Genomic DNA, 70349 nt, shown 5'->3' on the forward strand with positions numbered 1-70349 from the left:
GAGCATGGAGCGTTGATCCTGCTAGTGGACAACGAGGACCCCTGAAAAAGATAAAGAGACAAGCGAGGTCGTCTCACGCCAGAGTAGAAGGCACTTCGAGATAGGATTCAAACTTGTCTTTTGATGACGACTTAGCGCGAATGGAAGGAACCTGGACTCAATGACGACAACCTCGGTAGGGGACAACGCAACGCGATGCCGCCGCCAAGACCGAAGAGTGGTCAAGAGTTTTCGCTTGGAGCAAGGGGGAGCCGAACCGGCCACACCTTTTTAATTGCCCGTTTGGGTGTTTCAAACCATTCTTCCATGATTAGATTATACATACATGGCTCTTCCATGATAGAGAATCTGTCAAAAACATAACAGTTTGTAGTAATATGAATAATGGCTATACTACTGTAACTCTAAAAATTATGAAAAATTGCCCTTTGCATAGTTTGATTGTTTTGATGAATCTATGGATTGTATTGGGGGTATAAGCCATGGAGAAGTTGGAATATGGTACGTCTCCATCGTTTCTACTTTTACTAACGCGTTTGCTCTTGTTTTGGACTCTAATTTGCATGATTTGAATGAAACTAACCTGAACTGACGCCATTTTCAGCAGAACTACCATGGTGTTATTTTTGTGCAGAAATAAAAGTTCTCGGATTTGGACGGAACTTTTGGAGAATTATTTTGGAATAAATGAAGAATAATGGAACCAAGACCCACTGGAGGGGGGGTTGGCTTCCCACAAGACACCAGGGCACGCCACCCCCCCCCCCCCTCTGGCGCGCCCTGTGAAGGAAATATGCCCTAGAGGCAATAATAAAGTTATTATTTATTTCCTTATATCATGATAAATGTTTATTATTCATGCTAGAATTGTATTAACCGGAAACATAATACATGTGTGAATACATAGAAAAACAGAGTGTCACTAGTATGCCTCTACTTGGCTAGCTCGTTGATCAAAGATGGTTATGTTTCCTAGCCATAGACATGAGTTGTCATTTGATTAACGAGATCACATCATTAGGAGAATGATGTGATTGACTTGACCCATTCCGTTAGCTTAGCACTCGATCATTTAGTATGTTGCTATTGCTTTCTTCATGACTTATACATGTTCCTATGACTATGAGATTATGCAACTCCCGTTTACCGGAGGAACACTTTGTGTGCTACCAAATGTCACAACATAACTGGGTGATCATAAAGGTGCTCTACAGGTGTCTCCGAAGGTACTTGTTGGGTTGGCGTATTTCGAGATTAGGATTTGTCACTCCGATTGTCGGAGAGGTATCTCTGGGCCCTCTCGGTAATACACATCACTTAAGCCTTGCAAGCATTGCAACTAATGAGTTTGTTGCGGGATGATGTATTACGGAACGATTAAAGAGACTTGCCGGTAACGAGATTGAACTAGGTATTGAGATACCGACGATCGAATCTCGGGCAAGTAACATACCGATGACAAAGGGAACAACGTATGTTGTTATGTGGTCTGACCGATAAAGATCTTCGTAGAATATGTGGGAGCCAATATGAGCATCCAGGTTCCGCTATTGGTTATTGACCGGAGACGTCTCTCGGTCATGTCTACATAGTTCTCGAACCCGTAGGGTCCGCACGCTTAAAGTTTCGATGACAATTATATTATGAGTTTATATGTTTTGATGTACCAAAGGTTGTTCGGAGTCCCGGATGTGATCACGGACATGACGAGGAGTCTCAAAATGGTCGAGACATGAAGATTGATATATTGGAAGCCTATGTTTGGATATCGGAAGTGTTCCGGGTGAAATCAGAATTTTACCGGAGTAGCGGGAGGTTACCGGAACCCCCCAGGGGCTTAATGGGCCATAGTGGGCCTTAGTGGAAGAGAGGAGAGGCGGCCAGGGCAGGGCCGCGCGCCCCTCCCCCCTAGTCCGAATAGGACAAGGAGAGGGGGGCGGCGCCCCCCCTTTCCTTCCTCTCTCCCTCCTCTTTCCCCCTCCACTCCTAGTCCAACAAGGAAAAGGGAGGGAGTCCTACTCCTGGTGGGAGTAGGACTCCTCCTGGCGCGCCCCTCCTGGCCGGCCGCACCTCTCCCCCTTGCTCCTTTATATACGGGGGCAGGGGGCACCCTAGAGACACAACAATTGATCGTTTGATCTTTTAGCCGTGTGCGGTGCTCCCCTCCACCATAGTCCACCTCGATAATACTGTAGCGGTGCTTAGGCGAAGCCCTGCGTCGGTAGAACATCATCATCGTCACCATGCCGTCATGCTGACGAAACTCTCCCTCAACACTCGGCTGGATCGGAGTTCGAGGGACGTCATCGGGCTGAACGTGTGCTGAACTCGGAGGTGCCGTACATTCGGTACTTGATCGGTCGGATCATGAAGACGTACGACTACATCAACCGCGTTGTGCTAACGCTTCCGCTTTCGGTCTACGAGGGTACGTGGACAACACTCTCCCCTGTCGTTGCTATGCATCACCATGATCTTGCGTGTGCGTAGAATTTTTTTTGAAATTACTACGTTCCCCAACAGTAGCATCCGAGCCTGGTTTTATGCGTTGATGTTATATGCACGAGTAGAACACAAGTGAGTTGTGGGCGATATAAGTCATACTGCTTACCAGCATGTCATACTTTGGTTCGGCGGTATTGTTGGATGAAGCGGCCCGGACCGACATTACGCGTACGCTTACGCGAGACTGGTTCTTCCGACGTGCTTTGCACAGAGGTGGCTGGCGGGTGTTAGTTTCTCCAACTTTAGTTGAACCAAGTGTGGCTACGCCCAGTCCTTGCGAAGGTTAAAACGGCACCAACTTGACAAACTATCGTTGTGGTTTTGATGCGTAGGTAAGAACGGTTCTTGCTAAGCCCAGTAGCAGCCACGTAAAACTTGCAACAACAAAGTAGAGGACGTCTAACTTGTTTTTGCAGGGCATGTGTGATGTGATATGGTCAAGACATGATGCTAAATTTTATTGTATGAGATGATCATGTTTTGTAACCGAGTTATCGGCAACTGGTAGGAGCCGTATAGTTGTCGCTTTATTGTATGCAATGCAATCGCCCTGTAATGCTTTACTTTATCACTAAGCGGTAGCGGTAGTCGTAGAAGCATAAGATTGGCGAGACGACAACGATGCTACGATGGACATCAAGGTGTCGCGCCGGTGACGATGGTGATCATGACGGTGCTTCGGAGGTGGAGATCACAAGCACAAGATGATGATGGCCATATCATATCACTTATATTGATTGCATGTGATGTTTATCTTTTATGCATCTTATCTTGCTTTGATTGACGGTAGCATTATAAGATGATCCCTCACTAAATTATCAAAGTATAAGTGTTCTCCCTGAGTATGCACCGTTGTGAAAGTTCTTCGTGCTGAGACACCACGTGATGATCGGGTGTGATAGGCTCTACGTTCAAATACAACGGGTGCAAAACAGTTGCACACGCGGAATACTCAGGTTAAGCTTGACGAGCCTAGCATATAACAGATATGGCCTCGGAACACGGAGACCGAAAGGTCGAGCGTGAATCATATAGTGGATATGATCAACATAGTGATGTTCACCGTTGAAACTACTCCATCTCACGTGATGATCGGACATGGTTTAGTTGATATGGATCACGTGATCACTTAGAGGATTAGAGGGATGTCTATCTAAGTGCGAGTTCTTAAGTAATATGATTAATTGAACTTAAATTTATCATGAACTTAGTACCTGATAGTATCTTGCTTGTCTATGTTGATTGTAGATAGATGGCCCGTGTTGTTGTCCCGTTGAATTTTAATGCGTTCCTTGAGAAAGCAAAGTTGAAAGATGATGGTAGCAATTACACGGACTAGGTCCATAACTTGAGGATTATCCACATTGCTGCACAGAAGAATTACGTCCTGGAAGCACCGCTGGGTGCCAGACCTGCTGCAGGAGCAACACCAGATGTTATGAACGTCTGGCAGAGCAAAGCTGATGACTACTCGATAGTTCAGTGTGCCATGCTTTACGGCTTAGAATCGGGTCTTCAACGACGTTTTGAATGTCATGGAGCATATGAGATGTTCCAGGAGTTGAAGTTAATATTTCAAGCAAATGTCCGGATTGAGAGATATGAAGTCTCCAATAAGTTCTACAGCTGCAAGATGGAAGAGAATAGTTCTGTCAGTGAGCATATACTCAAAATGTTTGGGTATAACAATCACTTGATTCAACTGGGAGTTAATCTTCCGGATGATAGCGTCATTGACAGAATTCTTCAATCACTGCCACCAAGCTACAAGAGCTTCGTGATGAACTATAACATGCAAGGGATGGATAAGACGATTCCCGAGCTCTTCGCAATGCTAAAGGCTGCGGAGGTAGAAATCAAAAAGGAGCATCAAGTGTTGATGGTCAATAAGACCACCAGTTTCAAGAAAAAGGGCAAAGGAAAGAAGAAGGGGAACTTCAAGAAGAACGGCAAGCAAGTTGTTGTTCAGGAGAAGAAACCCAAGTCTGGACCTAAGCCTGGGACTGAGTGCTTCTACTGCAAGCAGACTGGTCACTGGAAGCGGAACTGCCCCAAGTATTTGGCGGATAAGAAGGATGGCAAGGTGAACAAAGGTATATGTGATATACATGTTATTGATGTGTACCTTACTAATGCTCGCAGTAGCACCTGGGTATTTGATACTGGTTCTGTTGCTAATATTTGCAACTCGAAGCAGGGGCTACAGATTAAGCGAAGATTGGCTAAGGACGAGGTGACGATGCGCGTGGGAAATGGTTCCAAAGTCGATGTGATCGCGGTCGGCACGCTACCTCTACATCTACCTTCGGGATTAGTTTTAGACCTAAATAATTGTTAGGGCCAGCGTTAAGCATGAACATTATATCTAGATCTTGTTTGATGCGAGACGGTTATTCATTTAAATCAGAGAATAATGGTTGTTCTATTTATATGAGTAATATCTTTTATGGTCATGCACCCTTGAAGAGTGGTCTATTTTTGTTGAATCTCGATAGTGGTGATACACATATTCATGGTATTGAAGCCAAAAGATGCAGAGTTGATAATGATAGTGCAACTTATTTGTGGCACTGCCGTTTAGGTCATATCAGTGTAAAGCGCTTGAAGAAACTCCATACTGATGGACTTTTGGAACCACTTGATTATGAATCACTTGGTACTTGCGAACCGTGCCTCATGGGCAAGATGACTAAAACGCCGTTCTCTGGAACTATGGAGAGAGCAACAGATTTGTTGGAAATCATACATACAGATGTATGTCGTTCGATGAATGTTGAGGCTCATGGCGGATATCGTTATTTTCTCACCTTCACAGATGATTTAAGCAGATATGGGTATATCTACTTAATGAAACATAAGTCTGAAACATTTGAAAAGTTCAAAGAATTTCAGAGTGAAGTTGAAAATCATCGTAACAAGAAAATAAAGTTTCTACGATCTGATCGTGGAGGAGAATATTTGAGTTATGAGTTTGGTCTTCATTTGAAACAATGCGGAATAGTTTCGCAACTCACGCCACCCGGAACACCACAGCGTAATGGTGTGTCCGAATGTCGTAATCGTACTTTACTAGATATGGTGCGATCTATGATGTCTCTTACTGATTTACCGCTATCGTTTTGGGGTTATGCTTTAGAGACGGCCGCATTCACGTTAAATAGGGCACCATCAAAATCTGTTGAGACGACGCCTTATGAATTGTGGTTTGGCAAGAAACCAAAGTTGTCGTTTCTTAAAGTTTGGGGTTGCGATGCTTATGTGAAAAAGCTTCAACCTGATAAGCTCGAACCCAAATCGGAGAAATGTGTCTTAATAGGATACCCAAAGGAGACTGTTGGGTACACCTTCTATCACAGATCCGAAGGCAAGACTTTTGTTGCTAAATTCGGAATTTTTCTGGAGAAGGAGTTTCTCTCGAAAGAAGTGAGTGGGAGGAAATTAGAACTTGATGAGGTAATTGTACCTGCTCCCTTATTGGAAAGTAGTTCATCGCAGAAACCAGTTTCTGCGACGCCTATACCAATTAGTGAGGAAGTTAATGATGATGATCATGGAACTTCAGATCAAGTTATTAATGAACCTCGTAGGTCAACCAGAGTAAGATCCGCACCAGATTGGTACGGTAATCCTATTCTGGAGGTTATGTTACTAGACCATGACGAACCGACGAACTATGAAGAAGCGATGGTGAGCCCAGATTCCGCAAAATGGCTTGAAGCCATGAAATCTGAGATGGGATCCATGTATGAGAACAAAGTGTGGACTTTGGTTGACTTGCCCGATGATCGGCAAGCCATAGAGAATAAATGGATCTTCAAGAAGAAGACTGACGCTGACGGTAATGTTACTGTCTATAAAGCTCGACTTGTTGCAAAAGGTTTTCGACAAGTTCAAGGGATTGACTACGATGAGACCTTCTCACCCGTCGCGATGCTTAAGTCTGTCCGAATCATGTTAGCAATTGCCGCATTTTATGATTATGAAATTTGGCAAATGGATGACAAAACTGCATTCCTGAATGGATTTCTAGAAGAAGAGTTGCATATGATGCAACCGGAAGGTTTTGTCGATCAAAAGGGAGCTAACAAAGTGTGTAAGCTCCAGCGATCCATTTATGGACTGGTGCAAGCCTCTCGGAGTTGGAATAAACGCTTTGATAGTGTGATCAAAGCATTTGGTTTTGTACAGACTTTTGGAGAAGCCTGTATTTACAAGAAAGTGAGTGGGAGCTCTGTAGCATTTCTGATATTATATGTGGATGACATATTGCTGATTGGAAATGATATAGAATTTCTGGATAGCATAAAGGGATACTTGAATAAGAGTTTCTCAATGAAAGACCTCGGTGAAGCTGCGTATATATTGGGCATCAAGATCTATAGAGATAGATCAAGACGCTTAATTGGACTTTCACAAAGCACATACCTTGACAAAGTTTTGAAGAAGTTCAAAATGGATCAAGCAAAGAAAGGGTTCTTGCCTGTGTTACAAGGTGTGAAGTTGAGTAAGACTCAATGCCCGACCAGTGCAGAAGATAGAGAGAAGATGAAAGATGTTCCCTATGCTTCAGCCATATGCTCTATCATGTATGCAATGCTGTGTACCAGACCTGATGTGTGCCTTGCTATAAGTCTAGCAGGGAGGTACCAAAGTAATCCAGGAGTGGATCACTGGACAGCGGTCAAGAACATCCTGAAATACCTGAAAAGGACTAAGGATATGTTTCTCGTTTATGGAGGTGACAAAGAGCTCATCGTAAATGGTTAGGTTGATGCAAGCTTTGACACTGATCCGGATGATTCTAAATCGCAAACTGGATACGTGTTTACATTGAACGGTGGAGCTGTCAGTTGGTGCAGTTCTAAACAAAGCGTCGTGGCGGGATCTACGTGTGAAGCGGAATACATAGCTGCTTCAGAAGCAGCAAATGAAGGAGTCTGGATGAAGGAGTTCATATCCGATCTAGGTGTCATACCTAGTGCATCGGGTCCAATGAAAATCTTTTATGACAATACTGGTGCAATTGCCTTGGCGAAGGAATCCAGATTTCACAAGAGAACCAAGCACATCAAGAGACGCTTCCATTCCATCCGGGATTTAGTCCAGGTGGGAGACATAGAAATTTGCAAGATACATACGGATCTGAATGTTGCAGACCCGTTGACTAAGCCTCTTCCACGAGCAAAACATGATCAGCACCAAGGCTCCATGGGTGTTAGAATCATTAGTGTGTAATCCAGATTATTGACTCTAGTGCAAGTGGGAGACTGAAGGAAATATGCCCTAGAGGCAATAATAAAGTTATTATTTATTTCCTTATATCATGATAAATGTTTATTATTCATGCTATAATTGTATTAACCGGAAACGTAATACATGTGTGAATACATAGACAAACAGAGTGTCACTAGTATGCCTCTACTTGACTAGCTCGTTGATCAAAGATGGTTATGTTTCCTAGCCATAGACATGAGTTGTCATTTGATTAACGGGATCACATCATTAGGAGAATGATGTGATTGACTTGACCCATTCCGTTAGCTTAGCACTCGATCGTTTAGTATGTTGCTATTGCTTTCTTCATGACTTATACATGTTCCTATGACTATGAGATTATGCAACTCCCGTTTACTGGAGGAACACTTTGTGTGCTACCAAACGTCACAACGTAACTGGGTGATTATAAAGGTGCTCTACAGGTGTCTCCGAAGGTACTTGTCTACAGGTGTCAATCTGATTGTCGGAGAGGTATCTCTTGGCCCTCTCGGTAATGCACATCACTTAAGCCTTGCAAGCATTGCAACTAATGAGTTTGTTGCATGATGATGTATTACGAAACGAGTAAAGAGACTTGCCAGTAACGAGATTGAACTAGGTATTGAGATACCGACGATCGAATATCGGGCAAGTAACATACCGATGACAAAGGGAACAACGTATGTTGTTATGCGGTCTGACCGATAAAGATCTTCGTAGAATATGTGGGAGCCAATATGAGCATCCAGGTTCCGCTATTGGTTATTGACCGGAGACGTGTCTCGGTCATGTCTACATAGTTCTCGAACCCGTAGGGTCCGCACGCTTAAAGTTTCGATGACAGTTATATTATGAATTTATATGTTTTGATGTACCGAAGGTTGTTCGAAGTCCCGGATGTGATCACGGACATGACGAGGAGTCTCGAAATGGTCGAGACATGAAGATTGATATATTGGAAGCCTATGTTTGGATATCGGAAGTCTTCCGGGTGAAATCGGAATTTTACCGGAGTACCGGGAGGTTACCGGAACCCCCCGGGGGCTTAATGGGCCATAGTGGGCCTTAGTGGAAGAGAGGAGAGGTGGCCAGGGCAGGGCCGCGCGCCCCTCCCCCCCTAGTCCGAATAGGACAAGGAGAGGAGGGCGGCGCCCCCCCCCCCCCTTTCCTTCCTCTCTCCCTCCTCTTTCCCCCTCCACTCCTAGTCCAACAAGGAAAAGGGAGGGAGTCCTACTCCCGGTGGGAGTAGGACTCCTCCTGGCACGCCCCTCCTGGCCGGCCGCACCTCTCCCCCTTGCTCCTTTATATAAGGGGGCAGGGGGCACCCTAGAGACACAGCAATTGATCGTTTGATCTTTTAGCCATGTGCGGTGCTCCCCTCCACCATAGTCCACCTCGATAATACTGTAGCGGTGCTTAGGCGACGCCCTGCGTCGGTAGAACATCATCATCGTCACCACGCCGTCGTGCTGACGAAACTCTCCCTCAACACTCGGCTGGATCGGAGTTCGAGGGACGTCATCGGGCTGAACGTGTGCTGAACTCGGAGGTGCCGTACGTTCGGTACTTGATCGGTCGGATCGTGAAGACGTGCGACTACATCAACCGCGTTGTGCTAACGCTTCCGCTTTTGGTCTACGAGGGTACGGGGACAACACTCCCCCCTCTCGTTGCTATGCATCACCATGATCTTGCGTGTGCGTAGGAAATTTTTTGAAATTACTACGTTCCCCAACACCCTGGTGGATGGTGGGGCCCTCGAGGCCCCTCTGACCCTAATTCCGACGCTATAAAATCCTATTTTTTCCAGAAAAAGTAGGGGAGGAAGTTTCATAGCGTTTTACGATACGAAGCCGATGTCACCTCCTGTTCTTCATCAGGAGGCCAGATCTGGAGCCCGTTCGAGGCTCCGGAAAGGGGAATCTTTGATCTTCGTCATCACCAACCATCCTCCATCACCAATTTCATGATGCTCCCCATTGGGAGTGAGTAATTCCTTCGTAGGCTCGCTGGTTGATGAGGAGTTGGATGAGATTCATCATGTAATCAAGGTAGTTTTGTTAGGGCTTGATCCCTAGTATCCACTATGTTCTGAGATTGATGTTGTTATGACTTTGCTATGCTTAATGCTTGTCACTAGGGCCCGAGTGCCATGATTTCAGGTCTGAACTGTTTATGTTTTCACCATTATATCTATGTTCTAGATCCGATCTTGCAAGTCATATGCACCTATTACGTGTTATGATCTTTAAACCCCAAAGTGACAATAGTTGGGATACTTTCCATGATGATTGTAGTTTGAGGAGTTCATGAATTCACTATGTGTTAATACTTTGTTCCGGTTCTCTAATAAAAGGAGGCCTTAATATCCCTTAGTTTCCTTATGGATCCCGCTGCCACGGTAGGGGGGACAAAAAAATATGTCTGATACGTCTCCAACGTATCTATAATTTTTTATTGTTCCATGCTATTATATTATCTATTTTGGTTGTTTTATATGCATTAATATGCTATTTTATATTATTTTTGGGACTAACTTATGAACCTAGAGCCCAGTGCCAGTTTCTGTTTTTTCCTTGTTTTTGAGTTTTACGGAAAAGGAATACCAAACGGAGTCCAAACGGAATAAAAACTTTCGCGATGATTTTTGTTGGGCCAGAAGACACACGTAGGACTTGGAGATGAAGTCAGAGGACTCCCGAGGCGGCCACAAGCTCCAGGGGCGCGCCCTAGGGGGCACCCTGAGGGCTTGTGGGCCCCTCGGAGCTCCTCCAACCCTAATTCTTGGCCTATACCAGAAGCGTCCACCAAAATATTTTCCGGTATCCTGCCGGAGGGGGATTCGATCACGGAGGGCTTCTACATCAACTCTATTGCCCTTCCGACGAAGCGTGAGTAGTTTACCACAGACCTACGGGTCCATAGCTAGTAGCTAGATGGCTTCTTCTCTCTCTTTGATGTTCAATACAATGTTATCCTCAATGTTCTTGGAGATCTATCCGATGTAATATTCTTTTGCGGTGTGTTTGTCGAGATCCGATGAATATTATTTGAATCTTCTCTGAATTCTTATATGCAAGATTTGATATCTTTGTATTTCTCTTCAAATTATCGGTTTGGTTTGACCAACTAGATTGGTTCTTCTTGCAATGGGAGAGGTGCTTAGTTTTGGGTTCAATCTTGCGGTGTCCTCACCCAGTGACAAAGTAGGGGTAGCGAGGCACGTATTGTATTGTTGCCATCAAGGGTAAAAAGATGGGGTTTTCATCATATTGCTTGAGTTTATCCCTCTACATCATGTCATCTTACTTAAGGAGTTACTCCGTTCTTTTGAACTTGATACTCTAGATGCATGTTGGATAGCGGGCGATGTGTGGACTAGTAGTAGTAGATGCAGGCAGGAGTCGGTCTACTTGACACGGACGTGATGCCTATATTCATAATCATTGCCTTGGATATCGTCATAACTTTGCGCTTTTCTATCAATTGCTCGACAGTAATTTGTTCACTCACCGTATGTTTTCTTTCAAGAGAGAAGCCTCTAGTGAAACCTATGGCCCCCGGGTCTATTTTTCCATCATATATTTTCAGATCTATAAACCAAAATACCCAAAAATACCTTGCTGCAATTTATTTGTTTTTTACTTTTTTACATTTTAGTAATCTTTTATATCTATCTCTATCAGATCTCATCCTTGCAAGTGACCGTGAAGGGATTGACAACCCCTTTATCGCATTGGGTGCAAGTGTTTGATTGTTTGTGCAGGTGCATAGATTGGAGATTTGTGTGTACCTCCTACTGGATTGATACCTTGGTTCTCAAACTGAGGGAAATAGTTATCTCTACTTTGCTGCATCACCCTTTCCTCTTCAACGGAAAAACCAACACAAGCTCAAGAAGTAGCAGGAAGAATTTCTGGCGCCGTTGCCGGGGAGGTTCTACATCAAGCCTACCAAGTACCCATCTTAAACTCTCATCTCTTGCATTACATTATTTGCCAATTGCCTCTCATTTTCCTCTCCCCCACTTCTAAAACATTTTCAGAAAAACACAAAAATATTTGCCTTTTTATTTGCCTTCTTTTCGTTTGCCTTTTATGTCTTACTTGGTTTGGCTTGTTCACTTGGAATAATTGTGTATTTATTGAAGATCAGAAAGCAAAAAGTTTATGGATCCTCATCCACTTGCTAATCTTTTTAAGAGGTCCAATTATGATGAACCAATTGCTGGTGAGATGAGTGCACTAGATTATCTTTATGAAGTTTTGCTTGAAATTCGTGAATCTGAAAGTTGTGATGAAATTTATGGAGTGATTCACGATAGCTCCTCGAATGAAAAGCATGATTGCCATGATGTTATTATAAATTCTATTAATGTCAATTGTGTTAATAATAGGCAAAACACTAAGCTTGGGGAAGCTAATTTTGATATCCACTACTTATTGCAATGATCATGATTGGGGTGATTCTTCTTATGATATTGAAAATTTATTTAAGCCTCATGATGATTATGATATTGATAATAGTGTTTGCAATAATATTGAAAGTGGGTTTGGAAGAGTGTCAACTCTAGGTAATAATGATCCCACTACTTTGGAGAATGATCAATCTTATGAAATTGTTGATAAAGGTGGGCTTGGAGAAGTAATGACTTTATTCTATGTTAATCCCACTATTTTGGAAGAGTGTCAACTTTGCATGCATGTGGATCATGTAGAGAATAGGTTATGTGATAGCTATATTGTTGAATTCGATTATGATCCTACATGTAATTATTATGAGAGAGGAAAATATGGTTTTAGACATTTTCTGTTACTAAATTACCTCTTGTGATGTTGATATTGCTATTGTTTCTTTCTTCTTCCTTGCATATGCTAGTTTTTGCTTGTCTTGATAATTTGTTTGCTTATAAAATGCCTATGCATAGGAAGTATGTTGGACTTAAACTTGTTTTTCACGTTCTACATGATGCTCTCTTCGTGTTTCAACTGCCAACTTTCATGTGTCATCATTAAAATGACCAACGCCTAGCTAAAAGGCTTTAAAGAAAAGCACTTGTTGGGAGACAACCCGATATTTTTTTCTTTTCTGTTTTTATGTTAAATACACATTCTTACCTCTGTAGTAATTGTGGTTTGGTGTTTTAGTTAGTGTTTGAGCCAAGTAAGACCTTTGGGATGGCTTACGGTGATAGTTGATTTGTTCTTGCTATAAACAAAAAAAATTGCGATCAGTAAAACAAATTTAAAAAATCACAGAAGCGTGCTTTTGATCTGAATTTTTTACACAAGATTTATATACAAATTGCCTAGGTTGTCCTAATTGTTCAGATTTCTTGGAGTTACAGAAGTATATGAAGTTTACAGATTGCTATAGATTGTTCTGTTTTTGATAGATTCTGTTTTCTATGAGTTGTTTGCTTATTTTGATGATTCTATGGGTAGTATCGGGGGGTATGAACCATGGAAATGTTGGAATACAGTAAATATTACACCAATATATATAAAGAATGAGTTCACAACAGTACCAAAAGGTGGTGATTTATTTTCTTATACTAACGGATCTCATGAGTTTTCTGTTGAGTTTTGTGTTGTGAAGTTTTCAAGTTCTGGGTAGAGATTTGATGGACTACGGAATAAGGAATGGCAAGAGCCTAAGCTTGGGGATGCCCAAGGTAATATTCAAGGAAAACCAAGCATCTAAGCTTGGGGATGCCCCAGATGGCATCCCCTCTTTCATCTTCAATCCATCGGTAAATTTACTTGAGGCTATATTTTTATTCACCACATGATATGTGTTTTGCTTGGAGCGTCTTGTATGATATGAGTCTTTGCTTTTTAGTTTGCCAAAATCATCCTTGCTACACACACCTTTTGAAAGGGACACGCATGAGTCGTGAATTTATTAGAATACTCTATGTGCTTCACTTATATCTTTTGAGCTAGGCAATTTGCTCTAGTGCTTCACTTATATCTTTTTAGAGCACGGCGGTGGCTTTATTTTATAGAAATTGTTGAACTCTCGTGCTTCACTTATATTATTTTGAGAGTCTCTAAACAGCATCATAATTTTCTTAGGTTATGAATTTTGTCCTAATATGATGGGCATCCAAGAGGGATATAATAAAAACTTTCATATAAAGAGCATTGAATACTATGAGAAGTTTGATTCCTTGCATTTGTTTTGAGATATAAACATGGTGATATTACAGTCATGCAAGTGAGTAATTGTGGATTGGTAGAAATACTTGTGTTAAAGTTTGCGATTCCCATAGCATGCACGTATGGTGAACCGTTATGTGATGAAGTCGGAGCATGATTTATTTATTGATTGTCTTCCTTACGAGTGGCGGTCGGGGACGAGCGATGGTCTTTTCCTACCAATCTATCCCCCTAGGAGCATGCGTGTAGTACTTTGTTTTGATAGCTAATAGACTTTTGCAATAAGTATGTGAGTTCTTTATGACTAATGTTGAGTCCATGGATTATACGCACTCTCACCCTTCCACCATTGCTAGCCTCTCTAGTACCGTGCAATTTTCGCCGGAGCATTAAACCCACCATATTCCTTCCTCAAAACAGCCACCATACCTACCTATTATGGCATTTTTATAACCATTCCGAGATATATTGCCATGCAACTTCCACCGTTTCATTTATTATGACACGCTTCATCATTGTCATATTGGTTTGCATGATCATGTAGTTGACATAGTATTTGTGGCAAGGCCACCATTCATATTTTTATATGTGTCACTCTTGATCATTGCGCATCCCGGTACACCGCCGGGGCATTCATATAGAGTCATATTTTGTTCTAGAATCGAGTTGTAATTTTTGAGTTGTAAGTAAATAAAAGTGTGTTGATCATCATTATTAGAGCATTGTCCCATGTGAGGAAAGGATGATGGAAGCTATGATTCCCTCACAAATTGGGATGAGTCTCCGGACTATGAAAAAATAAAAGAGGCCAAAAGAAGCCCAAAAAAAAGAAAATGAGAGAAAATAGAGAAGGGGCAATGCTACTATCCTTTTACCAGCTTGTGCTTCAAAGTAGCACCATGATCTTCATTATAGATAGTCTCCTACGTTGTCACTTTCATATACTAGTGGGAATTTTTCATTATAGAACTTGGCTTGTATATTCCAATGATAAGCTTCCGTAAAATGACCTAGGTCTTCGTGAGCAAGCGAGTTGGATGCACACTGTCGGTGTCAAAACCGGCGGATCTCGGGTAGGGGGTCCCGAACTGTGTGTCTAGGATCGATGGTAACAGGAGGCGGGGGACACAATGTTTACCCAAGTTCAGACCCTCTCTATGGAGGTAATACCCTACTTCCTGCTTGATTGATCTTGATGAATATGAGTATTACAAGAGTTGATCTACCACGAGATCGTAATGGCTAAAACCCTAGAAGTCTAGCCTGTATGACTATGATTGTATATATTGGCCTCTACGGACCTAGCCCCCCGGTTTATATAGACATCGGAGGGATCTAGGGTTACATAAGGTCGGTTACAGAGAAAGGAATATTCACGTTTGATCGCCAAGCTTGCCTTCCATGCCAAGGAGAGTCCCATCCGAACACGGGTAGAGTCTTCGGTCTTTGTATCTTCACAGCCCATCAGTCCGGCCCATGGCTAACAGGCCGGACGCCCGAGGACCCCTTAGTCCAGGACTCCCTCAGTAGCCCCCGAACCAGACTTCAATGACGAAGTGTCCGACGCGCAGATTGTCTTCGGCATTGCAAGGCGGGTTCCTCCTTCGAAGACTTCAAAATAATGTATCCGGCCTTCCATTTAATGTCGTACCCCTCGGCTTCTGTGTATCAAGAATTTCGGCTTCCACGTGTCAAGCGAATGTGAGAGGTCAGGGTATTTTTGCACATAACACCCCAGCCATACGAGAAAGAGCATCTATTTAACGAGATTGGATCTCAGATCCATTTGGCACCATGCGGAAAAATCATCAGAGATTGCTAAGAAAGACCACTCCAACATGGCTAGCGCTCCCAGCTCCTCCTCCCGTCCCTGCAGCCCAGAAAAAGGCGAGTGGGAGAGGTGCTCTGTATCCCATGGTCAACTGGAGAAGCTGCAAACACAGGGATTTCTTCCTCCTGTGGATCTGGTCCCTGTTCGAGCAGGGCTGACCTCCTTCAATGGTGAGACCCGGGCGGAGAATTTCCCCAATCCATCTGAGGGGGAATGAGTGTGCTTCGTCCCCTACCTTCTAAGAGGCATCGGGTTTCCAATTCATCCGTTCCTCAGAGGGCTTCTGGAGTACTATGGCCTCCAACTGCACAACTTCACTCCGGCCTCCATCCTGCACATCGCGGGTTACGTCACTCTTTGCGAGCTATTCCTGGGTTGTGAGGCCCATTTTGAATTGTGGAGAAAGCTATTCTGCCTCGTCCTGCGTAATCACGAGGGATCAATATTTGAAGTGGGCGGAGCCGAAATATGGCGCATCGCCGAGACCGGATACCTATCCGGCACACCAAAGAAGGCATCCGACGAACAGCCTTCCGAATGGTTTTATATCGAGGACGTCGCACTTCCCAACCCAGTCCGGAAGGGTCTTCCCAAGTTCACAAGTGTTCCGTTAAAGAAACGCCACAGCTGGCGCCCTCGAAGTCTTGAGGAGGATGATAGTGGGGAAGTTCGTCAACACATGAGCAAGATAAAGACGCTCGCCCAGTCCGGATTATCAATAGTTGAGGTGATGCTGACTTCCATAGTGCGGGGAGTTCAGCCACTCCAATACCGAGGGCTTCCCATGTGGCACTACAACGGGGAGGATGACGCCTCCTGCTGTGGCAGGAAGGGTCCGGACACCCCCGCCGCTCTGGCCAAAATATTGGCCGAACTATTCAAAGGGGAGGAAGAGGAATTTCTGCGTATCAAGCGCAGAGATGGATTTTCCATGTACAGTCCTCCTAGCTGGGTAAATCCCAACCCCTCTGCTCTACGCACTCCACCCCCTGAGCTACTTTCAATGAATATTAATCCGCCCATTTATAACAGCACTGGCAAAAGATTTCCGAAGGGCTTCACAGCCCCGCCCCGCAGCCCGAGGGCCATAATCGGGACCTTGATCCCGGATTCGAGGAGGATCCGGATATATTCGTGGTGCTCGAGGACGGGGTGTATTACCAGGCGAGTTATGACAGCACAGAAGTGGCCATCATCGCCGATTATCCCGGTCTTCTCCCTGCTTCATGAGTAAGTAATCAGGAGACATCTCATCCGAAAGAGTTCTCTCATTCTGCCTCACCCACCGCACCGTCCTGTGCTCAAAAGGGGAGGCATACGGCGCGTCATGCTGCCCTAGGGGCATCTTCAAAGAGAGCGGTCCCCACGCCGGGCAAGCCTTCAAAGAGGAAGGCGAACGAAAATACGGCCGAGCCTTCATCAAAGAGGTATGGATTTGCAAGTATGTTCTTCAGCAGTTGCATCCAATTTTGACTTCTATGTTTGTCCTGTATCAGGAAAAGAGTGTGCCGGACTATGTCCAGGGGTCCGGTCGGTCGTACTCCCCACATCCGGGATCCAGATCCTGCCATAAAGACGGGGGCTGATACGGGGGTGATGCCGGACTGTCCTCCAGCCGAGGATTCGGATGATGTATCCGTCACCAACTCGGAAGTGGAGAGCGTCATGAATCATCGACGTCAAAGGGCCATTTTACGAGACCCCGGCTTTTCAGAAGAGGCGTTTAATGCCTTCAGCTCGGCTGATGCATACATCCGAGCTGCTCGAGATGGGCTTAACAGAGCCACGAATCAACATTTAAAAGATATGCAGGTGAGTTTACTTTGTCCGAATATGATAACCATATGCTAGTAGCCCCCGAGACTTGAAGCAGTTGGTACAAATGATTTAAGGATCGTTTGTATAACCAGGTTCTTTCGAAGAAGAATGTCCTGCTAGCCCAAGAGCTAGGAAAGTGTTGGACATAGCTAACTACTGTTACAGCTGAACTGGAGAAATCCCAGAGGGCGTCACCTGGTAAATATTCCCCTCCATCGAGGAAATATAATTATATGTCAGTAATGCTAACAGTGTTGCATATATAATGGCATGGTTGTCAGATAAAATGACTGAGGCACTGGAAGTTGCGCAAGCGAATGAACAAGAAGCCAAAAGGCTATAGGTCGCGGGCGAACGCGTGCTGAAACGGGTCAGGGAGGAGAAAAACCAACTCCAGGATTCCAAGACCCAGCTGGGCGAAGAGCTGAAAGATGTGCAGGCCCAGCTGGCTGACTCCGTGAAGGAAAATAATAAGCTGCGAGGCGGCATATTTAGTATGTGTTCAAACTTATCTTCCGTGCAATTCGGCAAGGAGAGGAACTGACAGAGTTATGTCTGTAGGTATGCTGACTGGTCGTCCCGAAGAGGAGATGTTCGGATTCTCGGGCGATCTGCTACAAGAGCTATCGCACATGCACGAGCAGGCTCGGCAGGCGATGCGAAGCGTTGCCAAGGCCTTGTGGCCATCTGCCTCCCCTCCAGGAAAGATGGAGGATCTCATAGAGCTATTCAAGGGAGCGCGGCGGCACTTTCGATTGTGGAAGATATCGGCCTGCCGGGAAGGTGCACGAGAAGCCTGGGCCATGGTGAAAACACGGTACACCAAGCTTAATCCGAATCATATGGCTCGGGTCGGACCTCTAGGGTCAGATGGGGAGGAAGTTCCCGTTAGTTTGGTATATGACCAAGTAGAAGTGGCCGCCAAGTATTCCCAACAGGATTGTATTAGACAGCCTGCTGGTATAGAACAGGAATTTTTTGAGTCCTAAGTGACTATGTACTTTCCTTGACGTATGTACCTCTAGCTGAATTGTAAAACGATTGTCATGGCAGACCTTTTCGCTTCAACCTCTGGACCCGAAGGTGCGGAGTGTTTCCGAATACCAGAGCGGCCGAATAGACCGGGGTATGCGTGGAAACCAGGCGTAGAGGTCATAGTTGCTTGAACAGACAAGTTGTATTCAGCTAGTTATGTTATATTACATTGTGATTGTAAGAAACATCTTCCAGAGAGAATAGTTCCATTAAGTGTTCCTTTCCCTGGGTGTGCATGCATAAAAATGCATGTCCGAACTGTAATTGGAACAATCACAGTATAAGTAACATCTGGGGGTTCACAATGGGGTGGATGCAAAAACATGTTTAATCCACCGACCGAATATTCCCTTAAGAACGCTAGCTTTCGGCTTCACCCAGTCTGAGGTACACATCCGGATGACCCGGCAGTAACAATCGCAGAGGTGCTCCCTTTATGCCCTAGCCGAACTAACGGGAACGTAGGGCATAAGCACAGGAGCCAGGCAACCCAGCTTGGCCAAAACTTAAGTCATATTGGTGCATATAATGGTGAAGAAAAGGTACATATGGGAAAAATGCGCATATGTGATGAGCTTGATGCTCGAAGAATAACAATAATAAGCTTATGTCAAAGAAGCCCCCAGGTATAAGTGACGTACATATTTGAGGATGTGTATGTCACAAGTGCATGGTGTAGCCGCACAAAAAGCTTTTAAGGCTAAAAAAGAAAAAGGCAAAAAGAGAGAAAAAGTAATGGAAACAGTAGGGAGAAGAAGACGAACAAAGAGTTCGACGCTAGGCATAGAATCTTCGGAGTCTGGCCGCGTTCCAGGGGTTCAGCTCTACGCGATTGTCTGACGCATCACGCAGGCGGTACGCTCCTCCGGTGAGAACTTCGTCGATGATGAAGGGACCCTCCCACTTGGGCTTGAGTTTGTCCTTTTTCTTCTCCGACAAGCGTAGAACGAGTTTTCCAACATTATAAGTCTTGGCCCGTACTTCTCTGCTTTGATATCTGCGGGCCTGTTGTTGATAAAATGCGGAACGGGCTTTTGCAACATCGCGCTCCTCCTCCAGGGCATCTAAGCTGTCCTGCCGATCAAGCTCGGCCTCTCTCTCTCTTCGTACATGCGCACTCGAGGTGAGTCTTGAATAATGTCGCAGGGTAACACAGCATCTGCGTCGTACACCATGAAAAAAGGTGTATATCCAGTAGGGCGGTTGGGCGTGGTCCGCAGCCCCTAGAGTACAGAGTCGAGCTCCTCAACCCAATGCTTGTCTGATTCTTTCAAAGACCGCACTAGTCTGGGTTTAATGCCGCTCATAATAAGACCGTTGGCCCGTTCGACTTGACCATTTGTTTGCGGGTGATAGACAGAGGCGTAATCGAGCTTAATGCCCAGGTTAGCGCACCAATTTTTCACCTCGTCGGCTGTGAAATTGGAGCCGTTGTCGGCGATGATGCTATGTGGGACACCATAACGGTGCACAATGCCAGATATGAATTCTATCACTGGCCCGGCTTCGGCCGTTTTAACTGGTTTGGCCTCTATCCACTTAGTGAATTTATCCACCATGACCAGCAGATATTTTTCTTATGGCTTCCCCTTTAAGGGGTCCGACCATATCGAGCCCCCAAACCGCGAAGGGCCAAGTGATGGGGATCGTTTGTAGGGTGGTGGGTGGCATGTGGCTTTGGTTGGCGAAGAGCTGACATCCGACACAACGTTGGACAAGGTCATGTGCATCTGCTCGGGCCGTTGGCCAATAGAAACCTGTACGGAAGGCCTTGCTTATGAGGGCCCGAGCCGCGGCATGGTGACCGTCGAGACCAGCATGAATTTTAGCCAAGAGCTGCCGCCCTTCTTCCTCAGAGATACATCTTTGAAGTACTCCGGTAGCGCTTTTCTTGTAGAGTTCTCCGTCGTGAACTTTGTAGGCTTTCGAAAGCCGAACAATGCGGCGAGCGTCATTCTGGTCCTTAGGGAGTTCTCGCCTATTAAGGTAGGCCAATAAGGGTTCAGTCCATGGGGCAATGACTACCATGATGAGATGGGCCGATGGTGTTATTTCGGTGGCTGGGCCCCCAATGATGTCAGTGTGTTCGGAATCTGGGGATGTGGTCGGATCCGGACTGGTGTTGCCACTCTCCCCTTGCCACACCACGGAAGGCTTAAAAAGCCTTTCCAGAAAGATATTAGGTGGGACGGGGTTGCGCTTGGCGCCGATGCGAGCAAGGACATCTGCCGCTTGATTGCTTTCTCGAGCCACATGATGGAACTCGAGCCCCTCGAATCGAGCTGACATTTTGAGAACGGCATTACGGTAAGCTGCCATCTTTGGATCTTTGGCGTCAAAATCTCCATTATTTGAGATATTGCGAGGTTTGAGTCCCCGCGCACTTCCAGGCATTGTATGCCCATGGAGACGGCCATCTGAAGTCCATGTAATAAGGCCTCATATTCGGCTGCGTTGTTGGAGTCTGTGTATAATATTTGGAGTACGTACTGAACTACGTCTCCGATGGGGGACGTTAAGACGACACCCGCTCCTAACCCTGCCAGCATTTTGGAACCATCGAAATACATGACCCAGTTGGAATACGTGTCGTACTCTTTAGGGAGTTTGGCCTCTGTCCATTCGGCGACGAAGTCAGCCAGTACTTGGGATTTAATGGCTCGACACAGTTTGTATGTTATGTCAAATAGAAGGAGCTCAATGGCCCATTTGGCAATCCGGCCCGTAGCATCGCGATTGTTGATTATGTCGTTGAGTGGTACTTCGGAAGCCTCCGTGATCGAACACTCCTGAAAGTAGTGTCGTAGCTTCCGGGATGCCATGAAGACCGCGTATGCCGAAGTCCTCGTGATTGCTGTCGATATCCTCAACTGTTTGGATTTAAATCCACCCACAATGCAGTCTGGCCCAGAAGTGGTGGACCGTTTCCTGCGACTGCTGTTGTATGCTCATAAGAGCGTTCATATCTGGGTGGGTGGGTGGATTTAAATCCAAACCCTGACCCAATTTTGGATCCGGAGTTTGAAGATCTTCCGGACTTGACAGTTCGGGCTCCGGGATATCGACTGATTTTTTAGGCTTGTCGTCCGACTCTATGTTCGGGGGACAAGGCACGTCTTGCTGCCGGAGAGTGTTCGGCTCTTCGAGATCAGAGATCCGAACATAGTTCGTCCTCAATATAGAGGAAGAGTTGTCTTGCTCCTCAACTACCGCTATCTGGTGGGTGATCGGCGGAGTTTTAATTTCTCTCTGGTCGGGTTTAAGCCCAATCCGATCGTAGTCTGTAGCGACCCCCAAGGCGGCAATGCGATCTAGGAGTTCATTTAAAGACGATAACTCCGTCGGATCCATCCGTTTGGAGTATTCGGGATCAACGCGGAGGCGATTTTCGATGACTCGAGATGTCATCGTCGGCTCCAGGACCGAACAGGCGGTCATGACGAAGCCGCCCAGCCGGAGGGTTTCGCCTGGGGCCAGGGCTCCTCCGGAGGTGATATTTTTCCTGACGACAAGGCGAGCCATCGACCCTTTTGACGACGGCACAGTGGAACTCTCAATGAAAGCACCAATGTCGGTGTCAAAACCGGCGGATCTCGGGTAGGGGGTCCCGAACTGTGCGTCTAGGATCGATGGTAACAGGAGGCGGGGGACACAATGTTTACCCAGGTTCGGGCCCTCTCTATGGAGGTAATACCCTACTTCCTGCTTGATTGATCTTGATGAATATGAGTATTACAAGAGTTGATCTACCACGAGATCGTAATGGCTAAAACCCTAGAAGTCTAGCATGTATGACTATGATTGTATATATTGGCCTCTACGGACCTAGCCCCCCGGTTTATATAGACACCGGAGGGATCTAGGGTTACATAAGGTCGGTTACAGAGAAAGGAATCTTCACGTTTGATCGCCAAGCTTGCCTTCCACGCCAAGGAGAGTCCCATCTGGACACGGGTAGAGTCTTCGGTCTTTGTATCTTCACAGCCCATCAGTCCGGCCCATGGCTAACAGGTCGGATGCCCGAGGACCCCTTAGTCCAGGTCTCCCTCACACACCCACTTAGTTTCTTTTTGAGCTTTCATACACTTATAGCTCTAGTGAATCCGTTCCATGGCAATCCCTACTCACTCACATTGATATCTATTGATGGGCATCTCCATAGCCCGTTAATACACCTAGTTGATGTGAGACTTTCTCCTTCCTTTTGTCTTCTCCACAACCACCATATTCTATTCCACCTATAGTGCTATATCCATGGCTCACGCTCATGTATTGCGTGAAAGTTGAAAATTTTTGAGAACATCAAAAGTATGAAACAATTGCTTGGCTTGTCATCGGAGTTGTGCATGATTTAATACTTTGTGTGATGAAGATGGAGCATAGCCAGACTACATGATTTTGTAGGAATAACTTTCTTTGGCCATGATATTTTGAGAAGACACGATCGCTTTATTAGTATGCTTGAAGTATTATTATTTTTATGTCAATATTAAACTTTTGTTTTGAATCTTATGGATCTGAATATTCATGCGACAATAAAGAAAATTAAGTGGATAAATATGTTAGTTAGCATTCCACATCGAAAATTCTGTTTTTATCATTTACCTACTCGAGGATGAGCAGGAATTAAGCTTGGGGATGCTTGATACGTCTCCAACGTATCTATAATTTTTTTTTGTTCCATGTTATTATATTATCTGTTTTGGATGTTTTATATGCATTAGTATGTTATTTTATATTATTTTTGGGACTAACTTATTAACCTAGAGCCCAGTGCCAGTTTCTGTTTTTTCCTTGTTTTTGAGTTTTACAGAAAAGGAATACCAAACGGAGTCCAAACGGAATAAAACTTTTGCTATGATTTTTCTTGGACCAGAAGACACACGTAGGACTTGGAGATGAAGTCAGGGGAGTCCCGAGGCGGCCACAAGCCTCAGGGGCGCGCCCTAGGGGGCGCCCTGAGGGCTTGTGGGCCCCTCGGAGCTCCTCCAACCCTAATTCTTGGCCTATAAATTCACAAATATTCCCAAACGACCAGAAGCGTCCACCAAAATAATTTTCCGCCGCCGCAACCTTCTGTACTCGTGAGATCCCATCTTGGGGCCATTTTCGGCATCCTGCCGAAGGGGGATTCGATCACGGAGGGCTTCTACATCAACTATATTGCCCTTCCGATGAAGCGTGAGTAGTTTACCACAGACCTACGGGTCCATAGCTAGTAGCTAGATGGCTTATTCTCTCTCTTTGATCTTCAATACAATGTTCTCCTTGATGTTCTTGGAGATCTATCCGATGTAATATTCTTTTGCGGTGTGTTTGTCAAGATCCGATGAATATTATTTGAATCTTCTCTGAATTCTTATATGCATGATTTGATATGTTTGTATTTCTCTTCGAATTATCGGTTTGGTTTGGCCAACTAGATTGGTTCTTCTTGCAATGGGGGAGGTGCTTAGTTTTGGGTTCAATCTTGCGGTGTCCTCACCTAGTGACAAAGTAGGGGTAGTGAGGCACTTATTGTATTGTTGCCATCAAGGGTAAAAAGATAGGGTTTCCATCATATTGCCTTAGTTTATCCCTCTACATCATGTCATCTTACTTAAGGCGTTACTCCGTTATTTTGAACTTAATACTCTAGATGCATGCTGGATAGCGGTTGATGTGTGGAGTAATAGTAGTAGATGCAGGCAGGAGTCAGTCTACTTGACACGGACGTGATGCCTATATTCATAATCATTGCCTTGGATATCGTCATAACTTTGCTCTTTTCTATCAATTGCTCAACAGTAATTTGTTCACCCACCGTATGTTTTCTTTCAAGAGAGAAGCCTCTAGTGAAACCTATGGCCCCCGGGTTTATTTTCCATCATATATTTTCAGATCTATAAACCAAAAAACCCAAAAATACCTTGTTGTAATTTAGTTGTTTTTACTTTGTTTTATGTTTTAGTAATCTTTTATATCTATCTCTATCAGATCTCATCCTTGCAAGTGACCGTGAAGGGATTAACAACCCCTTTATCGCATTGGGTGCAAGTGTTTGATTATTTGTGCAGGTGCATAGATTGGAGACTTGCGTGTACCTCCTACTGGATTGATACCTTGGTTCTCAAACTGAGGGAAATACTTATCTCTACTTTGCTGCATCACCCTTTCCTCTTCAAGGGAAAAACCAACGCAAGCTTAAGAAGTAGAATGTCATGCAAGTTCTTTTCCATAAGCATGTATGACTATTTACAGAATACATGCCTACATTATATTTATGAACTGGAGCTAGTTATGTGTCACCCTAGGTTATGACTGATATGTGATGAATATCATTCAACGTATTCACCGATCCAATGCCTACGAGTTTTCCACATATTGTTCTTGCTAAGTTACTATTGCTATTGCTACTGCCACAACTGCTACAAAATCATTGCTATCATTGTTACCGTTACTATTACTGTTACCACTGCTATCAAACTATCATATTACTGTGCTACTGATCATCGTGCTGCAGATATTTAATCTTCAGGTGTGGTTGAATTGACAACTCAACTGCTAATACTTACAAATATTCTTTGGCTCCCCTTGTGTCGAATCTATAAATTTGGGTTGAATACTCTACCCTCGGAAACTGTTACGATCCCTTATACTTGTGGGTTATCAGAATACAGTAGGTATTATGCAATAATAAAATATAAATGGCTTCACAGCAGTACCTAAAGTTTGTGATTTGATTGTTATACTAATGGATCTCACGAAGGTTTTTGTTGAGTTTTGTGTGCTGAAGTTTTTCAAGTTTTGAGTGAGATCGTGATGGATGAAGGAATAGGGAGTGGCAAGAGCCTAAGCTTGGGGATACCCGAGGCGCCCCAACGTAATATTCAAAAAGACCCAAGCATCTAAGCTTGGGGATGCCCCGAGTGGCATCCCCTCTTTCGTCCATCAACCATCGGTAAATTACTTGGAGCTATATTTTATTCATCACATAATATGAATTTTGCTTGGAGCGTCGTGTATTATATGAGCTTGCTTTGTTTGCTTTTTAATTTGCTACAATCATCTTTGCTAGACACACATTTTGAGAGGGACACACACTCATTCATGATTTGTTAGAATACTCTTTATGTTTCACTTATATCTTTTGAGCTAGGCGATTGTTCTAGTGCTTCACTTATATATATTTTTAGCACGGCGATGGTTATATTTTAAAGAAATAGTTGCACTCTCATGCTTCGCTTAAATTATTTTTAGAGTCTTATAAAAGTAATGGCAATATGCACGGGTTATGAATTTGGTCCTAATATGACAGGTATTCAAGAAGGATATAATAAAAACTTTCATGTAGATCACTGAATATGGTAAGTTTGATTCCTTGCAATAGTTTTGCGATATTAAGATGTTAATATGTGGGAGGTACTAGTGAATGATTTTGGTTTAATAAGAATATTGATGTTAAGGTTTGTGATTCCCGAAGCATGCATGTATGGTCTCACTATGCTAAGAAGTTGGAGCATGATTTATTATTGATTGTCTTCCTTATGAGTGGCAGTCGGGGACGAGCGATGGTCTTTTCCTACCAATCTATCCCCCTAGAAGCATGCGTAGTAGTACTTTGCTTCGAGGGCTAATAAACTTTCGCAATAAGTATATGAGTTCTTTATGACTAATGTGAATCCATGGATTATACGCACTCTCGCATTTTCGCAATTTGCTAGCCTCTTCGGTATCGTGCATTGCTTTTTCTCACCTTCAGATGTGGTGCAAACTTCGCCGGTGCATCTAAACCCCGTGATATGATACGCTCTATCACACATAAGCCTCCTTATATCTTTCTCAAAACAGACACCATACCTACCTATTATGGAATTTCCATAGCCATTCCGAGATATATTGCCATGCAACTTTCACCGTTTCGTTTTTATGACACACATTATCACTGTCATATTGCTTTGCATGATCATATAGCTAACATAGTATTTGTGGCTCAGCCACCATTCATCGTTTTTTATACATGTTAGCTAGCATCATTGCACATCCTGGTACACTGCCAGAGGCATTCATATAGAGTCATATTTTCTTCTAGTATCGAGTTGTAATTTTGAGTTGTAAGTAATTAGAAGTGTGATGATCATCATTATTCATTCTTAGAGCATTGTCCCAGTGAGTAAACAAAAAAGGTTTTTATCATTTATGCCAGTAGTTGTGTCCCACTATTCAGTTTTACCATTAGAAGTTACAACTGCTCAAAAATGCCATCGATCCGTGAGATGCTTGCTCAAAAATGCCATTAGATATCTCAAAAATGCCATCGTTCCGTTAGATGTTTGCTCAAAAATGCCATTAGACATTGTTATTTTCACGTCAAACCCGTTGACCGTGTTATATGACAAAAATAATCCTAGACCCACATGTCAGTTCTCTCTATCTCACAATGATATGTGTGAGCCTACTTGTCAGGAGTAACCAAGCGAATAATTTTACAGGAAAATAAGAACGTTGTTGGGATCAAGTGGGCCCCATACTTTATTGTAGTGAGATAGAGGGAGAACTTGCATGTTGGTTCATAGGTATTTATGTTATTATAGCATGGCAAAAGAGATTTGAGATCACAATAATGGTGTCCAGTGACATTTTTGAGCATGTGCCTAACAAAGCGATGGCATTTTTTAGCAGTTGAAATTCCTAGTGGCAAAACTGAGTAGTGGGACACAACCGGTGACATAACTGATAAAAACCCAAAAAATAGGCCAAAAAGTGCCCAAGAAAAAAGAGGCCAAAAAGAGCCCACAAAAAATGAGAGAAAAAGAGACAGGGGGCAATGTTACTATCATTTTATACACTTGTGCTTCATAGTAGCACCATGTTTTTCATATGGAGAGTCTCCTATGCTTTCATTGTCATATACTAGTGGGAATTTTTCATTATACAAGCAAGCAAGTTGGATGCACACACACTTAGTTTTTATTTTGAGCTTTTGTACACATATAGCTCTTAGTGCATCCATTCTATGGCAATCCTGACTCCTTGCATTGACATCAATTGACGGGCATCTCCATACCCCGTTGATTAGCCTCGTCAATGTGAGAATTTCTCCTTTTTTGTCTTCTTCATATTAATCTCTACCACTGCACGTTATTCCACTCATAGTGCTATATCCATGGCTTGCGCTCATGTATTGCGTGGGGGTTGAAAAAGTTGAAGCGCGTTAAAAAGTATGAACCAATTGTCCGGCTTGTCATCAGGATTCTGCATGATAAATACTTTATGTTAAAAAGATGGAGCATGACAAGACTATGATTTTGTAGGGATAACTTTATTTAGCATTTTTGTTTTGAAAGGTCGAAAGAAACTGGCTTTTGAAGAAATTACTCTATTTTATCCAAATTGTGCTAGCTGACAAAGAAAAAACAAAATATCATTATAGCAAGTTATTTGACTTCAAATGCAATAATTCCGCTAACAGCCTCCTCCAATCTAAAAAAAGAACAAAGAAGGTCAGAGCAAGGTGCCATCAGGCGTTCAACAGGCAGTCTCACAATCGGGCATGACTGAATTGGTCGGAGCGTAGACGAGCAAGCAGAGCCCAGGAAAGGGTGATTTGCGAAGTTGTTGTTTCTGACTATAGCCTGTAAGAAAAGAAGTGTGTCTGCATCCATGATTTTTTGTTAGTATGTCTGCGTATTTATGTCTTTATATCAAGTTATAGACTATTGCTTCGGATCTTAATATTCATACCTAAAAAGATATTACATTATAGACATGTTAGGTAGCATTCCACATCAAAAATTCTGTTTTTATCATTTACGTACTTGAGGACGAGCAGGAATTAACCTTCGGAATGCTGATACGCCTCCAACATATCTATGATTTTTTTTATTGTTCCATGCTATTATTCGTCTTTCTCCCTTTTTTATTTCTTTTTTTGTTTTTCTTTTATTTTCTCTTCTCCGGTTTTTTCTTTTTCTTTTCGTTTTTCTTTGTGTCCTTCATTGTTTTTATTGGTTTTCCTTCTTCTTCTTTTTTCTAATACATGTTTAACATTTTTTAATACATGATCAACATTTCTATATATATATTTGTTCAAATCATTAATTAACATATTTCAATACAAGATTAACATTTTTTAATACATAGTTAGCATTTTTTCTATACAGTTTTTAAAATGCTCCCAAGTAAAATATTAATATTTTTAAATACATTGTCAACATTTCATATATACCATTAACATTTTCCAAATGCTTGATTAATTTTTTTCAAATACTTGCTCAACATTTTTAAAATGCTTGATTAACATTTTTATATACATGATCAATATTTTCATTATTTTTTAATCCATGGACAAAAAAATTTATACACATTTAAAATTTTCTGAATGCTTAATTTACATTTTCTAAATACTTATTTAACATTTTTTCAAATGCTTGATTAATATTTTTTTATACATGATAAAACAATTCATCAGTTTTATACACATTAAAAAATCAAATGCTTGATTAACAGCTTTGAAATTTTTGTCCAATTTTTTTCAAATGCTTGATTAAAATGTTTTAAATACATGATAAAAAATCATACACATTTGTTTTTGTCTATAGTTTTCGTATACGTGATAAACATTTTCTTTTTTTGCGGGAACGTGATAAACATTTTCTCTATACGCATTTAAAAGTTTAAATGCTTAGTCAATATATTTAAAATGATTTTCTGTAGAGTGTAAAAAGTAATGCAAAAAAATGAAAACGTAAAAACAAAAACAGAAAAAACAAGGCTACTATATCCTGCCCGTCTGGGCTGGCCCATCTCGCCCTCATCTCGCTTGAGGCGAGACATAGGCGTGCCCCTCCTAAATTCTTGCTGATGCAGGAGAACAACTAATTAAAGAGCGCTTCTTTGGAACCTCCCGGGTCACTTGGGGTGGGAAAGCACACTAGGCGCGCTCTCAGCCGCCGTCGTCATGTGTCGCGCTCTGGACGCTTCCTTCAGATGTTGTTTTTGTCATTTTTTTATACACGTTTTCGGCTTTTAGATTACCTTTTTTTCAGCTTTTCAGTTTTCCCCTGATTTTTCTTAGGTTTTGGACCTAAAAAAGTCGTGAAAAAATTGGCGCATTTTTCTTCTTTCCGCAAGAAGCACGGATTTACTTTTCTTGGAGGCACGGATTTGCTTCTGCGAGAGGCACGGTTCGCAAAAGGGGAAAACGCGTTTCCTTTTTTCCTATTGCGAAAGGCACGGATTTACTTCTCCTAGAGACACAGATTTGCTCCTGCGAGAGGCACAGCCGTGCCTCTCGAAAAGGGAAAAAATGTGTTTTTTTTCCTTCCGTAAGAGCGTGCCTCTCGCAAAAGGAAATAAATGTGTTTTCTTTTTTTTCCTACGAGAGGCACGACAAAAGGAAAGAATATGTTTTCTTTTATTTTTTTCCCATGACGAGAGGCACAAATTTGTTTCTGCGGGGCGTGCCTCTTGGAAAGTAAAAAAAGACGCTTTTTTTCTTCCTTGAGAAGAACGGATTTACTTCGTGTGGAGGGACGGATTTGATTGCATGACCGTACCTTTCGCAAAAGGGAAAAACACATTTTCTTTTTTTTTCATACGATAAGAGGCATGATTTACTTCTCGTAGAGGCATGGATTTGCTTCTGAGAAAGGCATGGTCATGCCTCTTGGAAAGGGGAAAACATGCTCCTGTTTCGGGGGTTTTCATCTTTTTTTTTGTGAAAAGAAAAGTTCGTGTAAATGTATCAACATGAGATCTAGTTTTGAAGATCTCAACACGGGCAATCCAACGGCGAAAACAGTTTAAAATTTCGACGCACGGTTTGAGAGATAAGACATTTTGAATAATGATTTAAAAAAAACTCACAGATTACCTCAAAGAGTGCGACGGTCACGTTGAGCAGGCTGAACGAACGAACGAACGAGAGGCCCAATATTAGGGGCCCTGAACAGAACCTCAAGTGAAGCAAAAGCCCGCTCCACCACGTCTACGTCCACGCGTGTCCTCTTTTGCCTCAGAAAAAAAAACGTGTGCCCTCTTGGGTTGCTAAAAAAACGTGTCCCCTCGTGGCGGCGCCGAAAAAGAACGCCGGAATGACCGGCCGCCGCCGCAGCACGCGCCTCAGTTCCCAGACCGACGCGGGCGAGGAGAGCAACGGAGTGGCCCGCCGACGCAGCCCGCGCCTCCATCCCCAAACCCACGCGAGCGAGGACGGAGCCGGAACGATCCGCCGCATCCGGAGCCGCCGCGGCAGCTCGCCGGAGGCGCCTGCGTCCCTGCCGGACATCGACGATGTTCTCTGGGAGATCCTCCTCCATCTCCCTCCGCAGCCGTGCTCCCTCCCGCGCGCGTCCGCCGTCTGCAAGCGGTGGCAGCGCGTCGCCACCGACCCCCAGTTCCTCCGCTGCTTTCGCGCCCACCACCGCCTCTTCGGCGCCTTCGTGTGCAGCGACCACGAGGTCGTGTTCGCCCCCAACCTGGACCCTCCCGGCCGCACCCGTCCGGAGCGCTTCTGCCTCGGACGCTATGGCCTCGGCGACCACCGCTACGACATCTATTTCCTCGGGTACCGCCACGGCCGCGCCCTCCTCAAAGACATGCTGCAGGAAGAGTTCGTCGTGTGCGACCTCGTCACCGGCGAACGGCGCTGCGTGGCTCTTCCACCGAACCTTTCCTTGAACAGAGGCTGCATCAATGGGGCGGTGCTCTGCGCTGCCGGCGACCAGCGTGCACGACGGCTGCCACTCGGGGCCATTCAAGTTGCTCATGGTGTCCACCGGCAGAGACGACGACCGATCACTCGCTTGCGTTTACTCTTCGCAGTCCGGCATTTGGGGCGATGTCATCTCAACCAAGCCTTCATGTGCAAATTGCCATGCCTGCTCTCGCAGCAGTCCTAGCACCCTTGTTGGCAACGTCGTTTACTGGGTGCTTTCGCCGATCAACCACGGCATACTTGAGTTTGATCTGAATACGCAGAGCCTAGCTTTGATCAAGGCGCCTTGGTGAACCGACGATTCGCACACGCATCAGATCATCCAGGGAGAGGACGGCATTGTCGGTCTCGCCGCATTTTCTTACTCTAGCTTCCAAATGTGGCAAAGGGAGGTTGACTGCCATGGTGTCACCACATGGTTGTTGCACAAGACAGTTGACATGCATAACATTCTTAGACTTCTCAGATTGAGTTAGCATGGAGAGAGATGGTGATACTGGGGTATGATGAGGTTAATGGTGTGATTTTTCTGTATGCGGACCGCAATGCCTACATGGTTGAAGTTAAGTCGATGCAACCCAAGAAACTTACTGGAACCCATTATATGAATAAGTATCATCCTTTCACGAGTTTCTATATACCAGGTGATTGCTCACCTTTAATCATTATATTGCTCGTTCAATGCATTGTTTCTCAAATACCTTTGTTGTTTTTCTTAAGCGTTCACTAATAATTTAAGCTTAGTTAGCAACTGTCCGATGCTAGATAGATGAATTTTAGCCGCAACGGATGTCAAATGAGTAAAACTGTAAAATCAATTGTCAAATGTGTAACTTACTGATCACCGCCCAGTTGGCATGTTTGGGGCCTTAAAGCTAGTAATATTATGATATCCAGTACTTCCATTCTTTTCTTTTTCATCGATATTCACAGGGGACACAGCCACAATTATGATATAGCTTTTCTTTATGTTGATAGGCTGGTCATGAGTTCTAACACTTTAAACCCTCACGTTGCATAGGTTCTGCTAATTAGGTTATGTTTGTATTTGGTTACTGACAGAGTGATGATTTTGTTTTCTTTAGGCGGAGGACCGGCTGCTGCAGTTTTCACCGAGTTTGTTGCATTGGATCAATGTGGTCTGAAATATTTTTATGTTGTCTGAAGGAACTTACTGAACATGTGCCCTGGACTCAAGTTCGAATGTAACAAGATGCTTCTGAATATTCAATCCAGGAAATTCCAGCTTCACCAAGTAATATTTCAAGTCGGATTTGGTTGTATATTGCTTTTCTTTACATGTTTCTACTTAGCAGCTCCAGCTCTTATCTTCAGTGGTTAATCATCATCAGACATTAAAAAAGAAGCAAGAACGGTACCTCGATAAAGAGAAGGGGAAGAACATCACTCATTTCTCTGCAGATCCTGTTAGATATGAACAATTGATCCTCTTATGAGGAGTCGGACTACCTTTTATTCTTCTTTTCATTTACAGGACGACCAATTTGGTCGGAAACACACACTCACACCCCAATCCCTAGTATGCATCAAACTGCCACCCCTATTTGATTCTGTACATTCTGGTAACTTGTCTGAAATTACCGGCATTTCCCTTCGGCCATTGCGCCTTGAGCTATGAACTGCATGCTCTCTCACAGTCCAGGGTTCTTCATTCAACAAGTGCTTCATCTCTCCAAGAACAGATGGTCATCGACCTCTAGATTGGTGAATGTTAGAGCCTTCTGAAACTTTCTGTGGCATAAAACTTCAACCTCGGTCATGTAGACCGCGCACACCGGGCGGTGATCCGAAAGATTAAGCTCCGCCCTTCTGTAAGAATCCAACCTGATGCCCTTTCCATATGAAAGAATCCGATCGCACCTACAGAAGTATGCAACATTTATTTATCCTGGGTCTTATCAGATTAAATGTGCGAAACAAAAAGGCAGGAGCTTAATTAGGCAGATAGCATACCATGCAGGTCTTCTTCTCGCCGATATTGGCTCGTCACCCGCATACTTATCTGAATTAAATTCGTATTTATATGTTGGGGGGAAGCTAATCACCCCTTCGATCCAACCGTCAAATGTACGCCCTTTCATCAGTTCCCATTTTAGCTGTCACAGCAAAAGCGTGAGCTGGAAATACTACAGGTAGTAATTTATGTACCGAACCATTAAATTACCTGATCATTGTCAAACAATAAATCCCATTCCTGTCTGGAGATAAGCTCATGTGTTCTTTCATATGATAGGTTGATTCGGTAGTTGAGATCCCCAAACCATATAATCTTTCTGAAATTTATGAAATGGTTGAATATGTAAGCAATTGAGAAAATGATTGCATTGGAGGATAGCAAAGATTCAGGCGACACAAATTTGGCGACTTACTCATGGTCATGTATTCCCTTAGGCATGCTGACTCTATGAACTGGGTTAAATATCGTTCTTCGAAGGATTTCTTCAACATCTGCATTTCTCTTTGTTAGATTTCCATCCTTTTCACCAGATGTCAGGTGGCAACATACAAAACAAAAGGGTGTCTGATATATAGACATGCTGACTGATATTGATCCCTGGAGCATCGCAGAAACAAATGTCATCAGATGATTTTGTAAATCAGATAGTATCATACAGGTGTATTCATGCTGAATCTAATAAGAACTGATATGAGATGACAAGGCAAATCAATGAAATGAAAACTTAGGCATAAAGTACAAATCAATGCAAAATGAATGCTGAGAGAAAATAAGATCAAGTTTGGCACTTGCCTTGTTACCGATGTAACCCATCGCGCCTACACCTACAGTTGATACTCTCAAATTGTGAATGTGCCTCCTAAGGCCTCTCTGAACCCACACCGAAAGATATATTCCCACCATTTGCTTGCTTATTATCCGTACAAAATTTGAATTTTTCCTCTTAACGACTCTATTATCGGTACTAACATCATGGTCTAGATTATCTTCTGGAAAACCATTAGAATTCTCATGTCTCGATTTAAAAGACGCAGAAGCTGCTAGAGTCTTCACTGAAGTAACTGATGTGCTGTCCTGAAGAAGATGAACCTGCATATCCAATTGGTGTTCAGGCCAAATCATTCCAGGCCTTTCCAAGTAACCGGCTTGGTTGCTCGGTTCTTTCAGATGAGATATAAAAAGCATATGACTTGAGTTGTGGGAGTGATGAGAAGTATTTACTGGAAGCATCTTCCTGAAGTCTTCACCTTCGTGAACTCTTTCACTGGAAGCAGAGGTGGGGTATTCATATGTTTTACAAACGCCACTATCATTAGTAACTGGATTAATGTCTTGTCCAATCAATGGATGAAGTTCCCCCTCACTTTCATTGTCGGCCTCACTAAGAAAGCCATCTTCCATCACAAGATAATCTGATGGATTGAACTTTGATGGTGAAGGAGGATCACTGACACATTTATGCTTTGGTTTATATGGACATAGCTTATTCAAAGTTTCACGAATGATATGTTCCCAGACAGCAACTGGATGGTCATCTTCAGCACCGAATATATTCCCAGCATTTAGTGGGACAATTTCTTGAAATCTGAAAGATGGTCATAAATTTCATGGTAAATATAAACTAAGGGAATGTTTGGTGCCGCTTGAACTGTGGCTTTAATAAAAGCAGGGCCATGGGCCTTTCATCTAAAATAATGGCAGTAGTGCACAACAACAAATCACATCTTAGCCAAATATAATAAGCTAAGGTGTGACACGGATGAAAAACTGATTATATACCAGCCCATAACCAAATAATTTTCAGATACTCCCTCCATATATAACTTAATATAAGACGTTTTCTGACACTGTCAGACACTATGACAGTGTCAAAAACATCTTATATTAAGTTACAGAGGGAGTATGTTTTAAGTGGATGACCCAGAAACAGCTTTTTAAGTTTTCCCAAGATTGCAACTGCTATGCCTATGTCAGATTGTGACAGCTTATTTTGTGTGAATCTGTGCCACGTATCTTCTTCCAAAATAAGAAATGAAGATTCGTGCAATTGAAAGTTTATGAGCAGTGATTTACCCGAGAACATAAATATCAGCTGGCTCCTCCATGGCCAGCCATTCTTGAATGTCTAAGTCAGTAGGTGGAACTCTGCCTCCAACATTCCATGTCCCTACGAAAATCCTGCATGTAAAACCTCGAAGGTTGAAAGCAACACACAACCATAGTAGCATTTATTAACCTAGTTGCAGCTAGTCTGAAATGTTTTATGTGACAGAAACCAGGCGTATGAGCATTTTATTTCAGTAACCACACAGGATGTTACGAAAATACTGTCAAAAAGGCCAAAGATAAAAGGGGAGCAATATATAAGACTAGCTATACCTGAGTTCAGCGACATCGATATACTGAGCACGAAGTGTGTCTGAATTGCACCTTTTAGGTCTGTCAGGCACAGCCTTCACCTGATTACCTACGAATTACAGCTTGCATCAGCATATAAAGCAATTGTCAACCCAGGTCAAACAGATGTTTGTGCCAGTATGTAAGGCAGCGCGTCAACGAATGGCTTACCAAACAGTCGTTTAATGTAACAAAACGGGCTTCATAGAAAGTCGAAATGCATATTAAAAGGCATCCAGGTGCTTCCAAATTATCATGCATGTATTTCTTTGAAATATTTGGCTTTATGTAAAGCCAGACCGTTTGTTCTTTATCATAAAAAAAAGGTTGCTTTGAAATATTTATTCACAGAAAGTGGAAAAGCACTATCCACAATTTTTGATATTTTTATTACCACTACACAATGCCTATTTGCTGGCGTGGACACAACGTAGTAGGACCCAATTCCTCTTATGGGGAAAATATATAGAAGAAGATTGAGCTGCCAACAACTGTTTTGTCCATGCATTCTTTTCCAACAAATGAGATAACGATTAAATTACCAATCGTGCCTGCACCAAGTCCACGCGATCTCCTTTCCTCATCATACAGTTTGTGTTCCCAACAGCAGCACTTCTCTGCACAAATGGAACGAACATGGCAGTCAGAATATGGATGTATGATCATCGATATCGATCTGCAAATTTAAGCCGAAAAAATGTATGCCTATAATTCGCCATGGATTTTTGTTCCACACATGTGGCACCTCACTTAAAAAGATGAAAGGGAGACAAAACAAATTAACAACCATTTCTTACTCCTAACCCCTTTCTGCATAAAAAAGACAGTCTCGAAAAGGCGGTGTTCAAAAGCGGCCAAACTTTTCCCCCATTGCTCACCCTTTTGGCTGAAGCAGGCTTTGAGACGAAACAAAAAGGCATCAGGAATTTGGAATCCTCAAACCCCTCGACCAAACCTTTCTCTTGGTTAAAAATGCCGAATATGCCAACATGCCAAACGAAACCGGTGGTTTGCAGAAAGTGGATTAGCAGCCGGACATCACGGTGGAGGTCGCCATCGACCAGGGAGATGACCCTCACGGCACTCATGGCCATGCCCATACGAAACTGAAGTGGTGGCACTCATGATGCTGCAGCACGATGAACTCACACGAGAAAGCAAGCAATGAACAATTGAACTGGAAATGCTAGCCAATCATCCATCGTGAGGCTATCTGCGTTGCGAATTCGCAATGTGGTTGTCTGCACTCCAATCCCCACACAAGAAATCCCCCTATCTCGCTCCCAGCGGATCGAAGCAGAGCGGCTCGCTCGCAGGAAATGGGGGAAGGGATCACTGAAGAAGAGATAGAGATGGGCGGACCTTGGTGGCCGGGCTCCTCGTCGTCTGCCTCGGCCTCGGCCTCGGCCTCGTCGGCGCTGAAGTCGGAGTCGCCGGAGCCGGCGCCGACGTTCAGCCACTTGCGCAGCACCACCCTGCGCCACAGCCTCTCCGCGTCGCCGCAGCACAGCAGCATCGCCTCCGCCCAGCTCTGCATCACCCCCTTCGAGAAGCAAGCAAGAAGCCACCAGTTTCATCAGCAATCTGTAACAAGCTAGTAATTCCCAAGCTCAAATCGCCAAGAACCAGTACCTGCTCCCGCGGACTCCCGCCGTCGCTCCGAGCGGCCGCGTCGTCCCGGTCCTGGTCCTCTCGCCAAGGGACGAGCAACGGAGCCGCCGGGGAGGAGGAGGACGCCATTGCCGTCCGCCGGCTCTCGTCGTGACTTGTCTGCGGGGTCATCTGGGTTTTGAAGCAGGGCGCCCCGACGACAGCCGTATCTGTCGCGGAAGAGTTCGTGGGGCAATTGACTGCCGCATCGTCGGCGGCGATGACGGATGGATGGATGGTTAAGACAGCGAGGAGTGCCGGCGACCCGTTCGGCTCGTCGCCCGTCGCCTCTTTCTTAACTGTTTTGCCTTGCTCCTAACCGTATCATTATCCTGTCTTTTTTTCGAAGGGTATCTTAATAACGACATCTTCAACTCGAAAAAAATAAATCAAACAACGACATCTTTTATTTTTCTTCTACGAACTGGTTTTCAGTATTTTCCAGCTTTTTTTTGCCGCCATGTGCATTTCACTCAAGAAGGCGTACTTTGTTGATGGACATATTTCTGAAATATTTGTCGTCAAATCATTTTTCATGCCCACGTGTCATGCGAAGCAGAAACGCGGCGTAATTTAAAGAAAAATAGAGTACACGAAAGACCCACACGACATCGACATTTTCTATATATTGATGATTCGACGGGATGGCTGCTGTTGTCATTTCCTTTGCCTTTGCCTCTGTGGCTTTCAGAACCTGGTTTTAGTCCAGATGTTTTGTATGGTTGTCGTGGTTTCGTTTCTATGAAGATCGAAAAAGATGATTCGACGGGAAATGCATTAGGAGTTGCTGAGCTGTAGCGTACTATACTAAACTTATTTTACAATAATTTGTTATGGAAAAAAAAAGGTCGTGAAACCAATTATCTTGGTTAGCCAAACAGAACAATTGACAGAAAAAAAAAACTGATTGGAAGAACTGGATTGCCATAATCCACCTCAATCAGCCTTAACTGACCTAACTGCCTAAGCACATTATTCTACAGCACTGGTGTGCTGGATTTGGCCCGGTCATGTGAACTAGTTGTAATTTCCAATGAGTTCCAGAAAAAGAAAATTACAAAGAGATCCTCAATGATTCGGCGACATGTCCCGGGCATCCCTCCAACATGATTAAACTCCAAGCAAAATACTACTAGTACATGTACCCGGACTTTGGTACAGGATGAAATCGTGCAGGAAGCGAGTGCGCAGCGCATGTTTATTTTCCTAATCAGGAGATGACTAACCCGGCCTCTTGCTATGGTTGAGGGTCATTTTTGTGTATATATACTATGCTGTTGCGCTGACTATTACTGTAGCTTGCATTCTCATACATGGAAAAAATAGTGGTGGAAACAATGCTTCAGCCAGTTAATGATCATCTTCCTCTGTGCCTGAAGACGGTGGGAACCCAACAATGATAGCTGATAATGGCTATAGTTAAGTCATCTCGATATGATTAATTAGAACAGTCCAAGATCTCGACGAAAGCAGCCGTTGCCTAATGCCTATAATCAAACCGCTTCTCCCGAATACTTCTTCTGGTTATCATCACAGGTCTGAACCGTTCCGAGCCAACAAGAAGCAATTTGAAAGAAATTAAAAGGGAATTAGGCAACAGAGGTCGGCAAGAGGCATGGCCACACGCAACGCAGGTCGCCGTGGCGAATGGACAAGGTGATGTTGAGCTGGATCGGATCTCTCAGCAGATACTACCAACGCTTATCAGCTGGACTTTTCTTTTTCTTCTCCATAAAACGTGCAAGCATGGATCAGCCAACAACACTATTTTTCTCTTCATCAGCGAAGACTATCAAACGAGCGAAAAAAACAGGCATCATAAACGATATAGTACAATGCTAAAAACAACAGCGAAGAAATCGAGGGGCGTCGATAAAGGGTTCGGGTTGAATCCCCAGGATAAGCGACAGCAAGTGCAAAATGGTGTGCAAAGGTCTGATGCATCCCCTCAAGCAACAAAAGGAGCTTCTTCTTGCCCACACAACAAAACAAAAACCGTTCGCTATATTATTTCGCTGTCAGTCACAGGCCCCTTGCCTTCAAAGGAGAAGCAGATAGCGCGCGCATGTTAAAGTAAACAGACTTAGAATCATCCACTTGTCAAGCCTCGTGATGGACAGACGGACGACTAGCCCGATGGCGCGTCCACAGCCGGAGAGGAGTCGACGCTTTTCTGGGCCTCCAAAGCTGCAAGCCGCTTGTCGAGAGCCTTGTAACGGGCGTCCACGTGGTCATGCAGACCTTTCACCTGGAAAAGTTGTGATTTAGAGATCAGATGCTTATCCTCAACCCAACCAGTATCATGCAGGTGTATAGTGGAAATGCAGAGGGAGCATGGTTAACAAACACCACATGTATAGAAACCTCAATCTTGAAGCTCAGACCAATGATTGCGCTGCTTAAAAGCCCATGACATGTGAAAGACAACTTCACTTATGAAAAACATCCACAGGTAAGCTTTACCTCAGAGGAAGAAATATATCCTCAACTAAGGTTAGTACCAACCGCTCAAAATCAGCATAAGACGCCCATCCCCACATTTCAAGCAACTTCTTATGGGATAACTATACGAGCATTTGTCTTAATCGCATCTACCTGGACAAATTTCAGCCTTTCATCTATGAAATTCTGCCCATTTACATGAACTACTGAACAATCCCACCAGTGCATACCGAATGACCATGGTAAATCAGACATGATGAATCATCCTAGTGTTCTTCTCATATTTCATTGTCAGGATATCTATTGTTCCATCATTCTGATGAAGTTACCCCAACTTCATACTGGAAGGTACTCAAGACCACCAACATTCTTGTTGATGAGACGAACATGTCAGCTTCAAACGTTATGATACAGGTAATGTCCAAAAATATTATAGTCTATAATTAAGTTTATCATGGAAAAAATCATCTATGCCTTTGCATATATATGTTGGAACTTGGAAGATTGGTTCTGCCAATGAAACTGAAATGTTCCTGAGATATGCTGCATCAATGGATGCCAGTGCTCAAGTCATTTGCAGATAACTAAGTTAAGTTCAACTATGACCATGGCATGCTGTTAACACAAAATGCATCTTCAAATGCAAGATGACTTGCAATCTACATTGTCAGGGCCTTATCATCTGGTAATGTGCAAGGCGCTACAGACATATTCATCCATCCATAATCCAGAAGGTCAAGTTGCAGAAAACTAGTCATGTGCATTTAGATGACACAAGAAACAATCACTGGGGAACCTCAGAACTAGAACAGAAGATACTTACTCTATCCCAGGCAATCCCACAAACCAACTGCTTTTTTGAACAAAATACAACAACCATGCAACGATGCAACATGGCACCTCAGATCTTATGCAAAACAACACTATGCCTCAGATCATCCCTAAGATCGTATAAGCTACTGAACTACCCAATAGAACAATAACCTGAGAAGCCAAGATAACTATACTACATCGCAGGAAGTGGTACTGGAACTGTCGGCCAAGGAGGTGAAAATCAAAATGGCATTGCTGGTTACCGATTACAGGCTGTAACCAAACTAAAAGTAGTGGCCTGATAAGGTCCATAGAAGCATTAACATGCATCACCACCACAGGCACCCCCAAATAATCAGCAAACAATACTTTACTGGGGCATAATAATTCAGGCCTGACGGCTATCAGTACCTATCACTGGATAGGCTCTCCTGGTGTGTGTCCAAGTAGGGTGCTGGCAAACAGTTTCAGGGCCGGCCAATGATGCTAATAGGAACATGATTAGGAAATCACAAGTGCGATTCATATATAGGGTTTAGAACCAAACGCCGTCTCGGGGAGGAAGGGGGTTTCCCTGATCCCCATTCTTCTTCCTAGACAGGCGCGGTTGGGATCCACGGAGTAGTGGCACAGAGTCCGAGATCTGAGACGCAGAGGCAGAGGGGAGGAGGAGGGCGCGGCCCGTACCTGGAGGGCCGTGGAGTCGTGGGCGAGCTTGTAGTCCTTGTAGAGGAAGTAGCCGCCGCCCGCCGCCGCGGCGGCCGCGCCCGCGAAGAAGGAGGCCAGCCTCACCCGCAGCATGAACCCCATCCTCCTCCGCCTCGCCGCCTCTTGCTTGCGCTCCTTGGTTCCCCTTCCTTCCTTCCGCCGCTCTCTGCTTGCGCCGACTGCGACGGACGGACGATTCGGGGCTCGCGTCAGACGGCTCGACCTAGGCCTGACACCGGGTCCCGCATCTCAGTTGGGCTCGACATTTCTGGGCCAGGCTAGCCGCGAAGAGAAAGAATGGAAACCTGGGCCGGACCGACTCGTTCACCAGAATAGCCCAAACGGAGGACGGATGAGAAAATTTCCAAAAAAATATCCCCGGGAGGAGATAGAGCTGGAGCAGCACAGCCGCTGACCGCCACGCCGCTCGCTCGCTCCCCGCGAGCTCGCCATGCCGCCGGCATCCCTTCTGTCCCTCCTCCCCGCCGCGTCGGTCTCCCCGCGGACCCGCCCAGCCAGGCACGGATCCCCTGCCGCGAGCCACCGCCTCCATTCCCGCATCCCCGTCCTCCTCAGCGCGCGAGCTCCCCCGCCACTCCGCTCCTTACCCGCCTCCTCCGATGTGGTCGAGGCCGGGGGTGGTGGAGGGGGAGGCGAGGAGCTCCACCTCCTCGACAAGCCCTTCCCGTCCCCCTCCGCGTCCGAGGAGGACGAGCCCGAGCCGGAGGCCGCCCCGGCGCCGTCCACGGCGGAAGCGCTCGCGCCCTACCTCAACTTCTTCCAGGTGAAGGGCGCCGACGCCAGCGAGGGCACGCCCGAAGCCGCCGCCCCCGGGAAGCACGCCTCGGAGGACGGAGCCGTATCGGCCGGGCGCGGGGTCATCTACTACGACCCCAGGCCCGGGGACCTGGTCGTGGGCGTCGTCGTCGGGGGCGACGCGCGGGCGCTCGACATCGACGTCGGCGCCGGCGGCGAGCCGGCGCTGATGCTGACCAAGGAGGCGGCGCCTGCGTCCCCGGAGGAGTTCGGTTACCTGGCGTGCGACCTCGCGTCGGGCGGCGCGAGGGAGTTCGCCGCGGAAGGCAGGGTCGGCGTCGCGGCCGGCGGAGGGGGCGCGAGGGTTGGGAGGACCGGGAAGGAGAAATGCGCGCCGGTGGTGGGCGTTGGCACGGTGGTGTTCGCCGAGGTCCTCGGCCGAACACTTGGCGGGCGGCCGCTGCTGTCTTCGCGAAGGCTGTTCCGGCGCGTCGCGTGGCACAGAGTGAGGCAGGTCCTCTATGACTCTCCTCTCTATTGTTGTTGTTGTTGGAATTTGATGAACTGATCTAGTATTAGCCATGACTTGATCGTTCAATGTATGTTTTGAGTGTGCACTGTCAGTAGTTCAGAACCAGATACAGATAGAGTTTGTTTGAAAACAATGTAGTACCAGATAAGTACTTCAAACACCACTAGTAATGTAGTGTGTATGATTAGTATCAGGAATAGATCTGCAACCCCCGAGTCACGACCGCCGTCTTGCTTGTACCAAGTAGATTTTTCATATACTGGCTGGCCTATCTAAAAGCTCGAGCTATTAAAGCAGTGTGATGTATATCTTGCTTGTAGGTTAATAGGCAATTACGTACGTACGTACTATCATAGCTTGCTCCTAGGTTGATACACAATTTTGTCTTCAAGGTTCTTAGCATGGCATGAGTCAAAATCATTTGGCATTGCAGCCCAAAATAGAGCATCTCATGTTTTTGTTAAGAACGTAGAGTGATTTCATGCTTAAGTACATGGAGAAATGATTGGTATTATGATCATGAGACCTTGTAATCTTCCAACTAATAACAAGTACATGCATCAAAATTGATGTTTCACATCTTGGGTGCAGAGCAGTGCAATGGAAAAAATTGTAGGATGGAAAGCCCTTGTTTTCGTCATGTTTTTTCGATGACAATGGATGATTGGACATGACTGTGACCTATGAAGTTTTGAGTTCGATAGCTATTATTTTTATTCTGAATGTTTTATATATGACAATTTCTGTACATACTGGTGTCCAGATAAAGCAGCTAAATGTACCTATCAAGGTTAAAATTTCTGAGTGGAATGCTGGAGGCTTGTTGTCAAGAATTGAGGTGCGGGTTACTCATAACGAGTTCAATGGATTACATTACAGTCCACTTCTCAAAAATTGTAGCTAAAACTCACATCCATGATTCCATCATTTAGGGGCTCCGGGCGTTCCTACCTAAGCCTCAGATGATGACTAGACCAAGAAATTTTACAGATCTAAAGAACAATGTAAGACGCATGATCCCTTTTATCTAGTTTTGTCAAGTTATTGTCAATAAAGTGGCTGTAACTTGTGAATTATATTGTTTCTTCTGCACAGGTTGGTCGACAGATACATATCTGTATTACAAAGATTGACGAAAGGACTAACGAATTAATAATTAGTGAAAAAGAGGCTTGGGTAAGTTAACTGCATGTTTACATGGGCCTCTGTTCAGTCTGTTGTCCTTACCTGCAGCATTCACTAACATATTACTCCCTCCATTCCTAAATATTTGTCTTTTTAGAGATTTCAAATGGACTACCACATACGGATGTATATAGACATATTTTAGAGTGTAGATTCACTCATTTTGCTCCGTATGTAGTCACTTGTTGAAATCTCTAGAAAGACAAATATTTAGGAACGGAGGGATTATTTACCAGGATATAATGTGTTTTTACTGTGGCTCTTCATAGTAGAGAATCTTGGTCCATCAACTTATTGAATTGCCTAAAGACACAATGCAAGAAATGTTTATTTAAATAGCTTTCGCTACAGTCGACAACTCGTGATTAATACACTTGAAGTATTTATATCAATTGAATTCTGCAGCGCATTGGTCAGATTTTGACTTGTATGAGAGAGCAATGAGTACCCTTGAGTTCTTCTGATTAATTTTGATCTTCGGTACTTCTTTTAGGCAATGTTATACCTTAAAGAAGGGGCTCTCTTGGAAGGGACAGTCCGCAAGTTGTTCCCATATGGTGCACAAATTAGGATTGGGGAGACTAACAGAAGGTAATATCACTAAATTGAACTAAAACCACAACACTTATTTTGGAACAGAGGGAATGCATACTAAATATGGCATTTCTTCTTTTCTGCTATAGTTCATTTTACACTTGAAAGTTGAAGGAGCATTCCTTCCAGTTCCGTCATTTCATTAGTAGCTGCTGATAAGTTTCTTTTTGGTCATACTCTTATAGTCATGCATATGTTTTAGTATGGCTTACTCCTATTTTATGACAAACAAAAATAGGTTTACCAAATAATTTAGAAGGTGGCTGTTGCCACAATATGTTTTAAATCTTGGCAACATTGATGATGCTAAGTCTTGACTAGATTATATAAATATAATTGTCAATCTTGCTCCTTTTGACATTCTTAACTGGATTACGTGAACAAAAGAGTGATTGTTAATTTTAGTGGAACATGAGATTTACTGACTAGCCTTCACACTGATGAGTTCCATTGGAAATTCTGATAATTCGCCAGATAATGAGGTCTCTCTTCTTTTATCAATCTCCTGGCTTAGAATATGAGAGATTGCTCTGTGCTCTAGCGAAGGGCTTGTCTTGTTCCTTTGGAATATGTACTTCCAAGTATTTACATGTCATGCTTCACTTTCATTTATAACAGATCATATAACTTCAAGCATTTGAGTATGCATCTTCCCTTTCAAAAGGCACTCCCTCTGTTCCAAGATGGTCTACTCCCTCTGATCCATATCAATTGTCGCTGCTTTAGTACAACTTTGTACTACTAAAGCAGTAACGATTAATATGGATCGGAGGGAGTAACTTTTTTCTGAATCAGATGTATATAGACGATTTTTAATGTGTTTGTTCACTCGTTTCAGTCCATATGTGGTCCATATTGAAATATCTAAAACATCTTATAATTCGGAACGTTGCTATAGTATTATCCATCTTGTATTGTTTCATGCCCGAATTCAGTTTGGACCCCATCCAGTCTCATTGAACCATAGGCATCATTCTATCCACATGGCAAGCTTGTGAACAATCTAGAGGTGGGAACATTTTCGGATGTTTAATTTACAGCTTGTGATGCTTCTGCAGTGGTTTGCTGCATAGCTCAAAGATAACACACGGTCAGCTGAGATCCGTCGGTGACGCGCTCAGAGTGGGCGAGAGAGTGAAAGCGCTTGTGATCAAGTCGACAACGCCAGACAGAATTGCTCTTAGGTACGTGAAAGAAACTCGTAAAAACTTAAAAAACCATGCATGTGCAGCACTGAGAGCTCACGTGTCTCGGCTCTGTGCAGTATTAGGGACCTTGAGAGCGAGCCTGGACTGTTTCTCTCCGACAAACAGGTAAGAACACTGCCTCTTTGGCTCTTCAGTTTTACATGCTATATGTGTCAAGTTGCCAATGCTCAAGGTAGTCACATTTTGCATTGCCTCTGGTTTCTGCAGAAGGTGTTCGCCGAGGCGGAGGAGATGGCGCGAAGATACCGGGAGCAAATGCCGGCGACGCCTCGGTCTGGCGAGGCGCCCGATGACGGCGACGACGATACCGTCCCGTTCGAGGACGAAGCGGGGTCGTACGCCAACTGGAAGTGGCTGAAGTTCATCAAGTCCGACAGAGTAGACTGTAACCCCAGTGTCACCGGACCATCGGTATTGTAACGCAGGAATGCTGACTACCTCTGCACAAATTTTGTTCGGTCAGCCGCACGGTTTCCATGAGTGCATCACAAGATGAAGCTCAAAGGTGTCGGTGAGCGGCACGCGGCACCCTGAATCCCTGATCGATCTCACGAACACATCACAAGTCGCTGTTGGCAGTGCCTTGCTTGCTCTATCTGACGCGCACTGCTCATCTTCTCGTCGCCGTATGTTCCAAGCCTGGTCATCGTCGTGTCTATTCATCGCAACAGTGAACGAGAACGTCGCACAGTGGCCGACTGACAACCCCTGGAATAATCATCTGCCGGTGCGTGCAACAACCCAAAGCCGACCCATCGTGTCAACAGACGATCGATCTGGATCGGAGCGGCCCTTTGCTCGCCTCCGGATGAGAGCGACGGCTCGGCCCCGTGGGAACACCGGACGACAGGTTTCGAGGTAATTAGCCACTTCATTAGCGTGCTAATCCTGTCGTTGGCGGACATGGTTTGGTCGTTACGGACTAGTTTATGCATCGGTGATCGGATGGATATAAACTGTCGCGAGGGGATGTGATGTCGTCGTCGGGGAATTCTTTGGGGCCCGGACAGCCGCTACGTCGAGATAAACAAGCATGCAGCCGCGAATTGTTTTATGGTGATGAGTGATTCAGTGGCTGAGGCTTCGTAAGAGACGAAAGCGATATCCTAACTCGATCTTGTTGAGCCTATCTATTCTATCATCGCCGGCCACTGAGATTCCTCAGATGTCACGTCGCAGAGACTTCGGTTCGGTTCAGTTCAGTTCAGGCTTCTCAGCAAAGCTCTAGCTGTATACCTGCTCCCTGTCCCTGAGAGTACAAATTAATTTATGGGGAAAATGCCAAAGGCGTGCTCCCTGTCCCTGAGATAGTGAGATATACTACCACCGACTTTCATTGATCATGCTATGGACGATTATAAAAGTGTATTAAGTCGGGAGCCGTGGGCGGGGAAATTACTAGAATCGCAATCGTCTTCACTTTTGCGCCCTCACGTACTGATAATCAGCCCTCTTTTTTCGACACCAACGTACTTACAATCAGCCAGCTGTATCCTGTAGCTCTCGATCGATCTGTGCGTGGTTCACCTTTCCTAGTGGTTAAATAATATGACTACAGTACCCATCGTAGAAAGAAAGGTCTTTTTTAAAAAGGAGGATGACCCCGGCCTCTGCATTTGGGAGATGCATGCGACCACTTTATCGATTATTCTTGAGGACCTTACAAAGTATTGCAACAATATGCCTGAATCCGTCGTCTTGGCAATATATGCCACTACTCCTATCCATATGATGAAGGGGTGCTAGCTGGGCCAAATACCCAGACCACTCACCTAAGCCTATCATCAAAAGCCAGAAGCCCCAGCCGAGCCACGTACCGGGTCTGGGGCATAAACTGGTCTGACGCACTCACATGTGTCGTCGCCGCCATCTTCAGAGTAGATATTGAGGCTTCTACCTTGCCAGGTCACTCGGCCATCGACGCCACCATATGACGCCAGACAGCTACCTCCTCCTGCACGAGTCCATCACCACGCATCGGGCGCCGAGTCTCCACTGCGCCACGCCGCCAAGATCCGCCGTCATCAATGTGTAGGATGAAGCACCGCTCCATCAAAAAAGCCGCCCGCTGGTCCCTCGATCCCGTGCACGCCCCCAAGGAGGAAACGACACCAACGCGTCGCCGTCATCTGATCTACTGATCTAAGGTTTCCCCCGGAGGTAGCGGATAGAGGTCTGGAGCTTCTCCACGGCGATGCCTTCAAGAAGGTAATAACACAAAAGAGTGCCGCCAACGCCGGTCTTGGCATCAAGCCGAGAACTAGGTTTTCACCCGGATCCGCTCGAGGAACCTCCATCAAGCATCGTGTGCACGGGTCGCCGCCGATCTGAGCCGCCGCACATCGAGCAGGTCGCATTGGCCAAATCAGATCTGTCCGGAGGGCAAACCACACATGGCGCCGACCAACCACCAGGCCCTCCATGCCGCCACCGCCGATCCGAGGTCAGATGGTCCGTCGCCGCAGACCCGTCGCCGCCGCCGAACGCAGCCCAGTCCGCTGTCCGAAGCAGGGCCAGCCACCGCACCCGCCACCATTCGCCCTAGGCCGAGGCGGTCGTCGCACCGCCGCCGGTCAAGGCAGGCCCGCCACGCCACCAAGACCAGATCGGCCGTGCCACCACACGCTGCGGGGCTCCGCACCGCCCCCATGGCGTAGGAGAGAGGGAAGGCCCCCGCCACCGCCGTCAGCCTCCGGGCTATAGGCCGGCGGCGTCCTTCGGCGGCGGCAGAGGAAGGGATGGAAGAACGGGGAGCCCCCGGCGGCTAGGGTTGCGATCTCGCCTGAGTCGCCCAAGCGGGGGCGACACGGGCGGTGCGGAGAAGCCTCCAGAGATTACGATGCACGTACGTGCCCAGTTGAGAGTTTGAAGATGGGCACCGTTAAACTGTGGTGGCACGTACCGATCGAATGATTTACCGCGAATTAATTGGGCGATACGCAACGTACAGTTTTTGATTTGGTGAATGGTGAACGAGCTGCTCCGTCCCCCTCCTCGTGTAAAAGAAGAAATAGAGGATGGAACCGGCCGGCCGGACTCCTCTTTTCCTTTCAACCTGGATGATGGCTTCTCCTTTTACACTATCTATCTATGCCATACTAGCATTGACTCCTCTTTTTCAATTTTCCACACGAGTGGGTGATGCGTCTTGTTTTCTTTCTTGATACGGAAGCAGGCAATTGGCCGTTTCATCCACCAGGAGGAGGCGGGTACTCCTGGTAAGGCATTTCATCGGTGCCTTCCTTAGAGCATCTCCAATGGCCGCCCCATAACTGCCTCACGTGTTAAAAATCAGCGTTTTTGTGCGTCGGAGACAAAAAACAGCGTTCCAGCAGTCGTTGTAAAGTAGAGTGTGCTTAAAAAACTTTAGCGCACGGGTGTGCACGCGGGCTGCAGGGCTATAAATTTGAGGCGTCGGATTGTACGCGCGGGCTGCTGCAGATGAGGCCGCTGTATTGGGGCTCGTGTTTTTGTGCATCTCGAAAACCTCTTCGTCATTCCGCGCGCAAAAATACTATTTTGACGATGCAAATTTTTTTTAGCACACCGTGATACTGCGCGTCTGTTGGAGATGCTCTTACTGACAGCTCAATCCCCTTGGCAATAGCATGCGGTAGGTTCCAGTGCCGGAGTGTGTATCGATCGTGCACACGTGGAATTGATTTCCTTTCCAGCACGTACATGCCGGACTGCCGGAGGGTGAATTGAACCGGACCGGTCGGGCGGTCGGCCTATGTTCGTGCGCCGCCGATGGCAACACAGACACAGCCATGCGCTCCATGCATGTACGTAGAGCGCGCGCCCGTGCGTACACCGGCTGACGGCGGTTAGCTGGGGCCATTTTATATGCACGCGTCGCCGGGGCAGTCGAGCGGTCCACCGAGCAGCACGCCGTCGCGTTGCTTCTCATGTGCTCGCCATACCACACGTGACACCGACGTATCATGGTGTACACCAACCAACCACTGAGCTCACGGTCGCGCGCCGTTGCATCAAAGGTCCAAATCCGTAGACCATTTGGCCGGGCCCGTCACGTTGCCTGCCGGCGTGCCTCACCTCGCCGTGAAACGACTCGCGTGCGTCGACCTCGACGTCACACTGGCCGCTGACGATAGAGCTACCCATCAGTCCCGCATGGACGCGCACCTGGTGGTAGCGTCGCGGCGATTAGAGGATCCAAACGTGCCCTGATTAATCAGCCGTCCCGGCCGGCGCTGCACGCTAGCCCAGCCCCAGCCCCAGCCCCAGCCCCGCGATTGATCGATCGGCCCGGCCGGAACGACGTAGGTTCGCACGTGATCTTCCTTCCTTCCACCTCAACGGCTCCTGATTCCTTCGCTGTCGCACTTGGATTTGCCAGTCATGATCCTAGACTGGTTTGTTAATCAAGTACACATTATGGCTTCCTCCGGCCACCTCACTTACTTCACACCTCTCGCTTCACAAGCTCGTATTGGTGTTTCTTCTTTGCATTTCATCCCTACAAATGTCGTGGCAGTATAAAGAACGTCGGAAATACAAAACGCACCCACGTCCTATACCACACATACACGACCGCAAACACTGCAAACGAGCAAAATGCACGTCGCTGTCATCGGCCTTCTCTCATCAAAGCCGGCAAACCTTGTCGTAGACAATCAAAAAGTCATCGTGCCAAGCTCCGCAAGACTAGCGCACAATATCAACCGTCACAGATGAAGGGAAGAATAGATCAGAAGGATCCAATCTGTAAATACATGAACACAGATTGTATCCAAGCAGATCCACCAAAGACCAGTGCCGCTAGAATCCCACAATGTCCGCCAGACACACGTCTTCACACGTCCTCCGACGACGCAAGATGCACCAGCGGGTGAAGGCTAAGCGTGGAGAACCTTATTCCATATTCAATGAATCACGACCGTCTCGCCTTCCTAAGTAGGCACAAACACTAATGAACCTTAAAAACACCTACAAATGGAGCAGGATTTGTCACGCGTCCATAGTCCTAAGGCCACACGAGACGAGGCAAAACGGCATCACAACCGACGGAAGGCAAGGAAAACCTCGCCTACGCACAAAATTGTAGTTGTCTTTTGTCGTCACCGCCCGTCTGTTCGTAACATAGTCTTGTTGGTTTAAAGATGTTTTCATAAAATATTGTATGGAATTTTCGTCCTTATAGTTCTTTCTTTGCAGAGTTATAAACGACTTTACTTTTTCTGAGAAGAAATAAGCAACTCCCCCCTCCCCTACAGAAAGTAATAACTAATTATTCCAATAAGATCATATGCTAAGGTTAGAAAAAATGTTCTCAAGGGCGAGGGAGTTTCGGTTGTCTTTATTGTAAAAAAAACTTCGCATTCCGAGTGATCTAAATCTTCCAAAATATATATGAGTATAGCAGAATGAGAGTAATGCTAAACCTTTTATTTTCTTTCTCAAAAAAAAAGAGTAATGCTAAACCTGTGTGATTTTTTTATATATGAGACTTACGAGGTGATGTGGAGGCCCACATTTGAAATCAGGGGTCCATGGTGAAAATGGGGAGGGAATGGTTAGTTGGATAAAGACATGTACGCCTGCAGATCCAGTCCGTAAATTAAACTCTTATTTGCCTCAAAAAAATTAAAGAAAAAGTTAAACTCTTATAAATTTATCATTTGTTCGATCCATTGCTAGACCAACATATCTATAATAGAGGGCCGGGGGCAAGTGCAATAGAGGAATGATGTCAAAGCGTAGAGAATGCCAAAAAATTTCAACATGGATAGGCGAACACAACTCGACATATGCTAATGGTAGCAATGAAGGTTGTTGGCCTTATAGAGTTAATCGTGCGCTGGAAGAGTAGCCGCCTAAAATGTTTGACCTTGTTAGGTACCCTATTACCCAATATCATCTCATCGTCGTCTTCATGTGGTGTGTAGGTGCCCTTACTGTAGAATGATTGAGCAGTTGACGAGGAACTAATCGTCAGTTTCATTGTTGCATTAAGAAATCACACAACAAAGATATTGACACAATCAGCTATGCAAGAGCAAACTGAAGCTATGTGATTTCAAAGGTTAAATTCCAACCCATTTCACATGATTAATGCAACAACCGCATTGGCGTTTCTAGGCCTCCTTTGGTTTATAGGATAGAAATATCATGAGAATAGGAAAACTATTGGAAATGTTATGACATGTATCTCAATTCCTACAGGAAAAGAGACGTTATTTGATTCATAGGAAAGAACTTTTTTATTGGGCCCAGGGTAATGTTTTTATTCCTCTGACATGTGAAAGATTAGTTTCTATCGTACATTGAAACAAGTAACCATTCCTACAAACCAAATGGCTTCAAAGTTTTTTTCCTACAAACTTCCTATCCTTTAGAATTTCTACAAAATTCCTATAAACCAAAGAGGCCCTAGAATGGCAGAAAAGGTTCAGGAAGGCATTTGTCAGACTAACCAAAGTGGGGAGTAACTTAGACCAGTAATATGTATATGTTACTAGTTTATGTTTACTATCTCTATAGTGGAGAATAGCATATGTGTGGTGTCATACAACATTTCATTTATTAGGTTATTGACTCATCTTGTTTTGGTATGTGTGATGTTACCCTTAGTATGAGTAACCAGCTATGTCACTCTATTCATCTCTCTCATCATAAAATCATTGCCACATAAACAAATTTGCTGAGTTGGCCTCTATGTTACTGCTGAAGTTACTCCCACTATGGACAGTCTCAAAGGTAAGCGGTGATGCTAAGATATAGCAAAACTTGTGATGTGTCATCTTTTGGTAGGACAAAGAAAATATGTTGAAGGGTTTGTTGTTTTGCAAATTAACGAGGGGTAGGTCCGTGGTAAGGCTAGGATGTTTTGGTTTTGTAGGTGGAATGAATTGACCCAAAGTGTGTCTAAGGCAAGAAGTAACTTGAAGAGGAAATAAGTGTGAGTATGCAGATAACAACATGGAAATTGAAATGTCTGGACACCCCCCACTCCCACCCTAAAAAATCTCCATATGAAAAAAACATGTTCCGTGCGATGTAATCGATATCTTTGGTCACATTAGTATGAAGCCTAAAGACCAAAATTTCATGTTTTTCTGCGGAAATCGACCCGACTCTTGGGAGCATATGCTCCTGCGCATAAAAAATGTTTTATGTAAATGTCAAAAAAGTTTGAAAACATACATGTTCTCATTGTCACACCCGAATTCTATGCTTAGCATTTTGAGCTATGCAAAAAAAGTCGAACTCCAAATGTTACACTTAATTTTGTTTATTTTTCACCGTCAAAGCACAGCTATCCCGTTTCGTAAGAAAATTTTCAAGCACACTTGTTACACTAACACTAACATCTACAAAAAAACAGAATTTTAAAATTTAATTACTATTGGTTTTGAATTTACTGTTCATCTGGGAGCATCTGCACCCCAGAGCCAAAACAGCCATCCTGTTTTTCAGTTCGCTCATTCAAAACAACTGTCAAATATTTGTGGCACTGCAGTGAGCCGGTGATTTAAAAATCCTATTACCCGCAACAAACACATTGATGATAATGTTAACCGTGCTCTGGAAGAAAAGCCAAGCAAAATGTTTGATCTCGTTAGGTACCCTATTGCCCAATATCATCCCATCATCACTTTCTTCATGGAGTGTGCAAGTGTCCTTAGTGGAGGATGATCGAGCCGTTGATGGGGAACCAGTTGTCACTCTCATTGTTGAACTTGGAAATCACACAACAAAGATATCGACACAATCAACTATGTGCAAGCAATTGATGTTATTAGACACATGATCAAGACAATAATTTCACTGATGTTTATAGAGTGGGAGAAAAGGTCCAGGAACGCATTTGTCAAGGGTAAGTGATGATGTCAAAGATCTAGCAAAACAAGGTGAAATGTCATTATTTGGCAGGACAAAGAAAATATGTTGAAGGGGTTTGCTGTTTTGCAAATAAATAAGGGGTAGGTGTGTGGTAAGGCTAGAAAGTTTTGGCGTTATAGGTGGAGTGAATTAATCCAAAGTGTGCCTAAGGCAAGAAGTATCTTGAAGAAAATTTATAGGAGTAAACAGCTTTCAACAAGCACATTCTAAATGCCTACCCCCCACTCTCACCCCCAAAAAAATCTCCATCTGAAAGACATGTTTCATGCAAGTACGCATTTCGCCAGTGCAAGATTCGCTTGCAAGATAGAAAAATCATGAGAGTAGGAAAACCATAGAAAATGTAATGACGTGTATCTCAATTCCTATAGGGAAAGATACATCATTTGATTCATAGGAAAAAACTTTTTCACTGGGTCTCAGGTAATGTTTTTTATTCCTTTGACATGTCAAAGATTGGTTTATATCGTACATTGACAGAAGTATCCATTCCTACATACCAAAGGGCTTCAAAGGATTTTTCCTACAAACTTCCTATCCTTTAGAATTTTTAGAAAATTCCTACAAACGAAAGGAGGCCCTAGAGTGGTAGAAAAGGTTCAGGAAGGCATTTGTCAAAGGTAAGCGGTGATGCTAAGATCTAGCAAAACATGTGTTGTGTCATTTTTTGGTAGGAGAAAGAAAGTATGTTGAAGGGTTTGTTGTTTTGCAAATTAATGAGGGGTAGGTGTGTGGTAAGGCTAGGACGTTTTGGTTTTGTAGGTGGAATGAATGACCCAAAGTGTGTCTAAGGCAAGAAGTAACTTGAAGAGAAAATAAGTATGAGTATGCAAATAACAACATGGAAATTTACATTGGTATCTTTGGTCACATTAGTATGAATCCTAAAGACCAAATTTTCATGTTTTCTGCACAAACCCAACCCGACTATTGGGAGCATATGCTCCTGCGCATCAATTTTTTTTATGTAAGTGTCAAAAACGTTTGAGAAAATAGATGTTCTCATTGTCAACACCCAAATTCTACGCTTAAGCATTTTGACCTATGCAAATAAAGTCGAACGCCAAATGTTACCTCCAATGTTACACTTAATTTTGTTTCTTTTTCACCGACGAAGCACATCTATCCCGTTTCGCATGAAAGTTTTCAAGCACACTTGTTACACTAACAACAACATCTTTTTTTTTAGAATTTTCAAAATTCAATTACCATTTGTCTTGAATTTACTGTTCATCTGGGAGCATTTGCACCCCAGAGCCAAAACGGCCATCCCGTTTTTTAGTTCACTCATTCGAAACAATTGTCAAATATTTGTGGCACTATAGTGAATTCAAAATCCTATTACCCGCAACAAACACATTGATGATAGTGTTAACCATGCTCTGGAAGAGTAGCCAAGCAAAATGTTTGATCTCGTTAGGTACCCTATTGCTCAATATCATCCCATCATCGTTTTCTTCATGGAGTGTGTAAGTGTCTTTAGTGGAGGATGATCAAGCCGTTGATGAGGAACAAGTTGTCAATGTCATTGTTGAACTTGGAAATCGCACAACAAAGATATCGACACAATCAACTATGTACAAGCAGTTGAGATTAGTCGACACATGATTAAGACATAAACTACATTGACGTTTCTAGAGTGGGAGAAAAGGTCCAGGAAGGGATTTGTCAAGGGTAAGTGGTGATGTAAAAGATCTAGCAAAACAAGGTGATATGTCATTATTTGGCAGGACAAAGAAAATATGTTGAAGGGGTTTGCTGTTTTGCAAATAAATAAGGGGTAGGTGTGTGTAAGGCTAGAAAGTTTTGACGTTATAGGTGGAATGAATTAATCCAAAGTGTGCCTAAGGCAAGAAGTATCTTGAAGAAAATTTATAGGAGTAAAGAACTTTCAACCAACACATTTTAAATGCCCACCCCTCACTCTGACCCAAAAAAATTCTCCATCTGAAAGACATGTTCCACACAATTACGCATTTCACTCGTGCAGGCATTTGTAGCATAGAAAAAAGGCTGTCTAATTGCATCAATATCTTTGGTCACATTCGTAGGAAGCCTAAAGGCCAAAATTTCATGTTTTTTTGTTCATTCATTCCAAAAAACCGTTGGATATATTTTATGGCATCACGGTAAGCGAGTGAGTGCAAAACCCTATGACCCGCAACGAACACAGTTATGATAATTTTCACGAGGAATACAAAATCCAGTCACGGAGCCTCGTATCATTACACCTCGCTCGTACTGACATAGTACACACATGAAAAGCATATGCATTTCTTTACTTTGATAGAAACAATTGAAACCAAAACACATGCATGCTTTTGTACTTGATTGAAAACTCATGGGCATTTTGCCGCAAAAAGAAAAGAAAACACATGCGCATTCTGCTATGATGGCTATGGAGGTCAATGGTCGATTCCCCCCTCAAAAACAAAAAGATTCCCCGGGGCATCTAAACTGTCGTCCTTAATCCACAATCATGATATCCGTTTAAGGCGTTAATCGCCGCACATGCCGCGGGGCCCCACCACCCGACGGCCGCGTAATCGACTCCCCTCTGTCCCTACTTCGCCTACCCAAATTCTATGCTTAAGCATTTTGACCTATGCAAAAAAAAAAATCGAACCTCAAATGTTACCTCCAATGTTAAACTTAATTTTGTTTCTTTTTCACCAACGAAGCACAACTATCCCGTTTTGCATGAAAATTTTCAAGTGTGCTTGTTATACTAACAATAACATCTAAAAAACAGAATTTTTGAATCTAAGTATTTGTTTTGAATGTACTGTTCATCTGGGAGCATTTGCACCCCAGAGCCAAAACGGCCACCCTGTTTTTCAGTTCGCTCATTCAAAACAACTGTCATATATTTGTGGCGCTGCAGTGAGCCGGTGAGTTCAAAATCCTATTACCCGCGACAAACACATTGATGATAATGTTAACCGTTCTCTGGAAGAGAAGCCAAGCAAAATGTTTGATCTTGTTAGGTACCCTATTGCCCAATATCATCCCATCGTCGTTTTCTTCATGGGAGTGTGTAAGTGTCCTTAGTGGAGGATGATCTCGAGCCGTTGATGAGGAACCAGATGTCATTGTCATTATTGAACTTGGAAATCACACAACAAAGATATCGACACAATCAACTATGTACAAGCAGTTGAGGTTAATTGACACATGATTAAGACAAAAATTACATTGACGTTTCTAGAGTGGGAGAAAAGGTCCAGGAAGGCATTTGGCAAGGGTAAGTGGTGATGTCAATGATCTAGCAAAAGAAGGTGATATGTCATTATTTGGCAGGACAAAGAAAATATGTTGAAGGGGTTTGCTGTTTGCAAATAAATAAGGGGTAGGTGTGTGGTAACACTAGAAAGTTTTGGCGTTATAGGTGGAATGAATTAATCCAAAGTGTGCCTAAGGCAAGAAGTATATTGAAGAAAATTTATAGGAGTAAACAACTTTCAACCAGCACATTTTAAATGCCCACCCCCCACTCTCACCCAAAAAAAATCTCCATCTGAAAGACATGTTCCACACAATTACGCATTTCACCGGTGCAGGCGTTTGTAGCATAGAAAAAACAGGCCGTCTAATTGCATCAATATCTTTGGTCACATTTGTAGGAAGCCTAAAGGCCAAAATTTCGTGTTTTTTAGTTCATTCATTCCAAAAAACCGTTGGATATATTTTATGGCATCACGGTAAGCGAGTGAGTTCAAAACCCTATGACCCGCAACGAACACAATCATGATAATTTTCACGAGGAATACAAAATTCAGTCACGGAGCCTCGTATCAGTACACCTCGCTCGTACTGACATAGTACACACATGAAAAGCATATGCATTTCTTTACTTGGATAGAAACAATAGAAACCAAAACACATGCATGTTTTTGTACTTGATGAAACGCATGGGCATTTTGCCGCAAAAAGAAAAGAAAACACATGCGCATTTTGTTATGATGGCTATGGAGGTCAATGGTCGATTCCCCCTCAAAAACAAAGAAAAAAGATTCTCCAGGGCATCTAAACCGTTGTCCTTAATCCACAATCATGATATCCGTTTAAGGCGTTAATCACCGCACATGCCGCGGGGTCCCACCAGCCGACGGCCGTGTAATCGACTCCCCTCTGTCCCTACTTCGCCTACCCAAATTCTATGCTTAAGCATCTTGACCTATGCAAAAAAAAGTCGAACCCCAAATGTTACCTCCAATGTTAAACTTAATTTTGTTTCTTTTTCACCAACGAAGCACAACTATCCTGTTTTGCATGAAAATTTTCAAGTGTGCTTGTTAACTAACATTAACATCTACAAAAAAAATCAGAATTTTTAAATCTAAGTATTTGTTTTGAATTTACTGTTCATCTGGGAGCATTTGCACCCCAGAGCCAAAACGGCCACCCCGTTTTTCAGTTCGCTCATTCAAAACAACTGTCATATATTTGTGGCACTGCAGTGAGCCGGTGAGTTCAAAATCCTATTACCCGCGACAAACACATTGATGATAATATCAACCATTCTCTGAAAGAGAAGCCAAGCAAAATGTTTGATCTCATTAGGTCCCCTATTGCCCAATATCATCCCATCGTTGTTTTCTTCATGGAGTGTGTAAGTGTCCTTAGTGGAGGATGATCTCGAGCCGTTAACGAGGAACCATATGTCATTGTCATTGTTGAACTTGGAAATCACACAACAAAGATATCGACACAATCAATTATGTACAAGCGGTCGAGGTTAATCAACACATGATTAAGAGAAAAATTACACTTACGTTTCTAGAGTGGGAGAAAAAGTCCAGGAAAGCATTTGTCAAGGGTAAGTGGTGATGTCAATGATCTAGCAAAACAACGTGATATGTCATTATTTGGCAGGACAAAGAAAATATGTTGAAGGGGTTTGCTGTTTGCAAATAAATAAGGGGTAGGTGTGTGGTAACGCTAGAAAGTTTTGGCGTTATAGGTGGAATGAATTAATCCAAAGTGTGCGTAAGGCAAGAAGTATGTTGAAGAAAATTTATTGGAGTAAACAACTTTCAACAAGCACATTCTAAATGCCTACCCCCCACTCTCACTCCAAAAAGAATCTCCATCTGAAAGACATGTTCCACGCAATTACGCATTTCACCGGTGCAAGATTCGTTTGTAGCATAGAAAAAGGGCTGTCTAATTGCATGAATATCTCTGGTCACATTTCTATAGGAAGCCTAAAGGCCAAAATTTCGTGTGTTTTTTTAGAGTACAAATTTCGTGTTTTTCAGTTCATTCATTCCAAAAAAACGCCGGATTTTTTGTGGCACCACGGTGAGCCGGTGAGTTAAAAAACCCTATGACCGGCAACAAACACATCCATGATAATGTTCACGAGGAATACAAAATCCAGTCACGGATGCATGCATGTTTTTGTACTTGATTGAAAACACATGCGCATTTTGCTATCATGGCCATGGAGGTCAATGGTCGATTCCCCCTCATCAAAGAACAAAGAAAAAAGATTCCCCAGGGCATCTAAACCGTCGTCGTAATCCACAACCATGATATCCGTTTAAGGCGTTAATCACCGCACATGCCGCGGGGCCCCACCCCCCGGACGCGCGCGTGATCGACTCCCCTCTCCCCCACTCCGCCCACCGCACGGTCCACGCCGCGGCACTGACTGACGCGTGGCCCACCGCCACTCCCGTCGCTCAGCCGGTCAGGCGGGACGGGGACGGGGCTGACAGCTAGCCGGTGAGAAAAAAAGGCGAGGCCGGCCACCTTCCTCCGCGGAACGGACCACGGCGGGAGATACCCCGACCCCACTGGCCGGTGGCTCCGCGCTAGGGCGCGGCCCCACCCCGCCCGTCCTCTTTTTCACCGCGCGGCGCGATTCAAAACTGACCGCACGCACGCACGCACGCTCCTTCCTCCCCCCACCGGCGTGCCGACGCCCCACCCAGCCCGGGCCCGCGAGTCATCGAGACGGGCCGCACCGGGGGCCCCACATGTCATCGAGTAGTGGTGGTTCTGTTGGGGAGGTGGGTCCCGCGCTTCACTGGCTCACTCTCACTCTCACTCGCTCACTGGCTCACACTCCCTTCTTTTTCTCTCTCGCATTTCATTTCCCTTTTTCTTTTCTTGCTGTCGCCGTCACCTCACCTCACCTTGCTGCTGCTGCTACCACACTACCAGCCAGAGCCAGAGCCAGTGCCAGTGCCCAACTCCTCGGCCTCCTCTCCCTGGAATGGAGGCGTAGGAGGGCGTCCGAGCCAGACAGACGGAGAGCGGGAGCTAGGGTTCCGCCCGCGCAGCATCCTCCTCCGGTGAGTGACCCAGCCGTCGCTCCCCAGATCCGTCTGCCCCCCGCCGCCCCCTAGATCTGCGCCGCTTGCCGCTCCAGGGCGCTGCTTCGAGCGTTTTTCCGGCCGGGTCCGAGGCTCCCGGCGCCGCATTCGGCGGTGGAGTTCACCGTGAACTGTTCCAACTGCGGATCTCCTCGCCCCCTCTCCTCTTCCGTGCCTCGTTTGATCCGTTTCTATTTCTTTTTCTTTTCTTTTTTGAAATTAGTTGCCGTGGTTGCTTTCACTGTCACAGTGCTCATGATCTTGGGGGTTTGGGGTGGATGCTGCGGGTTCTGGCGCTTTTTCTCTGCGTAACAATTATCTGCAGTGTAGATCTGCGCACTGACGTGTCCGGCGGTTCGGCTGCAGGGTCCGAGACCTCCGGCGGGCGGCGGGCTAGGAGGCGGCTCCGATGGGGAAGTCCCCGGCCAAGTGGCTCAAGTCCGTGCTCTTCGGGAAGAAGACCTCCAGGTCTGGCTCCGCCAAGGCCAAGGATTTATCGGTATGTTAATACTTGGATTGGAGGTGAAAATTGAATTTTCCGAGGAATCTGTGGAATTGCCAGCTATGTGATTGCACCTGGAGAGCAGAGATCTGCTCACTGCAACTGATGCTTTTGTTGTTTTTCGTGCGTAGAAGGCCGGGAGCAACAGAGGGTATGTTGCTGGTGGGAAGGAGCCCGGGTTCTCGGAGAGCTCCCCTGTGATCTCCGAGCCGGTGCTCGTTACACCGCGCAACAATGACGCCGTGCCGGAGGTGGGGAAGGGTGAGAATTCCAGCTCGCAAGGCGAAGCGGCGGTGCAGCACGAGGTGAACCATGATTTGGAGAAGCAGAGCACTGCCGGGTCTGATGTGCTGTCCAATGACCCGGAGCGGCTGAAGGAAGAACAAGCAGCCGTTAAGGCCCAAGCCGCCTTCCGAGGCTACCTGGTAATGCTTATCTTGATGTTGAAATTTCTTCTGCTAAAATGATCAAAAAAAGGGCAAAAATTATTGTGTCACACCTCTGTGATATTATTCATGATTTAATAGTGTTCCTATTCATTTCAGTTCCTGCATACACACATGATCATTTCACCCTCTTAATGTTCTTATTAAGCTGCTACAAAAGAAATTTTTGCCATAGCCATTTGGGTTGTTTTGCTTTACAACCATGCTGATTTTGGCATCACATTGGTCCAGGCACGTCGGGCTTTCCGTGCATTGAAAGGAATCATACGACTTCAGGCGCTGATTCGTGGCCATCTTGTAAGGAGGCAAGCTGCTTCAACTCTCCGTGCTACATGGTTGATTGTGAAGTTCCAAGCTATTGTTCGTGGTAGAAATGTCAGACTCTCTAGTGATGCAATTCAATTCAGTTGGAAGCTTGCCGAGCAGAAGTCTGTGGTAAATTCCTTGCTCATTCTAGTTCATCCAATCCTGATATATTGTTCATCGTGAGAGCAAACGAATGCTCCTTTTTATCTGTACAAACTTTATAATCTTATCAAATATGGATGCTCATGGTTTTATTAGTATGTGTTATGTCGAGGAATGCAAGATGTGAGATACGGTTAAGCTAAAACAAGAAATAATAAGTTTTCATTAAGGCCGTTAAAGCCATGTAAGGCCACTTTGTACTTAGTTGACAGATTGGCATGATTCTCCTTCAAGGGTCATGAGGATTTTGTAACTTGTTTGCATACAAATGTTAATTCAGCTCATGGGATCATTGTAGTTCAATTGGAATAAAGTTTCTGTATTTTTTTTTTCACATTAGATATCTTTATAGTTGAGTGACGATGATTTGTAAAGACAATATGGTTGGTGTTTAACCTACATACTATTCAGTTGTAACTGGACTAAGGGACTTTGTTATTTTTTTTTTGCCGGGATCAGCACAAAAACAATTCTCTTTATTGCGATTGCATTGAAGATAAAGCTATAATTCTGTGTACATTGAACATTAGGATCATTAGGATAAAGCTATTCAGTTGACATGGATGTTTCTGTATATTTCTAAATGCCTGCCCCTTCTGGTTCAGTTTAACCAAACAATAACACTACAATGTCAATTGTGAACATTGTGGCCAGATTCTTGGATTTTTTAATGCTTTCATCTTCATTTGTATGTAATGTTGATGAAAACTGAAAAGATTGCATGTATGATCCTATATTTGGTATCTTCACCAAAATTGCAAATACACAATTCTTGCCTTTCCTCTAAAAAAACAATTCTTGCCTTTTCTCAGGGTGCTAAACCAGATGCATGGAGGGAGAGGTTAGCTTCAAATGCATTTGCCCGTAAGGTATACATGTTCAAACTCTATATATAGTTATTTGAGGGCATGGATATACAAAACAAATTATCCTCACCTGTTGTCTGGTCTTTGTGCTCGTTCATTGACCAAATACATGCGATCCTCTCATCTAGCTCTTTTGCTGTCTGTCTGCAAATTAACCTTTTTCTTTGTTTATGTTGTAGCTTCTGGCTTCACCGATTCTGGTAGAGGCTCTTCACTTTCAGTATGACGAGAGGGATCCTAATTCAGCCTTCAACTGGTTAGAGAGATGGACCATAAGCCGTGTCTGGAAACCTGTTTACCAAACAAAGAGGAATGCTATTGCTGATGCCAAACCGCAGACAAAGAGGGCCAGTTACGCTATGGAAACAGAGTCAGGGAAATTGAAACGCAATGCTCGGAAGAGTTCTGCAATGTCAGTTGAGCCCACTCCTCCGACAAACATGCCGTTGGAAACTGAAAAAACAAGAAGGAACCCAAGGAAATTCACTAGCACTCCTGCTGATTCAGTGCCTGATAGCCAATTAACTGAACTTGAGAAGGTTAAGCGCAGCCTTCGGAAGGTAACTAATTCCATGGCCGAAGCCTCAAAGGTATCTAGCCCTGCAACTGATACCCCTGACCACCCAGAGATCCAATGTGAGAAACCACAACGTACTGCACAGGAAGTCCCAGTTTATCCTGAGATTCAAGAACCTCACCATGATGATCTGTTGGAAAATGCGAAGGTGGATATCTTTGTACCTGATCTCAAACCTGAAGTGGAAGTTACTCCATATGCAGTCACAAGTGAAGAAAAACTTGATGAGCCGACCGTTGTTGCTACAGCAGCTGAAGTTATGCCCCTGCAAGACATTGACAATGAAGAAAATGCTTTGGTGAATGATGCGGAGCAGAGATCCAGAGAAGAACCTCTCTCCGCCGAAAGCCTTAAAGGTGGTAACAGGAGGTCTTCGTTCTCAACGAAGCCAGAATATCCAGAGAACGGCTCCAAAAACTCTCCAGCTGTGCCCAGCTACATGGCTGCAACAAAATCTGCAAAGGCGAAGCTGCGGGGACAGATATCACCTAGACTTAGCGCTGATTCAGCAGAAAAAACTGTCTACACACGCCGCCATTCCCTTCCTTCCCCTGCCAATGGTAAGCAGAACTCGCACTCGCCGCGTACACAAAGGCCAATCCATCCTGGTACCAAAGAGGGAGCGAAAGTCGACAAGTCTATGCTGTCATCAAGAGACGCAGCCGGTAAGTAGTAGAGGATCATTGAATACTCGTGTTTACATTAGTAAGACTGTTTGATGACTTGTCAGACTTTCTTACCTTCAGTACACATAGTATGTTTTTGCCTACTTCAAAGTAACTTTTGTAATTGATAATTAGGTTGTTGGTAGAAGCCAAATTATTGTTATATACGTACATCATATTCTGTCTTCTTTGTTTGCTATAAAAATTGAGATAAACTGTTCCATGCCCCAACTGTATGAAAGTCATATATCCTTTTTATTAGGTTCCACAAAAGTAATCAGATAATTGACTTGTATTATCTTTATTTAGTTCCACTATAAATAACCAGATAAATGAACTGAGCTGTTCCCTAAGATCACTTGGAGCTTTCTTGCACAAACACACTGGCATCCATGAATAGCATATGAGCCAATTTTCTGAACCGGGCAAAGGTTCCAAGAAATAAGCAAAAATCATTTTTTTTTTGCTGCTGCATTTAAACAGTATTTGCTACAGATAGTTGGATTGTAGTATTTGTGTATCATATTTGCCACTTGAGCTCAACTCGCCTTGTTCTAACACTGAATCCTGTGCAGAGAGACCGATGAAAGCCGAATGGAGACGGTGAAGACGCGGATCCTCTGTTCCATTTGAGTAGCGTGGCGACGGACGTTTGGGTGGACGGCAGCTTGCTCCTCTGATTGTTTTGCTTCTGATGTAAAAAATGTTCTCTCTGGTCTGCTGCCGCGACATCAAGGGGACCTGCTTAATTTGTTGTGGTGTTGCCTACCTGGTGCCTGAGTTTGACTTATTTTTATAGGGTTTTGCGACGGTCGTGCCGCCTTTGGCTTGTGTCTTGTATAGCTGAAGTTTGTTCCCCAGTTTGTTTTGGTTCGCCTTTGAGATACCGTGCGTTGTTAAGTGAGATCGAGAGACAGACAGAGATGCTGATGTTAGTGAGTACCGGTCGTGCTGCCTTTGGCTGTTTGGTTGGTTGGTTGGTTTATCCCTGATGCGTTTTCTTAGCTGACAGTGAGTGTGATCCATGACATAATTTGGTTATCCATCCCCTTGTTTTCCCAGCTGCATTTCTTTTGTCAGTGATGATTTCCTTGTCATAGTAATATTTCCTTGTGACCGTCATTAGCTGTGAAATCATCTGTTAACATTTTTTTTGAGGGAGAGCAGAGTGTCCAACTTCGTTAGCCTGAACATTTTTTCTGCAGCTTAACCCTAGTATGAAGCGTGTTTTCTCAAGACATGTCTCTGGTGAGGTGAAGCAAAAATCACCGCCGTAAAATGACCCAGTTTAGCTGGAGCAACTCCAACGCTTGGACCCATTTTTGGCGCAGACAAAAGATTGTTATTTTGTCCGCTTGGACCCATTTTTAGCTGGAGCAACTCCTAACGCATAGACGCATTCCCATTTTCTGTCTGTTTTGTCTGCTTGGACCCATTTTTTGACGCAAATTTGGGTTGGATGCGGACACAAAACGGATGTTTTCTGTGTTCTCCCTGCCGGTGTTCGTTGCGCGCAGGTGCCTGGGCAGCCGGACAGCCTACGCTCATATCCGTAGGCGTTGGCAGGCAGGTGGCGCTCGTCCCCGCTGGTAGTCTCTTGTTTTTTTTAAAGAAAAATGAAATGGGCCGTTGTTCGTTGCGCGCAGGTGCCTGGGCAGCCGGGCAGCCTACGCTCATATCCGTAGGTGTTGGCAGGCAGGTGGCGCTCGTCCCCGCTGGTAGTCTCTTGTTTTTTTTAAAGAAAAATGAAATGGGCCGTTGTTCGTTGCGCGCAGGTGCCTGGGCAGCCGGGCAGCCTACGCTCATATCCGTAGGTGTTGGCAGGCAGGTGGCGCTCGTCCCCGCTGGTAGTCTCTTGTTTTTTTTAAAGAAAAATGAAATGGGCCGTTGTTCGTTGCGCGCAGGTGCCTGGGCAGCCGGGCAGCCTACGCTCATATCCGTAGGCGTTGGCAGGCAGGTGGCGCTTGTCCCCGCTGGTAGTCTCTTGTTTTTTTTAAAGAAAAATGAAATGGGCCGTTGTTCGTTGAGCGCAGGTGCCTGGGCAGCCGGGCAGCCTACGCTCATATCCGTAGGCGTTGGCAGGCAGGTGGCGCTCGTCCCCGCTGGTAGTCTCTTGTTTCTTTTTTAAAAGAAAAATGAAATGGGCCGTTCGCGTTGGATGCAGAAACCATGTGCGCTATCCATTTTGCCGACCTAAACGGACAAAACACAGGAAAAAACAGACAAGATTTGGATTGTTACATTGGAGTTGCCTTAAGTTATCTGAAAATTGAATTCAGGCGGTTGATTTGTTTTCGAAGGAAGGGGAGAAATATTGGAGTTGCCCTAAGTTGTCTGAAAATTGAGTTCAGGCGGTTGATTTGTTTTCGAAGGAAGGGGAGAAATATTGGAGTTTTCCTAAGTTGTCTGAAAATTGAATTCAGGCGGTTGATTTGTTTTCGAAGGAAGGGGAGACATAAGGAGGCACATCAGAGCATCGAGGATGGTGCCGAGAGGGGTATATCATGCCCGACCACACCAGTAAGGCCTTGGTCAGGAATGAGCCGTAGCCGGCAGCGAGCTTGCGAACGTGAGTTCAAAGGTTGACGTTTTGGGGATGTGGGGGGTGCACGTCGGTGCACTTTTTAGAGGGATGGCGTCAACACGACAATGGGCGGCGGTGAGCGAAGTGTAGGGCAGAGCAGCGACGATGGTGCAGGAGTGCCGTTGTCCGCGGACGATGGAGGCATGCGGGTGATGAGTGGAGGAGGAAGGTGGAATAAGCCATCTAGCCGTTTGCTTTATATTGGACAGTTCAGAAAAATTGGATTGGCCTATTTTGCATTTCTTTGAGAAACACCTGTAGTATTTTTTTCCTAGTCAGATTGACTCTGGCCAGGCCCAAAAGGACCATCTTTCTGCCCAAGAAACGGAGGAGAATGGACACCGGTACAACGTTCACCAACCGGCCGCATATTCCTCTCCCCAACAACACGAGACATTTTTCTAAAAAAAAAACCCAAAACACGAGGCTCATCGCGTCAGTCATCCGCGTACGGCCGCCTCATCTTTTTCTTGAAGAAAAAGAAGGTCGCCAGCGATAATCTCGACCCGGCCCGCGGCAGATCCGGGCCGTCCGTCTCGGCCCCCACGGGCCTGCCGATAAAACCAGAGCCCTCCGTCCCATTCATCATCCCTCCCTTCCTCACGGTCTCCGCCCCCCAAATCGCATTCCTCTCCTCGCCGCCGTCCGCCGCCGCTCGCTCGCCATGGACGCCGCCAAGCCCGCCCCGGCCCCCGCCCGCCCCGCCGGCCCCGGGCTCTACGCCGACATCGGCAAGAAGGCCAGAGGTCGGCGCCCCTTCTCTTCCCGGGTCGACCTTCGATTAGGTAGCTTCGGTGATTGTTTGATTTGCTGACGCTTGTTTCTCCTCGGGCGGGATCTGCAGATCTCCTCAACAGGGACTACACCACGGGCCAGAAGTTCACCTTCACCACCACCGCCGCCAACGGAGCTGTGAGTGCCTCCCTTCTGTTCATTCTCAGTCCTATGCTACAGCCTGTCCTGTTGCTCGCTTCGGTTGCGGCAGCGTTTAGGCGGATAGTGGGTTAGGGTTTAGGGTGGACTCGGGAATGGTCTGGTTTTGCTTGCCGAGACGCGATTCATTTTGGGATTGTTCGTGGTTTCCATAGCTAGTCCCCTGTATTAGATTCGTGTTTACATGTGGTGCGACTGGTAACCGGATTTGCCTGTTTATGTGTTGCTGTTGTCTGGGTTTGGGTTTAGTGTGTAGCAGCCCTTCTGAATCATGGCTGTAACAGGGCTTTGTTCGTTTGTCAGGTCCCACTCAAGGTTTTGGTGTTTAGAGTGGATTGGGCTGTCCTATGACTTCCTAGTTGACACTATGCTTGCAGTGTTTTGGAGGCTAATGCACTTTTGGTGCATCTCCAATTTAAGTTTTTAGATGTTTAGCCTTTGCATGTACTCCCTCGGTACACTAATGTAAGACGTTTTTGCAGTTCTAGTGGCATATTAATTCTGTTCCATCGTTGCCTGGCTGGTATTACCAATGTCAGTTGGTTTTGCGTTTGCTCACATGAAGTGACATGATTGTCCTAGTACACGCATGACTATCTAGGAAGTTTTTTCTATTGGATTGACATGTAACTTCAGTTTCTGTATATCTGATGAAGTTGCCCTGGTTGTAAAAATCTCTTGTGACATGCCGTTGGTTCCTGTTCTACTTGATTTGCTAATGCCATTTCATTCCAAACATGATACACTCCGGATTTTGTTTTAAACAAGTTGTATGTGTCTGTGAGCAGACTTGATTCATTCAGCAATAAGTCTTGTGTTGAAATAGTATCTATTACTCCTTACAATTTATTTGCTTGGGTTAGAAGCTGTATACTTCTTGTTGAATTTTACCAACCGGTATTCAGTGAATTTATTCTGGTTACCTGATGCATGCCTAGAATGTGCCTTTTCAATTTTATTTATAGCTTTTGTAGATTAAAATCTTCTGTGTTATTGGTTCTACCACTGTGGTGTGTTTGATCATGGGTCACTGACTATGTTGTTTAAGGATTATTATATCCTGATGGGCACTGAGCTAAGATGGTCTCAGTTATGTTTTCGTGGAGCTACACCTAGCATGACCTAAACCAGAGAATTAATTACGTTATTGTATTATATTATTTTCCGAGTCACTCTCTTGAATAAAGAAATTTGCATACTGTATTGTTGCAATGGTATGCTAAGTTATGGCCATTTTGTTTTCTTGCTAATTATGGCTGCAAGCACAATCTTTGTCATTGTTTCTAAACAAATATGTAGTGCTGTGCTTGAAAACCTTTATAGTGTTGCACTAACTCTTGTTTTCATCTTCCTAGACAATTACTAGTTCGAGCACAAAGAAAAATGAAGCTATCGTGGCTGACCTCCAGACCCAGGTGAAGATCAAGAATTTCACAGTGGATGTGAAAGCAACTTCGGACTCAAGTGTAAGTTCTTTTCTTCTCCCTTTGTACTTGTTACTTGCCTAATACTTGTCTTTCATTTATGTTTGCTTCTCCTGAAATCGGAGGCCCCAGTTTCTGTATCAGTTACACTAGTTTTTCCCTTATACCAGGTTGTAACTACAATCACTGTTCCTGAGCTGTACACACCGGGCTTGAAGGGAGTTCTTTCTCTTCCTTTCCCCTACCAGAAGTCTACCCCTGGGAAGGTATTATCACCTTTACTTTTGTATCTTGAGTGTTGAACTATCTTTTTGATCTCCTCTTAGTGTCCATCTAGGAATATTACCAATTATCATTTTTGTAGCTTGATAGATATTTAGAAGTTAATCTGAATTCTCGTGGTTTCAGGCTGAACTCCAGTACTTGCATCCCCATCTTGGCATCAACGGCAGTGTTGGCCTGAATTCAAACCCTCTTGTTAACTTTTCTGGTGTCATTGGGACTAAGGCTTTTGCTTTTGGTGTTGATGTTGCATTTGACACTGCCTCTGGTGACTTCACCAAGTACAATGCTGGACTGAGCCACACTAATCAAGATCTTACTGCTTCGTTGAATCTGTAAGTTGTTTCTTCCAGTGCTTTGGTGTATTTCTGGTCTTAACACGTCGTTTACATTCTACAATTCCCAATTGCCCTTAGCAGACTTTCTTGTTAGCTTCTGAATCCGATTATTTTATTGCTGAAGGAGGGTCAAAGGGCTCTCGTTTCCGTCTTTGCATGATCTTCTGCATGATGTAACACTAATTTGGCCTATAGAGTATTCATAAATGTGGTACTTATGGTGTTTAATTATCAATTTCAGGAACAACAAGGCAAACACCCTGGCTGCTTCCTACTACCACCAGGTGCAGCGCACCACTGCTGTGGGAGCAGAGATCGCTCACAGCTTCTCGAGCAACGAGAACACCATCACCGTCGGGACGCAGCACGAGCTGGACCCCCTGACGACCGTGAAGGGGCGCTACAACAACTTCGGCATCGCAAGTGCGCTCATCCAGCACGCGTGGAGGCCCAAGTCTCTCATCACCTTCTCCACCGAGGTTGACACCAAGGCCATTGAGAAGAGCCCCAAGTTCGGGCTGGCCCTGTCACTCAAGCCCTGATGTGGGATTCGTGGGTGCGTTAGGATGCTAGCATTTTGGTACCATCAGCTCTTGGTCCAGCGAACAAAGCTTGGACAGACAGAACTTGTAATGCCCAACTTTGGTGACGCGACAAACTTATGTCGTTTTTTAGCCTGTTCTACCTGAGGGGGTTTTCTACCCTGTTGATCTGTGCTACTGGTCGTTATGCACGGGCGTATTGCGAATTTGCGATGTCGTGAAATCTGAATGCCACTTGGATGTGCCATGTGTTTGTGTTTGCTTTGTTATGCAAAATGCTTCCCAGAAAAATCACAACGCAAGTAAACAATCTGACAAATCACTTTTGCTTATGGTTTGCTCTCGGACCCACATTTGCCAGATGCAATCAACCATCGAGTTCTGGCGCCCTTTGAATTTTGGGCTAATTAGATACTCCTGATTCATATTAATTGATGCTGCGTTTGTGCAACTTTGTACCAAAGCAGTCAATTAATATGAATTGGAGGGAGTAATTTAATTTTAATAGGGAGCCACAGGCTGCTAGAAAGAATGTAGTACTTGGCAATTACAGGACTCCTTAGCTGATATACACATCTGTATTGAAATCTCTAAAATGGCTTATATTTAGAAACGAAGGGAGTACTCTGGATAGTATAGATAGTTATTCATGTCGGGGAGTGTCGGTGTTCTCCGACGTTCGAATTTTCTGTTATGACTTTGCATTTCCTTGCCGCAATGACGTTTGCTGTACATCACACTGCCCTTGAGGGCTCATCAACCATAATAGGTTCATAGCACTGGCGAATCTAGGGAAAAAACAGAGGGCTCAAAGTTAACGAACCAATTGATTCTGGACGAGTATAAAGCTGGATCGTGACTCTGTGGGCTGCCGCTGATTGTTTGGGCTGAGCCTAATACTAAAAAATAAATCGAATCCCCCCTGGAGGGAGGGGGGCTCGAGCCTGTTAAAGCCCCCCTAACAGAT

At 44.7% G+C, this 70349-nt stretch overlaps 5 protein-coding genes across 9 annotated transcripts; 3 read left to right on the forward strand and 2 right to left on the reverse strand.

Moving 5' to 3' along the window:
- Nucleotides 1–32687: 32687 nt before the first annotated feature.
- On the reverse strand, nucleotides 32688–37665 carry LOC109756477 (type I inositol polyphosphate 5-phosphatase 1). 4 transcript variants are annotated; one of them, XM_073500876.1, is made up of 11 exons: nucleotides 37311–37665; nucleotides 37041–37209; nucleotides 36221–36295; nucleotides 35661–35748; nucleotides 35355–35459; nucleotides 34503–34866; nucleotides 34074–34370; nucleotides 33694–33878; nucleotides 33489–33597; nucleotides 33278–33420; nucleotides 32688–33184 (listed from the first exon to the last, which is right to left on the reverse strand). In XM_073500876.1, exons 1-11 carry the CDS (start codon nucleotides 37458–37460, stop codon nucleotides 32989–32991), a joined length of 1881 nt encoding a protein of 626 aa, XP_073356977.1. In that variant the 5' UTR covers nucleotides 37461–37665; the 3' UTR covers nucleotides 32688–32988. The 4 variants fall into 4 exon arrangements, with proteins under 4 accessions (XP_073356977.1, XP_020170901.1, XP_045084860.1 ...); XM_020315312.4 differs by having other exon boundaries at nucleotides 37041–37221; nucleotides 37311–37661; XM_045228925.2 differs by having other exon boundaries at nucleotides 34074–34866.
- A 1532-nt stretch (nucleotides 37666–39197) lies between these two features.
- Nucleotides 39198–41524, reverse strand: LOC109756476 (uncharacterized). Its single transcript, XM_020315309.4, has 2 exons — nucleotides 41271–41524; nucleotides 39198–39576 (listed from the first exon to the last, which is right to left on the reverse strand). Exons 1-2 carry the CDS (start codon nucleotides 41391–41393, stop codon nucleotides 39457–39459), a joined length of 243 nt encoding a protein of 80 aa, XP_020170898.1. The 5' UTR covers nucleotides 41394–41524; the 3' UTR covers nucleotides 39198–39456.
- A 94-nt stretch (nucleotides 41525–41618) lies between these two features.
- LOC109756479 (protein PIGMENT DEFECTIVE 338, chloroplastic) lies at nucleotides 41619–46070 on the forward strand. Its single transcript, XM_020315314.4, has 8 exons — nucleotides 41619–42561; nucleotides 43343–43417; nucleotides 43512–43583; nucleotides 43675–43755; nucleotides 44258–44355; nucleotides 45417–45542; nucleotides 45623–45671; nucleotides 45774–46070. The coding sequence occupies exons 1-8, from the start codon at nucleotides 41743–41745 to the stop codon at nucleotides 45984–45986; spliced, it is 1533 nt and encodes a 510-aa protein (XP_020170903.1). The 5' UTR covers nucleotides 41619–41742; the 3' UTR covers nucleotides 45987–46070.
- A 13466-nt stretch (nucleotides 46071–59536) lies between these two features.
- LOC109756475 (protein IQ-DOMAIN 31) lies at nucleotides 59537–64264 on the forward strand. 2 transcript variants are annotated; one of them, XM_020315306.4, is made up of 7 exons: nucleotides 59537–59734; nucleotides 60122–60254; nucleotides 60389–60682; nucleotides 60935–61138; nucleotides 61984–62040; nucleotides 62217–63279; nucleotides 63855–64264. In XM_020315306.4, exons 2-7 carry the CDS (start codon nucleotides 60165–60167, stop codon nucleotides 63884–63886), a joined length of 1740 nt encoding a protein of 579 aa, XP_020170895.1. In that variant the 5' UTR covers nucleotides 59537–59734; nucleotides 60122–60164; the 3' UTR covers nucleotides 63887–64264. The 2 variants fall into 2 exon arrangements, with proteins under 2 accessions (XP_020170895.1, XP_020170897.1); XM_020315308.4 differs by having other exon boundaries at nucleotides 60392–60682.
- Nucleotides 64265–66377: 2113 nt separating this feature from the next.
- Nucleotides 66378–69629, forward strand: LOC109756478 (mitochondrial outer membrane protein porin 2). The gene is made up of 6 exons (XM_020315313.4): nucleotides 66378–66609; nucleotides 66708–66775; nucleotides 68152–68262; nucleotides 68391–68486; nucleotides 68629–68837; nucleotides 69082–69629. Exons 1-6 carry the CDS (start codon nucleotides 66528–66530, stop codon nucleotides 69380–69382), a joined length of 867 nt encoding a protein of 288 aa, XP_020170902.1. The 5' UTR covers nucleotides 66378–66527; the 3' UTR covers nucleotides 69383–69629.
- The last annotated feature ends 720 nt before the right edge of the window (nucleotides 69630–70349 follow it).

This window comes from Aegilops tauschii, chromosome 1 (assembly GCF_002575655.3).
Source record: "Aegilops tauschii subsp. strangulata cultivar AL8/78 chromosome 1, Aet v6.0, whole genome shotgun sequence".
NCBI classification, from domain to species: Eukaryota; Viridiplantae; Streptophyta; class Magnoliopsida; order Poales; family Poaceae; genus Aegilops; species Aegilops tauschii.

Excerpts from the sequence above, each read along its gene's own strand:
- LOC109756477 (XM_020315310.4), bottom strand. The coding sequence starts at position 37,460 with ATGACCCCGCAGACAAGTCACGACGAGAGCCGGCGGACGGCAATGGCG. Across the intron at positions 37,222-37,310 it reads GCGGGAGTCCGCGGGAGCAG|GGGGTGATGCAGAGCTGGGC; the intron begins GTACTGGTTCTT and ends TGCTTCTCGAAG. Across the intron at positions 35,749-36,220 it reads ACTTGGTGCAGGCACGATTG|GTAATCAGGTGAAGGCTGTG; the intron begins GTAATTTAATCG and ends TGTAATTCGTAG.
- LOC109756476 (XM_020315309.4), bottom strand. The coding sequence starts at position 41,393 with ATGGGGTTCATGCTGCGGGTGAGGCTGGCCTCCTTCTTCGCGGGCGCG. Across the intron at positions 39,577-41,270 it reads ACGACTCCACGGCCCTCCAG|GTGAAAGGTCTGCATGACCA; the intron begins GTACGGGCCGCG and ends CAACTTTTCCAG.
- LOC109756479 (XM_020315314.4), top strand. The coding sequence starts at position 41,743 with ATGCCGCCGGCATCCCTTCTGTCCCTCCTCCCCGCCGCGTCGGTCTCC. Across the intron at positions 43,756-44,257 it reads TTAGTGAAAAAGAGGCTTGG|GCAATGTTATACCTTAAAGA; the intron begins GTAAGTTAACTG and ends TACTTCTTTTAG. Across the intron at positions 45,543-45,622 it reads CCAGACAGAATTGCTCTTAG|TATTAGGGACCTTGAGAGCG; the intron begins GTACGTGAAAGA and ends GGCTCTGTGCAG.
- LOC109756475 (XM_020315306.4), top strand. The coding sequence starts at position 60,165 with ATGGGGAAGTCCCCGGCCAAGTGGCTCAAGTCCGTGCTCTTCGGGAAG. Across the intron at positions 60,255-60,388 it reads CCAAGGCCAAGGATTTATCG|AAGGCCGGGAGCAACAGAGG; the intron begins GTATGTTAATAC and ends TTTCGTGCGTAG. Across the intron at positions 63,280-63,854 it reads GTCATCAAGAGACGCAGCCG|AGAGACCGATGAAAGCCGAA; the intron begins GTAAGTAGTAGA and ends AATCCTGTGCAG.
- LOC109756478 (XM_020315313.4), top strand. The coding sequence starts at position 66,528 with ATGGACGCCGCCAAGCCCGCCCCGGCCCCCGCCCGCCCCGCCGGCCCC. Across the intron at positions 68,487-68,628 it reads AGAAGTCTACCCCTGGGAAG|GCTGAACTCCAGTACTTGCA; the intron begins GTATTATCACCT and ends TCGTGGTTTCAG. Across the intron at positions 68,838-69,081 it reads CTTACTGCTTCGTTGAATCT|GAACAACAAGGCAAACACCC; the intron begins GTAAGTTGTTTC and ends TATCAATTTCAG.